The sequence below is a fragment of the Panthera uncia genome (genome assembly GCF_023721935.1).
Source record: "Panthera uncia isolate 11264 chromosome E2 unlocalized genomic scaffold, Puncia_PCG_1.0 HiC_scaffold_20, whole genome shotgun sequence".
Taxonomy (NCBI): Eukaryota; Metazoa; Chordata; class Mammalia; order Carnivora; family Felidae; genus Panthera; species Panthera uncia.
In genome coordinates, this window is record NW_026057589.1 from 8,256,388 (window position 1) to 8,328,052 (window position 71,665).

A 71,665-nucleotide genomic window follows, 5' to 3' on the forward strand; every position below is an offset into this window, starting at 1 on the left:
TTCTTACTTTCCCCCACCGCACATCCACACCCAGGCCACTCAGACCTTAGGCGCGGGGCCCCGAGCATGGAGGACCCCAAGAATCCGTCAGTGCCTTCCTGTGCCAGCGACTTCAAGTACTGTGGGGAAGGGTCTCCCCGGCTCTAGTTCCTCACGTCCCAATCCCCTCCCCCAATAACCGAGGCGGGTCCAAGTGGGAGGGGGAAGAGTCCCATCTCCATCTCCATCCCGTTTCTCCTCTTCACAAAAACCTAGGCTTCGGGAGAGGGGTGGGCACGGAAAGGATCTTCCTGACATCGCAAACAGCCCCTCCTCAATAAGCCCAGGAGGGTCTGAGCAGAGAAGGAGCAGTTTCCCGGTGTCATCCATCACATCCAGACCCCCTTTGTAACCTCAAGCAGTACAGGTGTTATGGGGAAGGGTCCCCCTGCCTCTGAACCTTTCATCCCATAACACTCCCTCCCATCCTCAATAATCCAAGCAGCCTCGTTTTCAGGCACAAGGGTGGGGGAAGGCTGCAACCTCCCCAACGCCCCCTCAGTAGAGACGGGGGGAGTTCCCCCAGCCTTTGCCCCTCACACTCGAGAATCCCCTCTACCATAGAACAAAAACTAACGCAAGCTGCTCCGACTTCAGGCGACAGGCCACAGAGAGGCCCGCAAGGAGTCAGTCAGCAGCTCTCCGGGACAGATGGTCTTGAGGGCGGTGAGGAGAGGTCCCATCAACTCCCCAGGCCCCCTCATCTCAGTTCATTCCGTCCCCAATAAAACAAAAGAGAATCCAGCAGCACCGACCTCAAAGAGGAGGGAGGGCTGTCAGCGCTCGGCAGCGCAACGAGCTCCTCTGCGCTCCTCACTGCCCCGGCTTTCCCGCGGTGGCTCTCGCGGTGACGGCGGCGGCGGTGGCGGCGGCGGAGACCGCGGCTCTCGCGTCGGGAGCCTCCCTCGGACTCAGCACCTGGAGCGGCGAACAGCTCCGCGCCTCATTCCGCTGACTCCGCCTCCCCTGCGCGGCCGTAGCCAATGGAGATCCTGGCCACGCCCAGAAGGCCGCCCATTGGGGGCGCCTTCTCCACTCTCTTCGGCCCAGCCGGCGGGTTTCTCTAGCTTTTCGTCAAGACCGCATGCCCTAGAGACTGTCGGAGTTTTTGTACTGCCTTCTGGAACTCGTAGTCCTTTGAGGACGCGAAGGGGGCTTATGCCGCGGGCAGGTTACCGGGGTGGACTGCATTTCCCAGGGTGCATGAAGAAACCGAGGCGCTGAGGAGGGCGGGAGGACTGTTTCCATAGCAAAGGCGGCTGGTCGGGGCTGGCTGACTGAGAAATGGGGCAGGCCGCGGGACCCTCGGATTGTGCGTGACTACCGGCAGCCTCTTGGGAGGCCGTTTCGATTTTTTTTTTTTTTTTTTTTTTTTGTCCTCGGCACCCTCCACGGGACTCTGGGCCTCAGTTTTCCTACCTGAGAAGAAGGGTGTGGAGCCGTCCCCCTGCCCACAGTCCGCGGTGATGGGGCAAACCGAGGTCGAGCCGCTCTGGTTTGCCCAGCAAAGGTGAGAGAGGACGGAGGAGACCTGTGGCTTGAGAGTGTGGCATTCTGAACTTTATCGCTTTAGTTTTGTCTCGAACTTATAGAGGAGTGCTTTACTTTGGTCATATCCCTTGAGCCGTCAAGGTCTTATCCAGTCTTCCCATACAGGATTCTGGCCTCCTTACGCCATCCCTGATACGGCAACATTTCCCCCAGAGTAGCCAGAGGGCGCTACTCCTTCTCATTATCTATGGAATTAAGCCCACACTCCTCTGAACATTGCTCTAAAGGCCCTTCTAAATCTGGTCTCCACCTTGTTCTTGCGACACTCTGAACTTCTTTTGGTGGCTGGGAAGTCTTAATCACCCGTTTTCTCTCACTCTGGTGGTTCCCTCCACCCTTGTACTCAGCTAACCCCTCACACTCTTCAAGCCCCAGCCTAGACGTTGCGTCTTCTGTGAAGCCTTCCTAGATGTCTGGCTCCATACTAGGTATTCCACCTTGCATATGAGCAGCACTCTCTACTTCCCCTATTCCATTTGTGTGCTTATGTATCCATCTTCCACATGATAAGATCCACAGAACAGGGGCCATGTCTATATTATTCATAGGTATAAGCCAGTGCCTATAGTGTCTGACACATAGTAGGTTCTCTGAGATATTTGTTGAGTTGAACATGAATTGAACACTAATTGAATTTTACTCACACCTCCGTGCTCTTAATTTCCTAAGGTTGTGTATTTTCCATTGCTGAAAACGTTCAACTAGAGGAATGCCACCCTCATGACAAAATGTTTGTCATTCATATAATGGATTGGAATTTTGCCTGAGTGCTTTGAGAGTCCTTAGAATCCTATGACACTAGGGAATGATAGATTCATGCTGATCATTACTTGGAAGTCTTGTCAGTTCTCCACTAAAGGTCATCAGTTCTTCATGTTCCCCTATTTCTAGCTGTTTGCCCTTCTTTCTGTGCCTAAATTCCCTACCTCCCACTCCCTTTCTGGGAAAGATCTTCTGCCCCTGTCAGTTGTGAAGCAATGACAGTCTGAGATGCCTGCCCTTCTTTCAGTCTCTGCCAGCATCATAGGGCCCTGGTGGTGATGTCCCACCTTGCTAGTTTGCCTTTTTTTTTTTTTTCCTGAATCTTTTCCCACTCAGGGCTCTGGTGTTGGCCAGATGGTCCAATTAATCCCACACATGCTTCATATGTCACCCCACCAGACTTTTGGGTGTATTTCAGCTAAAGCATTCTTGGGAGAATGCCTTAATATATGGGTATAATTAATTCATGGCCAAAGAAATAACCAGGGGGACTGTTACCCTGAACCTGTTTCAAACCCAAGAGACAGATCCTGAGAAAAAGCAACGCTGTCATCCTTGAGTTGATGATATCCACGGAGGGAAGGCTAGGATGGGGGAATGAGTAAAATGGGTTGCATTTGGGGAGGAAATAACAGGACCTCTAAGAGGCATGGCAGAGGGACTTTGATCCAGACCAAACCATAAGGGAAGGCCACTGGAGCTGGATAAACAAATGGGGCCTCATTACTGAAGATAAGAAAACTATAAGAAGGGGGAAGAAATAGGATTTGTGGTGACACAGAGTGCCTAGTTCTCTGGATGCAGTGAGAGCAGAGGTTTTTGGAAAAGTAGGTGGGGGAAGACTAGGCCACAGGATGGGCATCAACAGAGCATTGGCAGAGTTATCAACAGAAGGTTAACAAAGAATGCTGCTTAGAGCCACAGCTGAAACTCCGGAGGTCAGTGTAGCCTTAAGTTGTAGGGCTACTTTTCAGGAAATCGTTGCAAATAGTGAAAACCAGGGTTCCGTGATTCTCCCGGAAAGCAGGGACTAAAATAGCATCATCCACATGGTCAAGTGAAGTCAGAAAATCTGGATTCTAATTCTGACTTTGCCTCCAATTCGATGTGTGACCCTGGGCTGGACCTGTTTCTTCAGTTGTAAAATGGTATTTATTGGTTTTAGGGAGCAGCTAATAGGATAAAGGTGGGGGGATTCAAACTTGCGCAAACTACATTATCAGATCTGCAGTTTGCTTATTTGACAATGTTTTAATAGATAAATGAGATGCCTTATGTAAAGCACTTCACAAATATTAAGCACTTAATAAAATGTTCTTCATCTTGGATTATCAGAAATTGGTTTGACTGTGAATAAACAAGCAGGAGGTGGTGTCCTGGCTAATCTGGGTTCAAATTTCCGTTCTCTCTCTTACTAGTGGTATGATTTTGGTCAGGTATATGCTCAATATATTTGTTTTGCCATTTTTTAGGGGTGGTTTTAGAAAATAGAAGCCTAAGAGAATGGAATTCTAGCTACTTAGAACCTAGGGTTACAAAGGATTTTAGGGGAACATTGAGCTAGACTCCTACCATGTTAAAGGGGAAAAAAAGGTCTCAGTGAAGTTCCATAGGTCTTCTGATTAAGTATTGTGGGGATTAACCAGAATGTTGAATCTCAGACATGGGGTTGGATTAACCAGGGCTGGGTTTTGAAGAAACTAGTATACTAGGCTAAGGAATATAACTTTATTCTAAAGATGAAGATTTTTAGGGAGACATGTATTCTGAAAAGTCTGAGGCCTGTGTGGAAAATGGTCAGGAGAAGATGAAGCTGGAATGTAGGTCAGAAGCTGCTGCAGTGATCCAGCACAGCATCTATGAAGATAGAAAAGAGAGGGTAGATCTGAGATGTGTTAGGGAGGTAAATATTCAAAGGATTTTGTGAGTGATGAGTTGAGGGCCTGGAGGAGAATGGTGTGTTAAGGATGATGCCTGGATGTCTGCCTTGGAAAACTTGGTGGACGGATGGTGGTACTTTCCCCTGAGGTGAGGAATAGTAAAGGAGCAGGTGGGTTTGAAATGAGTGGGAGACAACCAGGTGAGATGTCCAGTAGGTTTGGCTTGGGAAAATGCCTTAATATTTGGGAATTCATGTCCAAAGAAGAAATAGCCAGAGGGACTATTACCCTAAAACTAATTCAAACCAAGAGAAACAGATCCTGAGAGCCTATCATACTTGAGAGATCTGATCTGGAAAAAAGAGTCATAAGTTAACAAGTTAGGAGTACATACATCATAATCAAAACCATGGGAATGGATAAAATCCTTCACCAGAGAGAGTCAAAGAGAAAACCAAAATCCTTTGGGAAATACCAATGTAGACAACTCTTAGAAATGGTTTTGAAGGGGAGGAGGGAGAAAACCAGAAAGGATGTAGAGTTGAGAGACAATTTGGTTTAAGTTGAGAGAGGTTAGGGCATTTAAAAATGCTGATGGGGAAAAGCCAGTAGAGGGACATTTGAGGATAAAGGAAAGAGAAGGGTGGAAGGATGGAGTGAGGTCAACAAGATGGTAGAAGGTGGTAGAGTTCAGACTCAGCCTCAGGCAGGAGGAGGGCCTACTTTTCATTTAAGATGGGAGGGGAAAAAGGAAGGAAGAGTTGGAGATGCAAGTAGGTTGGTAGGTCAGTAGGTACCAGGTGGTTGGGAGATGGGCTCAGGAAATGGAGGCAGTTCATACCCAGTGGCCATTACTCTTATGTGATGTCAGAGGCAAGGATATCTGCTCAGTGTGAGGGAATTGGATGGAATGGAAAGCTTGGAAAAAGAGTGAAAACATTCAAGATGGCTGCTGTGGAAAAGAGGACGGAAAGCTAATAGCAGCCCACACGCACCACAGGGCAGTAGTGAGGGCTTGCTGTGGTTGAAAGCCATGGGTTTATGGGGCACTAATTTGTAGGGTTCGAGGCTTTCTTCAGCATCCTATCAACGATGAGATAGGCGTGGGAAAGGCTATTGGTGAGGCTGTTCCAGGGCTGGGCTTTGCTGGACAAAGGAGACCAGAAAGCAAGGAAGTTGGAGATGTTGACAAAAGAGGTAGGAGTGCTGGGCCACTAAGAGGAAGGAGGTGAAGCCAGGATGGAGTGGGCAGAGGGGTGGAGGTGGAGGGGTGGAGTTCTTAGTATAGTAAGAAGAATGATGTGACGGGTGGGAGGGAAGAGCAGGGAGGGCAGGCAGTGCTGATCAGAGGTAAAGGAAGTCTGGTCAGGGGCAATGGCAGGGTGACTGGAGAGGACAGAGGAGGTCATGGGAAGGCATTGAAAGGCAATTTTGTAGGTCATTGGCAGGTCACTCATAAAGATGGCTGCTTTGATGGAGAGAGGAATCCTGGTAGTTCTGTGTCAAAATATATAGTAAGTGAGAAGTTAACAGATGGTAAGAAGGAGGGATAGGGTGCAGAAACCTCTGACATGAGTGACACAGAAATCAAGATGTTGGAGAGCTAAGAAGAAGCCCTCTCACTCTCATAAGAGCCATGACTTTCTTATACATTTTCATAGAGGTATCATCTCAACATGATCAGTTTTATACATACCTAAAAGGCAGGATGTCTAGGAATAAACTTAATGAAACCGAAAAACAATTCTAGATTTCATGGTGAAGTTGTATCAACCAAGTTCAATGTAGTGTTTCCTGCAGTTTATATTTTGGTGTAGTTTGTAGATTTAAGTATGTGCATATCAACTAGAAAATGTGTTTTAAAAATTTTGCAAATTTCATTTCTTAGCAACGATTTGTTTTCTCAGTTTAGAACATAAATTAGAGAACTTGTGTTGATTTTTTTTCAAATGTAGAGTTTAGAGCTTAATTCATGCCTTTGAAATGTCATGAATTTGAAATGCAGCCATTTTCCTTTCTGCATCCTTGAAAAGGATTACAAGGATTTTATTAGTTTTTCAGATAATCTTGCCAGCACATACAGACTTTCCACAAGGGCCTCCTATCAGTAATGTTGGGTTGTGAGTGATGCTGTAGGAGTGCTGTATGTGAGCTATGTAAGACAAGTCAAGTAAGCAGCCAACTTTAAGATTTTCCCAACAGAGACACCTGGATGGCTCAGTCAGTTAAGCCTCCGACTTTGGCTCGGGTCATGATCTCGGAGTTCGTGGGTTGGAGCCCCCCATCGGGCTCTTCACTGACAGCTCAGAGACTGGAGCCTACTTCAGATTCTCTGTCTCCCTTTCTCTCTACCCCTCCCCCACTTGTACTCTGTGTGTCTCTCTCTCAAAAATAAATAAACATTATGGGGAGCCTGGGTGGCTCAGTCGGTTGAGCGTCCGACTTCAGCTCAGGTCATGATCTCGCGGTCCGTGAGTTCAAGCCCCGCGTCGGGCTCTGGGCTGATGGCTCAGAGCCTGGAGCCTGCTTCCGATTCTGTGTCTCCCTCTCTCTCTGCCCCTCCCCCGTTCATGCTCTGTCTCTCTCTGTCCCAAAAATAAATAAACGCAAAAAAAAAATTTAAAAAAAAAATAAATAAATAAACATTAAAAGATAAAAAAAAAAAAAAAAAGATTTTCCCAGAAGCAGCTCAGTTTACAATTATGGGACTTGGAATAGAATATGAAATTGCATCTAAATGTTAATTGAGAAAAATGATTTTTCATAGTTTTTAAAGAAAAATGACAAAATCGCTGCATTGCTATGAACAATCTTTGTCTTAAAAAACCCAACGTTATTTAAAAATATTTTTGTATGGTTAATGTCTTTGTAATCTTGAAGTAGTTTTGCTATTACAGACCCTGAGAATAGTGGGGGGTGCTCAGAAAGTATTTTGTAAATCAGTTCATGAATGTTATGATAATTTGTTCTTTGTTTGAAATACTTCCTTTTATCTTAAACTCTCATAAAGTATTCTTGTAAAAAGAATGATTCTTTCTAAACGTAAGTCAAATCACATCACACCTCTGCTCAAACTCCCAGTGGCTTCTTTGTCTCACTGAAAGCAAACATACTCTGACTCCTGTAGCATCTCTGCCTTGTCTCCTAGTACCCCGTGTTTCAGCACATTGATCTCCTTGCTGTTCCTTGAGTGTACCAAGTACACTCTGGCCTCAGGGCCCTTGCACTTGCTGTTTCCTTTGCTTGGAGGCTCTTTTCCTATATATCCTCATGGACACCCATATGAAATGACAGCCTTTCCTCTCCTAACACTCTCTATCCCCCATTCTGCTTTTTTTTTTCCTTCCTCCAATAGCACTTATCACCATCTGACATATTATACATTCTCTTATCTGTTTATTTTCAATCTCTCTCCCACTCTCACACCTCCAGTTAACCCACTAACATAAACTACCCATTAGGGTAGAGACTGTCTGTTTTTTTGTTTTTGTTTTTGTTTTTACTGTTGTATTCACAGCATGTGGCACAGCACCTGATATATAATAGATACTCAGTAAGACATGTTGAATAAATAAGAATAACACATCATCCCTAGTATGTAACCCAAACATCTTATTTAAAAATTCTTTCCACATTACACTCTACATGTAGGACACATGTATATATAGTCTTTCATATTCTGGAAATCATAGTTTAGATATAATTTTGAGTTCTGCTTTTTTTTTTTAATATAACATGTAATAAGCATTTTCTCTTGCTAAGATTGAATTCATTTGTTCAGTTGTTCATTCACTCATTCATTCAACAAATATTTAATGAACTATTTCTGTGTTTCAGACAGAGCTGGATCTATAGTAGTAAACAGGATGCAGGACTTGCCCTCAAGGAACAAAGATTCTTTATAAACACCATCTGTAATTATTGCCTAATATTCCATCAAAACTATACTATATTTAATCTCTTCCCTATTTAAGGCTTACTGTTTATTATTAATAATGATGTAATGAGTACTTCCAAGTCAATAGCAATTATCCTTTAAACTGTTCCTTAAGGTAAATTCCCAAGTGAACAGTTATTGAGTTGAAGGATTAAAAATAATTTTGGTGTTTTGATATTACTTGCCATGTCGATTTCCAAAAAAGTGGTACCCACTTTATCCAGTCACCAGCACAAATTCCAATTTTATCCCAGCCTCTCCAGCATTAGACATTTCTTTTTGTTTTGGCTGATGTAAAGTATAAAATGATTCTTCTTTGTATTTTTGCATATAATTGATGTCTAGTAAAAGTGCCCATTTTTTGTTTTCTTTTTTTTCTTATCTTTTTGTCATTGGTTAATTCACTAGGTCCCTAGGAGGTTCTTGGAGGGCCATTGTCCTCACTTGTGGGTCATGCCTGCCCTTTTAACACACATCAGAGGCTTATAGCATCTTAGAGTTGGAAGAGATTGTGTTTATCATCTAGTTCAACTGAAATTTCTAGTAGATGGCTCTCTAGCCTCTGTTGGCAAATCCCTGGCAATAGAGACTCACAACCTCATGGGGAAGTCTATCTTGTTTTTGCCAGGTTCTACAGGTACTGAGGTGGCAGCTCATCCCTGTGGTTCCCGTGTGGCCCCAGTTCTGCCCTCTGAAGCTCAGAGCCCACGTACCAGATGTTACGGAACCTCTTTACCTTGGCTGCCCCTCTCTGCAAGTATGTGGCCAGACTAGAATGTTCAAGCCCGGGTAAGTCCAGCAGGCCTAGAACCCAAGATGCTGTCCCACCCATAAATCTGCAGTGGTATATCAGCCACCTCTTCAGCTGGGTTCATATGAAGTTTAAGATTAGATGAGATTCTGAGACCTTCTTTAAGTGACCTGTAGCCAGGTTACACACTTCTGCAGTTGATCTTTTTTTTTTTAATTTTTTTTTTTTAACGTTTATTTATTTTTGAGACAGAGAGAGGCAGAGCATGAACAGGGGAGGGGCAGAGAGAGAGGGAGACACAGAATCCGAAACAGGCTCCAGGCTCTGAGCTGTCAGCACAGAGCCCGACGCGGGGCTCAAACTCATGGACTGTGAGATCATGACCTGAGCCAAAGTCCGACACTTAACCGACCAAGCCACCCAGGCGCCCCATGCAGTTGATCTTTTAAACCTGAAAACAAAACTTTGCTTTTCTCCCTGTTTTATATCAATATATCAGTAGAGAAGCTGCTCTGGTCACACTCCTGCTGTCTAAAATGGGGATAACAAGGGGCGCCTGGGTGGCTCAGTCGGTTAAGTGTCCAACTTCAGTTTAGGTCATGATCTCGCAGTTCGTGGGTTCAAGGCCCACGTCAGGCTCTGTGCTGACAGCTCAGAGCCTGGAGCCTGCTTCAGATTCTGTGTCTCCTTCTTTATCTACTCCTCCCCCATGCACGCGTGTGTGTGCTCTCTCTCTCTCCAAAATAAATAAACATTAAAAAATAAATAAAATGGGGAAAATAGGAGTCATTCTGACAACTTCATGTGTTAGTGTGATGATTGAGTACAATGCAAAGTTGAACATTTGTCACCCATTTTGGTTGCCTAGCAACTGAGCCTCCTTCCTATGCTTGAGGAATCCTATGCCTCATGAGGTGGAGCCATCTTCCTTTACAGCTAGGGCGTGGACATTGGCTTGAGGCTCAGGCTCCTCCAGTCAGACAGGCCCCCTTCCTCCTGCTACACCTCACCAATTTTGAATTGGAAGCCAATGACGGCAAAGGAGCAGCGTCTATTTTTAGTGACTTGATGGGTACAATCTCAGTTTAAGTGGTAGCAGTTTTCCCGGCAGCATCCAGTATGAGGGTGTCTGTGGTGTAGGTGGCAGGGATGGTATCCTGCCATTCCAGACTCAGTGGTCACAGTCATGTGTTCTTAGACCGATGTTGAGTTGGGGTTTAGGGCATTGTTTCTGACTGCGTGCTTCCAAGCCTGATTTTCTACCTTCTTGGAAATTTTGTGAGCTACTTACTCACTATCTTTTGATTTATGTCCTTTGCTGTGCACATTAGCCAAAGTTAGTTACTTTTGCTTACAACTAAAAATCCTAATCAGTACATACAGGATATGAAAAGTGTATTGGAAAGCGCTAAGCACCACACACATACAAGACATTATTGTAGTGGGTGTGAGGGGAGTGGGGGAGATAGGCCTGAACTCTACCTGCTGAGAGTTCAGACAGGCCTAGGCATGCCTGGAAAGCTGGCCAGTGGGAGGGTATGATGGCAGGAACTTGTGGCCTGTACCTTGGCTCAACAGTAAGGCTGCCCACTGACCCTAAGGCATTGGTATGGGGATGGCAGCTGCCAGAGGTCCTGCTGGGCACACGTAAGTAGATTGGCTGCTTGCTGTCTCCTGCCCTTGGACTGTTACCAACAGCCAGGGCCAGGAGGTAGGGCTGGGCTGTAAAGCAAGTCTCTTGGGGTTGGACAGCTGCCCTTGGAGTGTCCTCACTGGGGTGGAAGAAGAATCCTGTCTGAATATCTGCCCCCTCCCCGCACCCCCCCCACGCCCCAATCACAAGAGGGATTATGACTGGGTTGGGGTCCTGTCCTGTGCTACCTTTAGGCTGCCCTTCATCCCACTGAGCTACAACTTGGCTTTCCAGCCCAGCTTGGCCATGCCTCCAGAGTCCTGCCTTGCAGGCTGCCATCTGCATCTATCAGTTCTGGTGTCCCAGAGTGGGGCTCAGGCTGGCACTGCTGCTCTGTTCAGATGGGATCTTTGTGACATTGAGGATAGCCTCCCTGGGGACTTTCTGTCTTGAACCCCTGATGCCTTTCAAATCAGCCCTGTTGGGTGTGTGTATGGGTGGTGGTGCTCTTGCTTTAGGGCATTCCCTGATTAGTCAGGGGTCATGTCCTGGGCTCAGACCATGGTCATATCCAAAATGTGGTAGCATCAAGCATTGTTGAGAGGAATCCTCATAGGGAGTTGTAGGTTCTATCCCTGCTATAGCCACGGATTTTGTGATGTTAACATCACAACTACCAAATTTTAATCATTTTGCCAAATATGAATGTATATAATATTATTTTGATATCAAAACAAATAGAATAAAATCCACCATAAAAACAGCATAGAATAGGGGCGCCTGGGTGGCTCATTCAGTTAAGCAACCAACAGACTTTTGCTCAGGTCATGATCTCACGGTTCATGAGTTTGAGCCCCGCATTGGGTGAGCATGAACCCCACTTCGGGTGAGCTCTGCTTCTCTTGCTTTCTCTTATTAATCTTCACCATAATCCCATGAACTAGGTACTGTTTTATTTTATTTTATTTTGTTTTATTTTATTTTGTTTTATTTTATTTTATTTTATTTTATTTTATTTTATTTTATTTTATATTTTTTAAAGATTTGTTTTTAAGTAATCTCTACACCCAACATGGGTCTTGAACTTATAACCCTGAAAACAAGAGTTGCATGCTCTACTGACTGAGCCAGCCAGGTGCCCGGAACTAGGTACCGTTTTAATTCCCATTTTACAGGGGCACCTGGGTGGCTCAGTTGGTTGAGCGTCCGACTTTGGCTCAGGTCATGATCTCGCAATCTGTGAGTTCGAGCCCCGCGTCTGGCTCTGTGCTGACAGCTCAGAGCCTGGAGCCTGTTTTAGATTCTGTGTCTTCCTCCCTCCCCCTTCCCCCACTCATGCCCTGTCTCTGAATCTGTCTCTCTCTGTTAAAAATAAATAAACATTTAAAAAAAATTAATTCCCATTTTACAGACAAGGAAACTGAGGCCTATAGAGGTTCTAAGACTAGCCCAAGGTCACACAGCCAGTAAATGGGAGAGATGTGCCAGCCATCCACTGTCAAAGCCTGAGTACTGCCCTTCCTACTGCCCATTCTACTGTGGAACATCTCTGGCTATTGAAATGTTTTCTCTCACATAAAGCTAAAAATCTCCTTCTCACTAAGTTAGTACCATTTCTGTTTCTGCTTATGCCAGTAGCCCACCATGGCAGTCCCAACATCCCAGGTTGAGGTATCTCAACCTTTTAGCTCAGTTCTCTACTCCAGTCATACCTGGGGACACTTTAGCTTCTTCTGGGAACATCTGAACCATTTTGTATCCACTAAATCCTAAGACATTCACTGTAGTAGGAAGGTTATGGTTGGGTAGCTCACCAATTTTCTAGTTACTTTGACTCCAAAGGTACTGGCATGCAGTCTGTCCCACTCCTGGCAGAGTTATGGCAAGAAACAGTAAACCTAGCCACACTTAGGAAGGACTTGGTAGGGGGATACCGGGTGACTCGGTTGGTTGAGTGCTCGACTTTGGCTCAGGTCATGATCTCACAGTTTAAGAGTTTGAGCCCAGCATTGGGTTCTCTTGCTGTCAGGACAGAGCCTGCTTTGGATCTGCAGTCCTCCTCTCTCTCTGCCCCTCCCCTGCTTGCATGCACTCTCTCTCAAAAACAGACAAACAAATAAACAAACAAGTAAATAAGGACTTGGTAGAAATTTCTCTTTCTCTAAGTAAAATGGCAATAAAACAGTCAAAACAGTACAAACAGTATTAAAACTGTGCTAAAGATTGTTTTGCTGCATGGGAATCTTCTGCTTCTCTGGCCAGAAGGCAAGCTTCATGAGGGTGGGAATTTTTGCTAGTTTTGTTTCCTGTTGTATCCCCAGTGCCTAGAACTATGTATGCCTGGAGCATAGTAAATATTCAAATATTTGTTAAGTGAATTACTAGAATTAGGGGTGCCTGGGTGGCTCAGTCGGTTAAACATCCAACTTCGGCTCAGGTCACGATTGCACAGTCTGTGGGTTCATGCCCCACGTTGGGCTCCGTGCTGATAGCTCGGAGCCTGGAGCCTACTTCAGATTCAGTGTCTCCCTCTCTTTGCCCCTCCCCTGCTCACACTCTTTCTCTCTCTCTCAAAAAAAATAAATAAAAGCATTAAAAAAAATTACTAGAATTAAATGAATCCTTGTCTGTAAAAAGGGAATTAAAATCTACATCTGGTGTTACTTCCTTGGGTTACTAAGTTGTTTTGGAGAATAATGTGATCTCCCAAGACCATGGCTTTGAATTTCTTCTTCCATTACTTCACCAGCAATTTTTCTAGTTTTGTTGTGATTTTGATTCATAGGAAGATAACCTTAACTGTATGTAAAGTACAGTGAATAAATAATCCTATTTTAAAAACAATTTCATTTAGGAGTACCTGGGTGGCTCAATCAGTTAAGGAACCGACTCTGGATTTTGGCTCAGGCCATAGTCTCTTAGGTTCATAAGTTCAAGCCCTATATTGGGCTCTGCTTTGGCAGCGTGGAGCCTACGTGGGATTCTTTCTCTGTGTCCCTCCCCTGCTCATGCTCTTTCTCTCTCTCAAAATAAATAAATAAACTTTTAAAAATCTTTCATTTGTTCTTGTAAACCTAAGGATAAACCAGAAATTGGTTTAGCTTGGTAAAGGGCAATATGCAGGAATTACTGGAGTTCTTTTTTTTTTTCTTTCCCCCTATTCTTTTTTTTTTTAATTTATTTAAATCCAAGTTAGTCAACATCTAGTGTAATAATGATTTCAGAAGTAGAATTTAGTGATCCATCACTTACATACAACACCCAGTGCTCATCCTAAGTGCCTTCAGGAATTATTGGATTTCTCGTATCTTATCTTTCGGAAAAACGTTCTGTGACTTTCTGCTTTGAATGTTGAGCTTAAATTCAGAATGTAAAATCATTAAGAAAGAGCTAAGCAAGAAGATTGCTGGTTCTTACATTTTTCTCATTGTTTATACACAAATATTACATGCTCATTGTTAAAAATAAAAAAATATGGGTAAGCAAAATGATGAATATAGAAATCACTTCTAGTCCTATCACTCAGAGGTGATCACTGTCACCATTTCTCTGTTTCTATCAAATACTGAAATTAGTTAACATGGTGATAGATTCAGGGAAGGAGCTACATTTTTCTGTTGAGAAAGTAAACACAGGAGATCTGGTTTCCAGCCCAGGTCAACCTGTGTTAAGAGCAGCAACAGATGTGAGTCCAGCAAGACACAGGTAACAAATAGATAGGGTCACTCCGGTTCACACCCCAGAATCTGACCTCAGAAGGTGACCCAAGAAGTAGCAGAAGGCTAGAATGGGAGGGAGTAAGGAAAACAACTTTGAATTGGCTGAACATCCTAGATGTGACAAATTTCACAAAGTTTTCCTAGAATTGGGAGTGTCTTTTCATGAGAACTGAGGATAATCTTGGAAGAATCTGCCCCGATTTTTGCTCACAAGTCAGAAAGACAGACTGTGCAAGCGAGGCTGTCGGGACAGTGAGGGTGGTGAGCCCGAGGACTCACTGTGTAATTGTTTGGCTTGTCTTCTGGGCCAGTTTGCTTCTACACTGATTTCCTAGGAAGGGGCCGTGTCACTTCTGGTTCATATCTTACAGCAGGAAAAGGTGGAGATCTGTGTGAATCAGACCTGAGGTCATATCCTTGGGCATCTTAGCATCTTCAAGCTGCCGTGAATGGGATCCCTGGGAAGTCCAGGGCATGGGACTAATGACTTATGTTTTTCTTTCAAATTTAATACAAAATTTGCATTCTCCTCCATAATATTTGTCTTAGTGTTAAAATCATATTTTAAAAACTTTAAATGAAGTTGATATTCCGGGGTGTTAGATGTATAGACACTTTATGTAAATGTTGGTTGAATGAATGAATGTTGTTCATCTCAATATCCAGGGTGCTCCAGGTCATGGCAAGTCTGAAAAGTCCACTGGGCTGGGAGGTAAAGAAATTAATACTTAATTGGGCATCACCTATATGCCACGTAAGTTTCCAGGTGTTTTACCTATGTAGTCCCAGTTTCATCCTCATGACCTTACAAGAATCCCTATTTTATAGGCAAGTAACTGGAGAATCAGAGAAATTAGGTAAGTTTCTCAAGGTCTGGAATGGGGCAGGACCAAGTTGAAAATCCTGGTCTATCTGGGCCTCTGCTCTCTCCATACACCATGTGGCCACCTGAGGCCAGTTTACCCATCAATTTCTTAGAGACTTCATGGGCAATGCGGCCCACTGCTATGTCCTGGGGGCATGAAAGAAACACCATATTCTATCTTCCTGGTACGAAGGCTGAAAGAGCAGGGGTCACAGGACTTGACTGTGGGCAGAAGAAGGCAGTACCTCTGGGGGTCTGGAGCACATCCCCTCATTCCTGAACAGGCCAAGTGAGAGTACACTGGGGTGCTCCATGAGAAAAAAGGCTCACTTGCTATGTTATTTTAGGATAACAACCATTCAGGGTCGTTGTTGGCATTTTTAACAGGTTTAATCTTTTGAACTTTGTTCCTACTTTGTTATGGCTCAGGTTCAAGTTTCACTGGCTCCTCTCAGCCATGAGTTGAATGCCCCTGGTTGAGGGACCCACACCATGGCTTTGTGGAACTCTCCAAAAGCACAAATTACAAGGTTCCAGATTATTCACAGATGTCCGGAGGTGGTTGTTAACATGATTATTCAGTGAAGGCATTGCGGTCCCTGAAGCAGAAGTGGCCATTTCACCTTCCAGGGAGAGCCCATAGTGTCTTTCTTCTCCTTAAGTTAAGCTCACAGCACCCTCTACTCTTTCTTCTAAAACTCCTTCCCTAGGACCCAGGGCAGGCAGATATGTGTCAGGTAGATAGGGCACTTCAATCCTGGAGAGCTAGATTCCTTATAGGTGGTTGAAAAAAGTAAATACAGTATGAACCCACTGTATACAGGTTAGAGAAGGAGCTGGAAGACATATTCTTACATATTAACTAGCTGCCAGTTTTCCTTCTACCTATCTGTAGTTTAAAATTTTCCTGTCATTAACATGAGTTATTTTTCTTAAAAGAAAAAAGAAATTCTCTCTCTCTCTCTCTCTCTCTCTCTCTCTGCCCCTCTCCTGCTCTGGCGTTCTCTTTCTCTCTTTCAAAATAAATAAACACTAAAATAAGGAACTATAGGGCGCCTGGGTGACTCAGTCGTTAACCATCTGACTTTGGCTCAGATCATGACCTTATGGTTTATGAGTTTGAGTCCCACATGAGGTGAGATTGAGCCCCACTTCAGGTGACCTTGAGCCCCACTCTGGGTAAGCCCTGCTTCTCTCTCTCTACCGCTTGTGGGATTCTCTCCCTCTCTCCCTCTCTCTCTCTCTGCCCCTTGCCTTCTCTCTCTCTCTCTCTCTCAAAAAAAAAAAAAAAAAAAGAGAGAAAGAAAGAAAGAGAAAGAAAGAAAGAAAGAAAGAAAGAAAGAAAGAAAGAAAGAAAGAAATATACCCCTGATAAGGAAGGGCGTCATAGCAATTCAATAAAATATTCAAACATTTTTAAAAAAGAGGTATATAACAAATCCTATTGTTGGTTGTTTAAGTAATTCTGACTTTTATGAATATAAAACAGTGCAGAGCAGGAATAACTGGATGAAAATAGTTAAAAATTATAAAGCACAAAAAGTAGACTCCATCTCTAAATTCTGAAAAAAGGATAAAATTGCTGAAAGATGTTTAAGAGGGTGATAAAATTGCTGCAGTGTTCAGCAGCATGGTTTCTATTCAAAAAGCAAGGACTTAATCATTTTCATCCCCCTTTTCCAATAATAGTTCATCAAGTTGACCAAATTACTGCATTTTAGAAACTTGTAAACTTATCTTTTTAAGTACCTTCGACACCAGTCATCTGCACAGGGGTGGGAGGTACAGATAAGAATCTCATCCCATTGTTACCTCTGAGTTTGTGGGGTGGACATAATGCTGAGAGATGTGGGCAGGCAAGGTCATGTGCCCATAGAAGCACTTGACCTTGATTGCTGACCCAGAAGCAAGGTGGGGTGTGGGCTGCTACTTCAATGTTGAAAACATCAACTCTATTCATTTGAATGGCTTTTCTATTTACTATATTTTAAGTTACAACAGACTATTATCTCTTCTATAAAAGAAAACTGGAGGGGTGCCTGGCTGGCTCAGTTGGTACAGCATGCAACTCTTGATCTCGGGGTTGTGAGTTCTAGTTGGGTGTAGAGATTACTTAAAAATAAAATCTTAAAAAAAAAAAAAAAAAGAAAGAAAAGGAAAGAAAACCAGAAAAGTCTCTTTTGTCTAGCAACTGCAGATGTTTCCAGAGCTGTTGTCATCTGCCCAGCACTCTCTGTGGCCTTAACCCTATGTCCAGCTGTACCCACTTTGCCTACCCTAACCTGGGAATAATCCAGCCTCTCATCTTGTCTGCAGGACTTCAGAGCTATTGACCTCTACTGGGACAAAAGAAAATTAGTACCACACAGAGATGTGGTTTCCAACTCAGCCAGCTCTTTGCCAGTCCTTTTATTCACACCTAGCCAGACACTAATGCCATTCCCAGTGGTGGCTTGTTTCCTGCTTGTCTAGCTCTCCTCAAATTGTCCACCCCACTGCTGTCTTTATCTCCAATGACCTTAACTTCTACTGTCCTGGGACAATGAAGCATATCAGGTTCTCAGCTCCTCTCTTTTTTGTTTCTAAAGGATCCACATGGCATTTCTAAGACGAATCCTCCTAGGCGCCCCTGCCCCCCTTGACTCTTCCAGGATCCAGGACAATAAATTATCTTCTTTCTCTGATTTTCTAATCCTTCCTTTGTGTCTGTTTCCTTTCCTCTACCCTGCACACATAATTCTTTCCTATTCTAGGCAGGTGCTCTAACCTTCACTTTCTCTTCTCTGACAGCTCCCATCCTGCACTTTGTAAATAAACTTCTTGAAAGTAGCCTACATACTGTGCCTCCATTTCCTCAGTTTCTTTTATTCCCCACCAAGTGTAGGTTCTACCCCCATCATTCTACCAAAGTGGCCTTTGCTAAGGTCACCAGCAGCTTCTTAGTTGTCAAATTATTAAATGAAATCTTCACTGATGTACCTCTGATATGTGATCAGTTTCTATAACTACCCCCCCTTTTTTATTGTTTATTTCTTTTGAGGGAGAGAGAGAGAGAGAGAGAGAGCGAGCAGGAAAGGCACAGGAGAGAGGGAGAGGGAGAATCCATATTGTTAGCACAGAGCCCAAAGTGGGGCTTGATCCCACCAACTGTGAGATCATGACCTGAGCCAAAATCAAGAGTCAGGCCGTTAATGGAGCCACCAAGGCACACGTATAACTCCTCCTTAAATCTCTGGTTTCTTTGGCATTTCTTGTCCCCTGATGCTTTCTACTGCCTCCTCTGACCTCTCTTCATCTGACCAATCCTTCAATACTCGTGATATTGACCCGTCCTTGACCCAGCTTCTCAACCTTTCTACCTTGGCTTCCTTCCATGAGCTTTTTAGTGACAAGGGGTTTGGGCCAGTGGCTGCCCAGCAGAATTCTGTAGAGCTAGATACCATCAGTCTCTTTGATTTCTAACACATAGCCTTGACACAGAGGAGTAAATTTCTAATGATGGAAATTCGCCATTGAACCTTTGGTGGATTGGATGAGGTAGGTCTTCTAAGTGTCTGATATTCAACTATAGGAGGCCATCCCCTTCCCTGCTCAAGGACTCAACCAACATGGGGGACATAAGAGCTGTCACTCCTGAAGGCTGTATGCCCACAGGGCTGCTTCATGTTACAGTCCAGACTCTTCTATGTTGACACATGTAGCTGTAATTCATTCATCTTCATTGCTCTGTGTTATTCCACCATGTGGATATACTGCTATATCTATTCTCCTGATGAACATTAAGATTATTCCTAGCTTTTTATATTCCCACAATGCCCTGTAACACTCTCATATGTGTCCCCTGTACATATGTGCAGAATTTCTCTAGTATGTGTGTATCTTGGATTTTACTAGTGGATGGGATGCGAAGTTGCTTTCCAAAGGTTGTACCAATGTGCACTCCTACTGGTTTGCATAATAGTCCCCAACATTTTAAACCAAAGGTAAAGGTGAAAGCTCCACCTTGACTTTTCCTTGCTCCCAGGCATCTCCCTGCTGCTAGAACATTCCACATGGTTATGTGGGTGCCACACCAGACCCTAGTGTCTGCTTTCCATCTTTGCCTGGGCCCTCATTGCTGTTGGGCTGTCTTTTTGCTTAAGCCCTGCTGGGAGAAGTCCCCATGCTCCACACTGAAGCTATTTCCAACTTTTTCAGGATTAGAACTTTCTCCTATGAGTGCCTGTTGCCAGAGCTAGCTTCGTAATTTGTAGGAAGTGGGGCCCCTTGCTTAAAAAGCAGGAATTGTCTTTTTCTTCTTCTCCTTCTCCTCCTCCTTCTCCTTCTCCTTCTCCTTCTCCTTCTCCTTCTCCTTTTCCTTCTTGTCTTGACCTGTAGTGGTGTTTTTATTTTTTTAATTTTTAATTTTTTAAAGTTTATTTATTTATTTTGAGAGAGAATGAGTGAGTACAAGGGAGGGGCAGAGAGAGAGGGAGGGAGAGAGAAAGAGAATCCCAAGCAGGCTCCTCACTGACAGTGAGGAGCCTGATGTGGGGCTCAAACCCACGAACCGCGAGATCATGACCTGAGCCGAAATCAAAAGTCAGATGCCCAACCAACTGAGCCATCCAGGCGCCCCATGTAGCAGTGTTTTTAATTCGTTGTTTAATGTTGCACTTCCTCAGGCACTAGGGTGACTCACAGTTGCATATGTAGACCCTCACAGTGCCTAGGCCCCTGCCCTGTGATGCGGCACACACACCCAACCATGATCCTCCCTTCCAGGGCTGGTGCGGCCACTGGGTGGGGACAGTGGGCAGACAGCAGAGAACATGTCCCAGGAAGGGTGGCCACGGGGGAATCGAGGTGCCCTCCCATTGGTGCATGCTCTCTTGTCCCATTGGACTTCGTTTACAAAGCATGAGCTCAAAAATAAAATTATTAAGGACTTTGAGGTAGCCACTATAGAGTATTAAATCCTGAGTGGAGAGCCAAGCACAACTGCACTGTCGCTTATCCATGAAGCCAGCCCTACGTGCCACACCCCTCAGACCCAGCTGCCAAGATCTGCTTGCCTGCCATATTCTGGATTAGCTGGAGAACTCACTGTGAGTGTGTTGAATTTTATTGGCACAGGCATCATGGTTTTTGCAAAAAGATCCCCAAATTGTCAAGTTTGGAGTTTGCATTCTTCCTTTTGCCCCAACGGCTTCAGTCACTTAACTTAATTCTTCTCTTGTTTTTCTTTGTTTTAATAATGTAACAGTGTTTTTATTCACTAAGGTTAAGTCTTCAAGTACCAAAATAATGTTTAAAATTATTTGGGTGTAACTGGATTGCTCAGTCAGTTAAGCATCCAACTCTTGATTTTGGCTGAGGTCATGATCTCACAGTTCATGGGAATGAGCCCTGCATCGGGCTCTGTGCTGGCAGCATGGGGCCTGCTTGGTATTCTCTCCCCCTCTCTCTCTGCCTACCCCCACCTCAAAATAAAGAAATAAGCTTTAAAAAATAAATTAAAAAAACTATTTGATGGAAAAGCATGGAAACTCCCTCTAGAGACAAGCCAGCTACAGCTCTATTTGGCTAATACAATGTGTGGCTCTTTGTCTAATCTTGTGAAATACAAAGTCGACATGATAATCACCAGTAAAAGTAAGGCAATTTTGATTAACACAACTATACTCCACCAGAAATAATAATAAGGCATGATGAGAAATAGTGTAAAAGCTAGTTTTGCAATATTTCTAAACAAATTTGTTTTTAAAATTGTAAGACTATTTTCTCAACAAATATTGAGAATAGAAATATTAATTTCATATTCTGTTCAATATGAGTATAAGGCATTCTCAACGTGATCTAAAATTGGATTTGGGTCAGAATAGAAAATTTGAAGAGTTATTTGGGCAGGGTGCCTGGGTGGCTCAGTCGGTTAAACATCGGACTCTTGATCTCAGGTCAGGACATGATCTCACAGTTTGTGAGTTGAGCCCCATGTCAGTCTCTGCTGGGATTCTGTCTCTCCTTCTCTTTGCCCTCCCCTGCTTGTTCTCTCTCTCTCAATAAAAAATTAAACTTAAGAAAAAGTTATTTGGGCTAACAGTTTTTTGCTATTCCTGTCCACTGAAATTTTCCAAAATACTGGGGTCTTTACGGCTACCAGTAGAGTTTGCTTAAAAAAAAAAATGTAAAGGAAGCAACTGGGAACACCCACATGTTTATTTATTCCTAACGTAGCCACGCATTTTTATAGTCATTTCTTAACTGATTCACCCAGAATCTGGGGGTCAGGTTCTGAATTTGTCTTATGACAAACAGAGCAGCAGAGCCGCAGCTCGCCCTGCCTGAGGGAAGGTGGCTGTGAGGTTAGAAGAAAAGCAAGGAGGGAAATTACATTTCTGTGACACTTGTTTAACACATCTCCTTATTTAATCCTCACAACCGAGCCACTTGCAGGTGGAGAAACTGAGGCACAGAGCAGGGCAGTCACTCAGTCGAGGCCCCAGTGTATAGAAGCCCTAGAGGCTGTCAGTTCAAACTACTGTCTCCCGCAAGAACAGCAGGGAGTCTGGCAGTGCTGAGCCCAGTGGTCTGGGGGCAGAAACAGTGTTCTCTGAGTCTGGTTCTCCTTTCTCTGTTCTCCTTTCAGCTAGCCATCCTTGGTCACTTAGGGCCACACGGCTAGAATTGGCTGCTTCCAGAGGAAGGCCCCTGAGTGCTCTGTGCTGGCTGAGCCTTCCACAAGCCACAGAGGTTTAGAGGAAGTTCAGTTTCTCGGATGGGGGGAGGTGAATGGCCCAGACAGCCTTTACCCAGAGCTCAGCCTGTGCAGAGCAAGCCATGCTCAGTGGGCAGGATTGCCCCAGGTAGCCTGACACAGGGCAGAAGGCTTTTACAGATCCGGAACTGAGGCCAGGAGAGAAGTGATCTGTCCAGGATCCTGCAGTAAACTGGCAGAGCCTGGCTTGGCGCTAGGCTGCTCTCCGTCTTCACCTTGGTTAGCCTGTGCCATGCAGCTGCAGGTGGTTGTGGATGGCACTTGTAGGACTGGTGGGTGCTGGCATCGCCTTGTCATTCTCACTTATTAGGAGCCTTGGAGCCACATTCTCCTTGGGAGTTGATGACATGTTTCTGAAATCAAATTAACTCTTTGATATCTGAGATCCTGGAATCTGGAATCGTTACATGTCTCATGTCTTGTCCCAACTCTGCTCCGGATTTTGGGTGATGAACAGATGGGAGCAGTTAATCTGAAATTCCTCAGGGCAAGATTTACTAACTGTATCTTTGTGACCTGCAGGAAGTAAGGAAATCTTCTGAAGTGCTATACCCACGGTGTGCCATGCCCCGGCGAGAATGTAGCTCAGGCTGTAAGGTGAGCAAGGTAGCACTCTCTTCAGAGCACCCAACAGGCTTCTTTACCCCAAGTGTGGAGCTGTCTTGGTCACTGTGGCTCTTCTTCCTGCTGTCCTGTCCCATCTGTCTTCTTTGCTTTGCTCGACCTTTAGGGGCCAGCAGTATCTCTGAGATGCCTTGGGACAAGAGCACAGAAAGCCCAGATGAGAAAGATGCCCAATTTGATAGTTGTCCCCAGCTGAGTTCCCTGCAGTCTCTTAGGTTCCTGGCCTCAAGCCCCACTTAGTGACTCTTGACACCTTTCACCTCAACTCCTGGGGTCTCCAGGAGGCTTCCCAAATTCAGTCATGAGTGCCCCCCAACTCTGTCTCTTGAATCTTGAGGTAGACCTGCCTCCAGCCCATGCCTGTTCAGGTGTCCTTGGTCCCCTCCCCATTCAGCTCCTGAGTGACCCCTAATTTCGTAACAAAAGTCCCTGTACTTTGCTCTCTTCCCTAGAGCCACACCATCATTGATCTTTCTTGACCAACTCCCATCAACTAGAGTTAAGAAAGCCTTGTGGGGCACAACCAGCTACTTTGATAGTTTGGCAGGTGAGTGTGGGGTGGGAGTCAGAGCTGCATCAGATAGGAGCCATAATAGCAGGAGGATGAAGAGGGTGGGTGAACTGGGGCTACCCAGGAGGCAGGCCATGGAAGTCCAAGTCTGATGTGTAGTTCACAAGGCAAGCTCTAATTGGGCACAAGCCAAGAAGGCCAAAGTCTAGGGAAGGGGGATGGGAGGCAAGTGGTGAGTGAAAAGCAGAGCCTGGAGGCCAGTTGCAGCAATTAAGCGTTTCTGGTTCATGTGCATCTCAGCAGAAAATGTGTGGGAGATGTAGCCATGGTCTATAGTCCTGACTATCGTGTGCTGCTTGCATTGTCAGGCCCACCTTCTGAACTTCTCTGCTCACTTGTGTACTCCTCACTACATCCCTGAAAGCCCAGCCTTTGCTCCCAGCCCACATTGCTGGACCTCTGGCCCAAGGCTAGTACAGGAGCTGCCCTGCTAAGGCCAAGAGCAGCACATCAAGCCTTCGGGAGAAGCTCTGGTGGGGGCCCTCACTCTCTTTAGACTCCCTTGGCACCCAGCCAGCCTTGGCCACTTGCTAAATCCTACCAGAATTCACACACTCACTCACTCACTCACTCACTTGCTCACTCACAGATATACTCCCTATACACATCTCTTTGCTTTTGGCTGAGGTGTCGACTGCTTCTTCCTGTATCTGGCCTTGCCCTATCCTGTCCTGAGTTCTTTCTCCCTTCACTCAGGGATGGGATTTTGGAGTTCTACCTGGGCTGCTTCTGGTATCCAACCTGGTCAGCCCTGTTCTTGCTTCATGACCTCTCAGGGCTAATGTTACAGGGCTGAGGCTGTGAGAACCATGAGGGCAGGGGCCTCATCCATCTGAATGAGGCTGAATCCACAGTAACATCACATAGTAAGGGCCCAGTAAATATTTGATCAGGGGCCTGAGTTCCTAATCAGGTCAGGTCCCTGATGCCCCCTCCACCCTGTGCTGCATAGATGTACATCTGTGTGTGGAACACATTAAAGGCCAGGTACTGGGGCACTGAGACAGATAGCAGAGCTCTGTGTCCTTCCACACATGACTACAGTTGGCTTTAGTGCCCTCTTGTTCACACCCTTATTTCTCTGAATGCCAGCAGGGACCAAAGCTCTCCTGGGAAGACTGTATTCTGTTACAACACAAATGGGAAACGTGCTGTGCCAATGTGAGCCCTGGACAAGTGCTTGGTTAGAAGAGAGGCCTTCTAGTTTTGCCTTGCCTATTGGGATGGCCATTCTGGGCACATGATTTTAATTAAAATTCATCAGACTTTGCCTGGTTATCTGGCCAGGTGGTGAGTTGTTAGCCAGTGTCTCTTGGGTGAGAGATCTAGAAAGCAAGCTTTCCCCGCCATTTGGATGGCTGAGCTCAGTCAGGAATGTGTGGGAGGATGGGGAGTGATCCCAGGTTCTGAGCCTACAGAGACAGTGAGCTGAGGAGAGAACATGGATGTGGGCCTGAGCCAGAGAACCGAGCAAGGCCTGTGGCATCCACAAAGGTCACTGGAGCACTGATAGTGACCCAGAGAGAAAGCTCAGACTGTCTGCCATGCACAGCCCCTTGTCCCTGCAGCCTGGCCCTTGTCACAATCAAGGTGAACTTCCTAAGGAAATGGAACCACATTAGAACCCAGCGGGGAGAGGATGACTGTCACTGGAAGAGTCACCCTGCTTCTCAGGCATGCCTGAAAATCTACCTGTAGGCAGTTTCTGGAAACCAGATCATTTTGTGGATGCTGGTGATAGAGTGTGTGATTTAAAGGAACACCCAGAACGCCTGTCCATCAGGTGTCTAATTGTCATTGTAATGTTGTGATATAATAAGAAATAGATATTTGGTCTTTGTCACTGGTTCCTAACACAGAGCTTCTCAAATCCTTGCAGCTTCCTGAGTGATAGAGGTGAGAGGGGTATTTTTTGTTACTCCTATAAGCCCTTGCAACCATATCTGAATTTATGTTGATGAGATGGTTCTTGGGGAATGGGGGTTGGTTTCCAGAGGAACCAGCATGTGATTAGAGCCTTGGAAACTTCAGTCCCTGCCCTGCACCCTCCCCCATCTCTGGGGAGGAGAAAGCGGCTGGGGATTGACTTAAACATCAACAACCAATGATTTAATCAATTTGTGCCTTTGCAAAGGAGCCTCCATAAAATCTGTGAGTGAAGGGAGGATCAGAGAGCTTCTGGGTTGGTGAACACACTGAGGCGCTAGGAGAGTGGTGCACCCAGAGAGGGCATGGGACCTCCATACCCTTTCCCCAGACCTTGCTCTATGCAACTCTTCCATTTGGCTTTTCCCAAATTGTGACCTTTATAATACACCGGGAACAGTGAAGTGTTTCCCTGAGTTCTGTGAGCCATGTAGCAAATTATTGAACCTGAAAAGGGGCTCATGGGAACCTTTGATTTATAGCCAAGTTGGACAGAAGTGTGGGTTACCTGGGCACCCACTACTTTCAGTTGGCATCTGAAGTATATGCAATCTTGTGAGCCTGAGCCCTTAACCTGCAGGGTCTGCACTAACTCTGGGTAGTTAGTGTCAGAATTGCCTAAGGTGAGGGGAAAACCCACACATTTGGTATCAGAAGTGTTGTGAGTAGAGGAAACAGTTTTTCATTTAGTCATGTGAGTAGTAACCCTACACGTAAGTCCATTTTAGGGTTGGATTTTTTTTTTAGAAACATTTTTTTTATGTTTATTTATTTTTGAGAGAGAGAGACAGAGCACGAGCAGGGGAGGGGCAAAGAGAGGGGGACATAGAATCCAAAGCAGGCTCCAGGCTCTGAACTGTCAGCACAGAGCCTGACATGGGGTTCAAACCCATGGACCGCAAGATCATGACCTGAGCCGAAGTTGGATGCTTAACCAACTGAGCCACTCAGGTGCCCCTGGTTGGATATTTTTGAATCCAGCTTTCTTTTAGTAAGGCTCATGCTATCAAGGAAAACACACAGAGGTTGAGGGCAGGTCACACATGTTGGCAGGACTGCCAACAGGGTGGAGGATTGCATTCTTAGCCTAGTTGAATGCCATAGAAATGAACTCCCTCGTATAGAGTCAAGTGTTTAGCCCTCAGGAGTCAGTACCTCAAGAGACTTCAATCAGGTCAGCGTAGGAAAGATTGGAATCTAGGTTTAGCCAGTTGCTGCAGGAGCACCTTGCACATAGCTTTGGCTTTCTGGCTCCAGAATTTGACGAGTCACTGTAGGTTATATAATGACCATCTTGTCTGACAGCCCCAACCTGAAGGGTAAGCCTGGGTAGTTCAGTTCCTTCAAGAGCCAAGCATGGCTCAGCACCTCCCCTCTTCCTCATCCAGCTCTGCAGCAATGTTGGGACTATTTCCAGAGTCAGTTGTTGCACATTCCACAAATAAGGCAGGAATGACAGTGGCGTACATGTCCCGTGGTTGGGTAGATTCCTCCAGGAGCCAAATGTAATCACCACTGGCCTTCTGCTGCTGCCCAAGGAGTCTCCTCCATCATATGATGTCACCCTCATCCTCTACAGGAGACTTGACACAGAAGATACAGCCCTTTCCCTTGAGAACCCTAGAACAAGTGAGAGAGGTATGGATGAGTAGGTGAAGAAGAGTGACTGGTCTCCACCAAGGGGCCAAGTGTGGACACCTTCTTCCCCCTCTTTTGAACAGCTTTATTGAAATATAACTTATGTACAGTAAATTGCATATATTTAAAGCATACAATTTGATGAGTTTGACATGTGTCTATCCCTGTGAAACCATTACCACAGTCAAGACAAGGAATGTATTCATCACTCATTTTCCTGTGCCCCTTTGAAATCCTTCATCCCTGTCTTTCCTGTCCCACTTAGCCAACCACTGATTTGCTATCAGCCACTGTAGATCAGTTCGTTTTCTAGATTTGTATATATGTGGAATCATAGTAGGTGCACTTTGTCTGCCTTATTTCATAGCTTCATTATTTTAGTGTTCATCCATGTCATTACATGTATAAATAGTTTCTTTTTATTGCTGTGTAGTGGTCTATTGTGTGGATATACCACAGTTTGTTTATCCATATCCAATTGTGCATGGACAATTGAGTTGTTTCTGGTTTCGGGCTACCACAAATATAACTTCTATGAATGTTCATGTACAAGTGTTTGAGTGAATGTGTGTTTTTATTTTTCTTGGGTAATTACCTAGGAGTGGAATGGCTGCGTCATATGGTGTATGTACATTTTAAATTTTTAAAAAACTGCCAAACTAGGGCACCTGGGTGGATTAGTCAGCTAAGCATCTGAATCTTGGTTTCAGCTCAGATCATGATGTCCCAGTTCGTGGGTTTGAGCCCCATGTCGTGTTCCGAGATGACAGTGTAGAGCCTGCTTGGGATTTTCTCTCTCTCTCTCTCTCTCTTTCAAAATAAATAAATAAACGTAAAAACCTGCCAAACTGTTTTCCAAAGTGGTTGAATCATTTTATATTTCTACCAACAATTTCTATGAGAGTTATAGTTGGCCCATATCCTTGACAACACTTGGTATGATAAGTCTTTTTAATTTTAGCCATTTTAGTGGGTGTGTAGTAGTATCTCATTATGATTTTAATTTACATATCCCTAATAACTATGATGTTGAGCATCTTTCCATGTGTTTACTTGCCATTTATATATTTTCTCTGGTAAAGTGTTTCTTCAAATTTTTTCCCACTTTTAAAGTTGGGGTGTTCATATTAATATAATATATAAAATAATTATAATTTATAGTATATTATATGTTATGATACATTAAAATATGTTGCATATTATAATGTGTTATGTATTATATAAAATTATATATATTATAAATATTTATAAACTATCCACCAAAAGGCTTGTATTTCAAATATATATTCAAATATGTTATATTTCCCCCTTGGAGTTTATTGACAAGTTCTGTGATGAAATGGCACAAGGTAACAACTATGTTGAAATATCAATGAAAAGACTAATGTTTATATTTGTTAATAGATGGATGTATGCTTTGCAAATATTTTCTCCTAGTCTTTGGCTTACCTTTTCATTTTTGTAGCAGTGTATTTTGAAGTACAAAAGTTTAAAATCTCGGTGAAGATTTTTAGATCAATATATTGATTTTTATCTTTTTTTTAATGTTTATTTATTTTTGAGACAGAGAGAGACAGAGCATGAACGGGGGAGGGTCAGAGAGAGAGGGAGACACAGAATCTGAAACAGGCTCCAGGCTGTGAGCTCTCAGCACAGAGCCCGACGCAGGGCTCGAACTCACAGACCGCGAGATCATGACCTGAGCCGAAGTCGGATGCTTAACCAACTGAGCCACCCAGGCGCCCCTTGATTTTTATCTTTTAAAGCCTGTACTATTGTGTACTGTGTAGGAAATCTTTGCCAAATCCAAGGCCATCAAGAATTTCTCCTATATTTTATTCTACTCATTTTGTAGTTTTTGTTCTTACCTTTAAGTCAGTGATCCATTTTAAATTTTGTATCTGATGTGAGGTAAAAATTTAGGTTCATTTTCTTTCAAGATTCCTAGTGCTCTGGGTCAGTACTGTCTTCTCCCCACCACACCTCCATCTCTACCTCTTCATGAAGCCACCATCCTGTTCCAGTCTCTGATGTCTCATAAACTATTCAGCCTCTGACTTCTTGCTGGACACTCAAGCACTTGGTGGGGATCGTGCTTTGGATGCTCTGGTGTTTCCCTCTGGCATTGGTCATGGAGGCAAAGACCAGACGACATCCTTTTGAGGCCATTCCGCGCTTGATGGTCATGTGGTTCTGGTGATAATTTGCCTTCCCTGACATCTGTTTCCTGTAGTGACAGCCAAAGGATCTGGAACTCCCCAGTGGGAGAGACAACCACTCTTAGGGTTCTAAAAACCAACTGGAATCTCAACCTGCCTGACATCCTTGTTGTCACTTGCAACAACCCACGTGTATGGAAGGGAGGCAGTCTTTCTGAGTGGGACCAGCTGTTGTTATCATCATACCAGGAGTGAGCAAACTGAGGTTTCATAAGATTCAGTGACCTGTCCAAGATCACTCAACTGGCTCATCACAGAGTGCCTTAATCCCTGGGTCCACAAAGGACCCAGGCTCCCAGGCCAGCAGTTTCCACTCTATAAATGTGGCAAGTTGCGTGTGGGATTTTCCTGCCAAAAGGACAAACTAGTCCCGTGTTCTTTTATGGTTTCAAAGAAAAGGAACTTCAATGGGTGAAAGGTTTTAAAGAGCATACTTAAGGTCTTGGGTGTAAGTTGAAGAACTAGGTTTGGGAGAGGCTGGTTTTCCCTTTGTGAGATGGATCTGGGCTTTATTTTTTCTCCTGCCCTTTGTTGGGTTCAGAAAGGAAGTGCTCCTGTAGGGTTCAGGGCTCAGTACATAGTACTGAGACTGTGGAGGAAAGAAAGTAGGGGCTACCTGATATATATTCCCTTCAGTCCTGCACTCATCAGGCCCTCCACAATGCCTCACTGTCCCCATGAAGACCCAAGTTTCTCAGCCTGATGTCATCAGCCTGGCCCACTTCCAACCTCAGCTTCTTTTACCTGGCTCTTTCATCTAGCCTCCGTCCACCCAGACAGGCTGGTGGCCTCAGGGACATCCATACCCTTTACCTGGTGTGCACTTTTCTCATCCCTCAGTTTTGTGTACACGAGTACCCCCTGCACTTGGTCTCTCATGAGCCAGCTTGCATGTCAATTTCTGTCAGCTGGTTGGGCCTGCTCCTGCCTTGGCACCCTCAGATGTACTAACCCTGTGTCCAAGGCTCGGTCTTGCAGAACCTCTTCCCCTGTGGCCTGAAACTGGTAATTAGGCCTCATCCCATTTCCGTCTTCATAGCTTTTCCACGGGACTTATCTCTCCACCTCGATTGTCAGCTCCTTCTGGACACAGACAGGTCTGTACCTTCCTCATTGCATCATAGCCCCTCAGCACCTGGTGTCATCCACACAGCACCGTATCTATATGGATTGCTTCAATTGGGTCTGACTCTTGGCGGAATGGTGGGAGGTTTGCAGTGTATAGTTTTGTTATGAATTCTGGAAAGGAATTCTAAAACTCTGTGTGATGGTACAGAGGTGCATACCACTGTCCAGGCTGGAGACTTGGGGTTAATAGAAGCCAGTGTTCACCTCTGAAGGTGAGAGGGGTAAGAAGGTCCACATAAGACAACTCCTAAATTCAGAACCAGCCTTTAGACCACCCAGGAGTGCCCATGCCCACAGAAACTTCCCTGTTGCTTCACACACAAGGAGAGCATGTGGCTGGGAGGGTTACACAGCACAGGCATGAATGCTGTACATGCCAAGATCCAGGAGAATGTGCCCTGGTCTCCCAAGCTGTGCTTGGGAAGGGGGAAGTTGTTAGATGGGCACAGAGTTTCAGCTTTGTAAGATGTAAAGAAGTTTGGAGATGAATGGTGGTGATGGTTATGTAACAGTGTGAATGTACTTTAATGCCATGGAACTGGACACTTAAAAATGGCTAAGATGGGGGTGCCTGGGTGGCTTAGTCAATTAAGCGTCCAACTTTGGCTCAGGTCAGTGAGTTCAGGCTCCCACGTCCGACTCTGCTGACAGCTCGGAGCCTGGAACCTTCTTCAGATTCTGTCTCCCTCTGTCTCTCTGCCCCTCTCCTACTTGTGCTCTGTCTCTCTCTCTTAAAATCAATATTAAAAAATTTTTTTTAAATGGCTAAGATGGTAAATTTTATGTTATGTGTATTTTACCACAACTGAAACAACAACAACAACAACAACAACAACCTTGAAAGCTAGCTAGCTTAATGCTTAAGGGCATGGGACCTCTGAGTCAGACAAACAAAGCCAGGTTTGCTGCTTTTATAGTTGGGCAACCTTGGGCAAGTTAGTTCATTTCTCAAAGCCTCAGTTTCCTCATCAATGAAACTGGGATGATGTTAACACCAACTTGTGGAGTAGCTTTGAGGAGTGAATGGAGGTATTGCTGCACCCACCAGGCAGTTGTTAATGCGGTGTCTGAGTCTCTTGCCTCAGGGAGCCCAGCACTGCTGGGGGTTGTGGGAGAGGGCACCGGAAGGGGCAGGCTGTGAAGCCTGGTAGCGTTCAGATGTCTAAAGTGGACAAGTAGTGTGGGGGCTGTGTCAGGAGGCAGTGGGGGTCCCCTGGGGAGGGAGGGTGACTTTCCGCAGCCATGTGGAGCAGGGAACAAAACCCGGCTCCATTACACACACACACACACACAATGTGATGTTGAATCCTTTATCCTATTTTGTACTTTTTATTCTTCTTTTTTGTGTTTCTCTTATGGACTGATTTTTTTTTTTTTTTTTTAGTATTATTACTGTCTTTTTTTCTCCTCTACTAATTAGAAGTTACACATTGTGTTTCTTTTTCTTTTTCCTTTTAGTGGTTACCTTGAAATTACCACATGTATACTTACCAAGGCCTAAAGTTAGCTAGTTACTTTACCTTCCTCTTTGGTAGTGCAGAACTTTAAAGCATCTTAACTCTGTTTTCCCCTTCATTATATGTTTTGGGCTTTAATTCTGTCTTGTTTTGCTATAACCTCACAAGACCTTGTAATTATCATTATAGTATAAGCCAACATTTGTTTAGTTTTACACACATATTTACTACTTTTTTGGCTCTTCACGTCTTCTTATATCTCAGATCTTCCATCTGGGATCATTTTCTTTCTGCCCAACATACATTCTTTACAATATCCTTTAATGAGAGTTCTCCGGTTACACATGCTCTCAGTTTTTGTTTGTCTGAAAACGTGTTTGCTTTGTGGTCATTCATGGAAGATGTTTTCCCTGGTTGAAGAATTCTGGGTTGTCTGGTCCCTTCCACCCCCAGCTTCTACTGTTGCCATTGACAAATGAGCTGTTGGTATATGGTATGCTACTTTTTCTTTGCTATTCTCTCTCTCTCTTCTCTGTCACTGTCTCTGTCTCTGTCTCTTATGTTTGTGTTCTGCAATTTACTATATGTGTTTCTTTATTTTCCTCTTCCTTTTTAAAATCCTGCTTGAATTTTCTTGGTATTCTTATCTCTGAATGGCATCTCTTATCAGTTCTGAAAAATTCTAAGCCAGTATCTCTTCAAGAATTGCCTCTCTCCAGGGGCGCCTGGGTGGCTCAGTTGGTTAAGCTTCTGACTTCCACTCAGGTCATGATCTCCTGACCTGTGAGTTTGAGCCCTGCATCTGGCTCTGTGCTGATGGCTCATAGCCTGGATCCTGCTTTGGATTCTGTGTCTCCCTCTCCCTCTGCCCCTTCCCTGCTCACACTCTGTCTCTCTCTCTCAAAAATAAATAAACATTTTTTAAAAATTAAAAAAAAAAAAAAAAAAAGAATCGCCTCTCCAGTCTCTCTCTCCTTCTAGAGGAGAATCTTAGGCCATTCTTTTCCATGTCTCTGAGCCCTTCCTCTGTATTTTTTTCTTTTTTTAAATGCAAATGTTTATAGCAACATGCTTCTTAATAGCCAAAAAGTAGAAACAACCCAAATGTCCATCAACAGATGAATGGACAAATAAAAATGGCATATCCACACAATGCAACATTACCCAGCCATTGAAGGAATGAAGTATGGCTACAGCTACAACAGGGATCAACTCTGAAAACTCTATGCCAAGTGAAAGAAACCAGACACAAAAGGCCACTTATTGTATGACTCCATTTATATGAAATATCCAGAATAGGCAAGTCCACAGAGACAATAGACCTGCAGGGTCTGGGGGTAGGAGAGAATGGGGAGTGATTATTAATGGTATGGAGTTTCTTTTTCAGGTAATGAAAATATTCTAAAATTAGGTAGTGGTGGTGGTTGCATAACTCTGTTAATACACTAAAGACTACTAAATTATATATTTTATTTATTTAATTTTTAAAAAATGTTTATTTATTTTTGAGAGAGAGATAGAGTGCAAGTGCGGAAGGGGCAGAGAGAGAGGGAGACACAAGAATCCGAAGCAGGCTCCAGGCTCTGAGCTGTCAGCATAGAGATACGGGGCTCCAACCCATGAACCGTGAGATCATGACCTGAGCCAAAGTCAGACACTTAACCAACTGAGCCACCCAGGTGCCTCTAAATTGTACATTTTAAAGGGATGAATTTTGCAGTATGTGGATTCCATATGTTCTGTCTTTTGGTCTCTCTCTGCTCATTCCTCTTGCTTTCTTTCTCATCCATCTGCCAGTTTGCAAATGGCCCCTTTAGCTAAATCTAATCTTCCACTGCATTTTAAAATTACAGTTATAATATTTTCGTTTCTGGAAGTTCTGTTTGCTTCTTTCTCAGATCTGTTAGGTCATTCTTTATAATTTCCTATTTTTTGCAGATATTTCCAAACTTGTCCTCTATTTCATTAAACATATTAAATATGGTTGGTTTATAATCTGTGCTTGGCAATCCTGTCATTTGAAGGTGTAGGTTCATGTGGGCTATGTGCTGTCTCTTCTGGTTCTTGTTCATTGTTTCCTCGTGTGCTTGGTTATTTCTAGCTTGTGTACCACTCAGTATATTGGAAAATTTATTAGTGGGTATTTGTTGAGGCTTAGGATGAAGATGCCTTCCCCCAGGTAAGATTTACACATCCTTCTGCCAGGTGCCCCACAGTATTAGCAGTGCAGGAGTACTTTGAACTAAATTCATGACTTTGGGTTTTTTGAACCATCCCAATGATGTGAATTTGGGCTGCTACTCTGTGTGAAAGTCAGCTGATGGTGTAACTTCTCAGGAACAGCCCCTTCCCCTTCTTTTTCATTCTCTGGGTACCAATTTAATCTGGGAGTGTCTTTTGGTAGATTCCTTACTTGGGTCAGGTCCTGAGTTTTGACATTTATCCACATTGCCCCTCAAGGCCATTAAAATTGATATTCAGATATGCCTATATTAGCAGAGAGCCAGAAGGACTTCAGTTTTCCTCACTTCTCTAGGTTTTTGCCTCTCCTTCCATTTTGACCATATTCTTTTTTCTTTCTCCAGTTCTTCATTGTTCTCAAGAAGGCATTTTTCATGTTTCAGCCAGCAGTTTTTGTTATTTTCAGCAACTATATTTCCTAAAACAGAAGTTGGCAGATCTTCTCATGCTATTTGACCTTACATAAGTCACTTCACTTCTCAGGAGAGGCGCCTGACCAGCAGCTCTAGTGCTGGGGAGCATGAAGAGCCTCTCAGGAAGTCTGGACCATGGCCTCAGTAGTATCTCTGGAAGTGCCATTAGGCCTATTAGGGTATTGGACTGCAGATGGTTTGGGGTGCCTTGGCTTACGAGCTGAACTTCTGGGAAAATCACTCCCCCTGGGTCTAGAAGGCTACTGGTGAGTGTCCCTTCCCAGAGGAACTGGCTTCCTGGGGCCAGGAGGCCAGGAGTGTCCATCCCCATCATGGGAAGCTGCAACAAGAGACTCCCCTGGGGGCTAAGCAGGCTCTTCCTAGAGTCAATTCTGACCTTTCTTCCCACTCCATTACAGCCCCCCACCTGGCCACCCCTGCCAGCCCAGCTCACAACAGTTCTCCCTGACACCAGAGGGTTTTCTTGTTTCCAAGGTCACAGACCTGTTTTCTGTGGATAACGTTTTCTTCTTCTTCTTTTTTTTTTTTATAATTCTTTTTAATGTTTATTTATTTTTGAGAGACAGAGAGAGAGACAGAGCTTGAGCAGGGGAGTGGCAGAGAGAGAGGGAGGCACAGAGTCTGAAGCAGTCGTCAGGCTCCGAGCTGCCTGCACAGAGCCTGATGTGGGGCTTGAACCCACAAACAGTGAGATCATGACCCAAGCTGAAGTCATACGCTTAACTGACTGAGCCACCCAGAAGCCCCAATAACATTTTCTTCTTAATAAGAGCTCCCAAAAGGGGCGCCTGGGTGGCTCAGTTGGTTGAGCATATGACTCTTCATTTTGGCTCAAGTTGTGATCCCAGGGTCATGGGATCAAACCCCACGTCGAGCCCTATGTCAGGCTCTGTGCTGAGTGTGGAGCCTGCTTAAGACACACTCTCTCTCTCTCTCTCTCTCTCTCTCCCTCTCCCTCTCCCTCTCCCTCAGCCCCTCTCCCTCACTCTCATGCACTCTCTCTCTCTAAAAAAAATAATAATAATAAAAATTAGAAAAAATAAGAGCTACCAAAACTCAGATGACACTGCAGTATCCTGTCCCTTCAGACCATTTGGTGTTGGTTAGGGAACCCCCTGTCCTTTCCTGAGCTTAACCTCAGTCATTCCTGTCCCTATGGCCCTTATATCAGTTCCCTGGGAGGTGAGGTCTGGACACGTCCACTCTGACAATGTGTATTGCACGGTCCCTGCCTAGAGAGACCTTTCTAGATTTCCATCGGGTGGGGTAGGCAGCAGTTTGGAAATCATTGCACTGGCTATAGAGCAGCCCAGGTCTGGAAGAAAGAGCAGTTCTATGATCCAAAATCATTATAGACTACATTGTATAATGCAACCACTTTCTTATCAAATGCGGCACTTTATGCCGTTTTACTCATATGAATGTATAAAATAGACAGCTCTTTAAATAAGCTCAAACAGCTTAAAAAAAAAAAAAAAAGAAGGTGCATGCCCTTACAAAATAGAATATGAGATTCAAATGCAGATAAAATACATCAATTAAGGAGCCCTAGTCAGTCCCTGGACTGCCGCAGTTTATACCCTTTAGAGAAAACAACTGTTCTCCAAAGGTTCAGCTACATCCTAATTATCCAGTGGGGAATCGGTATGTCTTTGGAAGAGAACATTAACAAGGGCTTTTAGCATTAGCTATCTCCAAGAAATTCTCTGCAGAGACAGAGGGAGGAGAATTAGGCCAGTGCCAGACTCAGGCGCACATTCCTGTATCAAGAGGCCAATATTACTGCATCTTTTTTTTTTTTTTTAATTTGGGGAATTTCTCTGGAATTCTTTGAATAGCAAAGTTTGTACTTCTTTTAAGGCACATCTTATCTCATATCTTAAGACATTTCTCTCAGATTTGCTCATCTTGTTTTCTTGGCCTGGGCTTCCCTTTCACCCTTTATCCGTCTGGCAAACCTCTTTTTATTACTCGGAGACTGTTGAAACAGCCCCTCCCCACAAAGCCTTCCCTGACCCTTGACACTCCCGGTAGAAAGACCAGCTCATCTAATTCTGCTGGAGAGTGAGATATGAATGATAATGACATAATCCAGATGCCGTTCCCACTTTGCTCCCGCTACACCTGCTCTGGAACATCTTTGATCAGTTCATAGAGCACTCTGAATTGTGTTGTGTGGCCACTGTGCTGTGAGCCCTTTGCCCTTGCCCTCACTTTCGACATCCCTAAGCACTCTCACTGGACCTGGCTCTCAGGCTGTGAGGGTCAGTGAGTGTCTGAGTGCTGGCTGCAAGCCTCTATCTGGTAAGGTATTCATCTCTCTTCTTTGAGATACCTAGCACAGTGCTCCACATGCAGCAGGAACCTAAGAACATTTGTGGATTGAAAGAAAAGAAGTGAATTACAGACGCTTTGCCATCGAAGATGCCGAGGTGCCAAGAGTCTTAGCAACTTTTCTAAGCTAGAGTGTGTAGGCTTAAGAATGAGTTTGTAGGATCTCACTTTGGGATGCCAGCTTGACAAATTTTCAAACAATGTGACATTAGAAGGCCCATCTCCAAGAGAGGTGCCACAAGATACCTTCTAAGAGAGGCTGACCTTTAATGAGCCCTTTGGTGGGAAGCCTTACTTAACCAGCTTGGATGGGACCCAAGAGCAACAAGGTCATGGCTGGTTCTGCTCAAGAGTAAATAATGGGATCGGCCCCGGTGGTATCACTTGTATTTTGAAAGAAGAATTTCACTTATGATTATCTGCCTGTGGCATCAGAAAATAGTTTGATGATCATTGGACAAATGATGCATTTCTGACTTGGGCCCAGACTTGTTACCCCGGGGCAGTGCCTCTGGCTCTTGGCTGTCCCTCCTCCTGAGTGTGCTCCAGTGGTGCAGGGACTTTCAGCCCCTGGCACACACATGTGTCTCTAGTTACCAATCTAGATGCTTGTGGGAATACCCATCATTGCTGGGTATTTATTCTCCCAGATTTGATCCCGAAGACTGATTTCCTCTGGGCCGACTGTACTAGTCCCTGGCACTGTTCCCTGATTGTTCAGGAAGAGTGGGAGCTCTCTTCCACCTGTGTAGCCCAGCTCCTAATAGGTTACAGCTGAATGGGAATGCCAAGGCTGCAGGGCTAAATGGAGAAAGGGTTGCCCCCACACAGTCATCCAGTCAGAAGGCTGCATAGGACCCCCGAACCCATGGAGGAAGAGGTGGCCAGGACTGCTGGGCAGTTACTCAAGTCATCAGGGCTCATGGGGTTCCTTTTGCAGTGTTTCTCTCTCTTACTGTGTCCAGGAGTCACTGAGGGGCCTGCCGCCCATTCCACCCCTCGGAGCTGTTAGCTGCAGATGGAGTCTCTGGTGCCATTTTTCACCAGGCCTGGGGAATGCAGGCAAACAAACAGTTGTTGGAATTTCCTGATGAGCCTTGGAGCAGAGTCCTCAGCTCCTTGTGTGGGGAGTAAGGGGGCCCACCTTAGCCAACCCCACCCACCTGAGGCTCTGGCTGAGTCCTAATAGTATAATCTCTTCTCTTTATAGGGAAGCAGTCTGCCTCTCCTTGGAGGCTGTGCCTTCTGCCCTTCCTGTCTCTTCCCACCTCTTAGCTCCTGTTCTTCTGAATCTCTCATGCCCCACCCCATGCTGACCCACCCCACTTTCTTGGGCATATTAAATTCACTGAATAAAGCCTCACGGATGCTCATGGGCCTGGCACAGACAAGACAGGGATGTATGTGATGCTGTCGCTAGCCTCAAGGAGCCCATAGTCTGCTGGGATGAACGGATGCTAACAGCAAATTGTGTACCTGGACTGTGGAGTACAGAGGAAGTTGCTGTTCACAGTGACCTGCTAGGGCTGGGAAGGCTTCTGTGGAGAGGGCACTACTGAGCAGGGCCTTGACAATGGAGTAGGAGTTTTCTGGGTGGTTGAGGCAGGAGACAGCCCTGCTGGCAGTGGGCACAGCGCGCACAAGTGTAGAATAGCATGGTACATTCAGGGAGCCACAACTGATTCATTGCCACACAAGAGAGATACAAGAGATGAGGCTGGAAAGGGTGACCAGGCTGCTAGAAAGGACTTGCAGACTGAGCTGGGTGCTTCTTATATCCTGAGGGCAACAGAAGACCACAATGGGGATACAGGGAGACTCTACCCTTTCTTCTTCTTCTTTTTAAATAGCTTTATTGTTATAATTAATGTATATAAACTTTATTAAGATATATTAATATATATGAACTGAACATACTTCAAGTACACAATATAGTGAGTTTTAACACATGTGACCGCCTGTAATACCATAACCACAATCAACATAATGAGTATATCCATCACTCCCAAAAGTTTCCTCATGTCCCTTTGTCATCCCTCCCTCCCATCCCCACTCTCTGTAGTCAACCACCCATCTGTTGCCCTGTCACTGTAGATTAGTTTGCATTGTCTGAAATTTACATAAATGAACTCATCTAGTATGTAATATTTTTATTTGTTCTTCTTATCAGTCAGCATCATTGTTTTGAGATTCATCCATATTGTATATATTAACAGTTAATTTCTTTTCATTGCTAAGTAGTATTCTATTGCATGAATGATACAACAATTTGGCTATCTCTTTACCTATCAATGGACATTTGGGTTGTTTCCACTTTCAGGCTACTACAAATTAAGTTGCTATGGATATTTGTGTACAAGTGTTTGTGTGAATATGTGCTTTTATTTCTCTTGAGTAAATCTCTAGGAATGAAATGGTCATGTCATATGACAGATGTATGGGTTTTTTTTCATATTTTTCTTTTATTTTTCTACCTGAGTACTTCTACCTTTGAAAACCTCCATCTTGTGTGTGTGTGCGTGCACATGCACGCATTTATTTTATTTTATTTTATTTTATTTTATTTTATTTTATTTCATTTTATTTTTTAAATTTACATCCAAATTAGTTAGAATATAGTGCAACAATGATTTCAGGAGTAGATTCCTCAGTGCCCCTTACCCATTTAGCCCATCCCCCCTCCCAACCCCTCCAGTAACCCTCTGTTTGTTCTCCATATTTAAGAGTCTCTTATGTTTTGTCCCCCGCCCTGTTTTTATATTATTTTTGTTTCCCTTCCCTTATGTTTATCTGTTTTGTCTCTTAAAGTCCTCATATGAGTGAAGTCATATGATATTTGTCTTTCTCTGACTGATTAATTTCACTTAGCATGATACCCTCCAGTTCCATCCATGTAGTTGCAAATAGCAAGATTTCATTCTTTTTGATTGCCGAGTAATACTCCACTGTATATATGTACCACATTTTCTTTATCCATTCATCCATTGATGGACATTTGGGCTCTTTCCATACTTTGGCTATTGTGGATAGTGCTGCTATAAACATTGGGGTGCATGTGTCCCTTTGAAACAGCACACCTGCATCCCTTGGGTAAATACCTAGTAGTGCAATTGGTGGGTCATAGGGTAGTTCTATTTTTAGTTTTTTGAGGAACCTCCATACTGTTTTCCAGAGTGGCTGCACCAGCTTGTATTCCCATGACAGATATATGTTTAACTTTTATTTTACTTAAATTTTTAAAAAATGTTTATTTATTTTTGAGAGACAGAGACAGAGCGTGAGCAGGGGAGGGGCAGAGAGAGGGAGACAAAGCATCTGAAGCAGGGTCCAGGCTCCGAGCTGTCTGCACAGAGCGCATTGTGGGGCTCGAACCCACAGAACTGTGAGATCATGATCTGAGCTGAAGTCAGCGCTCAACCAACTGAGCCACCCAGGTGCCCCATGTTTAACTTTTAAAGAAATTACCAAACTGTGTTTTATATTCCCATACATATCTTTTTCTGACTGCCTACAGACTGCAGGATGAACCTTCAGAACTGAGTCTCCTTTGGATTTGCCCAGCTAGTGACTACAACTGAAGCCCTGAGACATGCACTCCTTGGGACCAGGAAAGGTAAGAAGGGCATCCTGAAAATCCTTCCTGAAGATGATAAGACTTGGCATCATTTTGAGAGGCTTATTTGTCATTGATACTGCCCCAGGAGCTGGGGGAATTGAGTGGCACCTGAGGGTAATGAACTAAGGACACCTCTGGCTCAGAACTTGAGAAAATCCCTCTGGACCCAAAGAGGCCACAAGCCCACAGATTAAAGCCCAAATTCTACAGAAATGAATTTTTGTATAAATAAATGATTTTAGCTTATGTTGGATTGGGGCCCCAACCACTTGTGGGAGTGGCCGTGGTCTCTGGGTCAGAGCCCTGTTCTAGGGAGGTGGCATCCCAGCCACACTGTTCTAGGAAGAGCCATAAAACTGAGGGTTCCAGAGCTCTGCAGACCTCCCAGGTGAAGGTTGCTAATCTAGGTACATTCCCCACAGATATGAGCTGCGGAGCAGTATCAAAGAGTAGAGAGCAAGACCAAGTCTGTGTCCTTCTGGCCACTGCTGGGGCCTGGCTTTTTTGGATGCTTATGTCTGTAGGGTGTGAGCCCTGCCAGAGTTTTGAGTGTGCTGTTCATTCATTCACATTCATTACTGCCTCTTTGGAAGTAGAGATGACTGAGGCAAGTTGGGGTCACGTTGTGAAATCTTCCAGTCTCTGCCAGACTTTTGGATGGATTTTATGGAAGGGGCATAACCTGGTGATTATATCAGGCTTACGTTTTAGAAAGGGACCCTGGCAGCCAGTGTGGAGGATGGATTTGAGTGTGGCAGACCTCAGGTAGGGAGGTCATTAGGAAGAGGTAAGGGAAGATCTGAGTAGGCAGTGGCGGTGGGAGGACAAGGAACTTGGGACCAATGTGTGGTTGAGAAAGAGAAGAGTCAACACCACCTCACGGCTGTTAGCTCTCTTCTCTCATGACTTTAGTGACATTGCTGTCTCCCAGTTCCCACCAACCACGGACTGCATGAATAATAAATAAGCAGAGGGATGTTTGGAAGGATAGCGTGATGGCTTTGGGGCTCAGGAGTGAGCCAAGACATATATCTCTCCACACATGTTTCCATCACCTCCTGCCTGAGCAGCCATCCTTCAGTGAGGTGAAGATGGGGACTTCAGGTGTCCTCCTGGTCCAGCAGGATGTCACTGACTCATGGCTGACAGCTTTCAGCATAGACTGACTCCTGGAGGCTCAGTTAGTCACCTGGGAAACAAGGGCACTGCAGTCCCTTCTTGTCCTAGATTCCTAAATTAGTGAAGGATTCCCTGGAACCAAAGCTTTAAACCTCTAGGAAGGAAAGACCTCAGTTTCTCATGAAAACCCCATCCTTGGGGGTAGGAGGGGAGGGCAAGGCAAGCCAGATCCTGGTAGGAAGGTCAAAGGTCTCAGCTTGATGCCTGTTAAGGAGTTGGGTCACAGCCGTGATCGCTGAGTGTTAATGTCATGTGATCTTTGTCTGGTTAAGCACAGTGAGTACAGCACTGTCCAGACACATTTCTGTTGTTTTTTTTTAATGTTTATTTATTTATTTTGAGAGAGAGAGAGAGAGAGAGAGAGAGAGCATGCAAGTGGGAGAAGGGCAGAGGGAGAGAAAGAGAGAGAGAATCCTAAGCAGGCCCCATGCTGTCAACACAGAGCATGATGTGGAACTCAATCCCACAACTGTGGGATCATGCCCTGAGTCAAAATCAAGAGTCAGATGCTCAGCTGACTGAGACACCCAGGTGCCCTGCTTTTCTGTGGTTTTTAATGGCTTCGTGAAAGCTCCATCCACAGGGGACTGCAGAATGGCATTCACCATAACCAGAGTTCATCCCCAAAATAGTGTGCAGGGGCAGAGGGGGAAGGATGGAGGGGCTGTGGGCACAGGCCACTGGACTTGCATGATGTGGAGGAAAGAGCACTGTTGACATGTAGGAAAAGCCTAGCATCCTGGGTTCCAATCCCCTGTGCCCCCTCCCCTGGGTGACCACAAGAGAAAATCACTCCACCTGTCTGAGCTGATCTGGACTCTGATCTCATGGTCTGCATGTTGACATCTATGTCTGCATTCCCTCATCTTCAATCTGGGCCCCAAGAGGGTCGAGGTACCAGGTTTGAAAAGACAGATCATAGATGTTCACTCCTGCTTCTGCTCAGGCTGCAACTTGTTGGGAGTTGATGCCAAGTGTTGAAAGTGAGTGAATTGCTATATTTCTAAATCTGGGGCCCGGGCATTAGCTCTCAGCCTAGGTTCAGGGTTTTGATTTGGTCATGAGGAACATGATTGTGTGGTCATCTGCTTCTGGCCTGGGGGGTGCTCACAAACCTTTTGAATCACCTGGAATTTCACTCTTAGTGTTTCAGAGCTGGGAGAGCACCGAGTGGCTTCCCCTCAACCCTTTGCTGTGAGAGGAAATAGAAGCCCTGAGAAGGTGGAAGAGCAGCTGAGGCCGAGCAGCAGAAATGGCCAAGCTTGTCCACTTGGGCTCTGAGGGGGTCTGGGGGACCTCAGTGCTTGGTGTTCTGGGCTGCTGTACAGGAGGCACCCAGTGGTCATGGACTCGGAACAGCCTTGGCCCTGTTCCCTGCCCTGTGGCACCGCCAACAGGGCCCTCCTGCCCTTGTCTGTTGAACCTTTTAGAGAAGGGAGCCTGCCTGGTCATGCCTAGTTGGTGAATGTGACCTTCCTGTCCGCCAGGCTATATTGCAGCAATAATAGCAGCAGGAGGGGGGAAAGTGGTCCAGGTACAGACAATGGAGGTGAGGAACCCAAGGGTGGGGAGGGGACGGCAGAGGCCCAGTGCTAGAAGATAAGGCTTATGATGAGCTGGGTGGTGCCTGGCACACAGAGGAGGTAGCCCGGTTGTTGTTATTCTCAGTCCAGGGTACTCGCCTGGATTTGATGGTAAAAGTCAGAGCCAGGGACCAAATGGTGATGCCAGCCTGAGAAACCCTGGGAAGGAGGCCTGGTGATGAGGTGTTTGGCCCCAGGCCAGATGGTACAGGCTGGGCATCCCTGGACCCAGGGCATGGATTCCTGCCAGTGACTCAGAAACTTTGGAGCAGAGGGGCAACCTGTAAATCTCCATGGCTCTGCCAGGAGGCCTACCTGGGGCAGCTGTCTCAGGTGAGTGGGGAGGAATGCGGAAGGACTGGGTGGGCCATGGTCTGAGAAGAGAGGCCGTGATCTTTGTGCTATATTTGTGCCACAAACACTCCCCCAGGCCTCCTAGTGCCACCTGGGAGCTGCAGATGTGGGGTGTATAGTTCAAGTGGCATGAGTCACCTCCACCTCCTTCTTCTGGGCTTTTCTCTTTATCCTCCATGCCCTGCCTTTTCAAGAGAGAGGAGATGCCCCTGGCTGCTTGCTGCATGAGTGATGGAAAGGGAGGAGCAGGTGGCCACACAGAGGTCCCTCAGCTCCCAGGCCTTGCACCCACAAGCATGGGCGGGGGGAGGATGACCCAGGGCTCTAGCATATCTGGATTGGGGCATGGTGGGGGAAAGGAAGAGGCTGGATGAGCTTCTGACCCTGGCTTCTTGATGGTCACTGAGCACTTCCAGAGTTAAACCTCAGATCCTTCAGATGTGGACAGACACTACCCTTTCCCTCTCCCCTCATGCCCTTATATTCCCAGCAATGCTCTTACTCCTGGCTCTTTGCCCATCCTTTCCTCCTTCTTCCAAACCTTCCCTGCCCCCTGGCCCAGCTCAGTCCTCTTCCTAACCTGCTGCACCAGGCCTCGCAGACTTCCTGCCTTTATCTGTTCCCATCTGTACCAGTCTCAGATAGGGTAGGGAGCTGATGGAGGAGGCATCCAGGGAAGGAAGGCAGGAGGAGAGCAAGACACAGCCAGCTCATCTACAGCCAAGCAGGGGCCTGGAGTAGAGAGCTCCCAAGAAAGAAGGCCTGAGGGGGTAGTCATCTCTCTGAAATCTGTACCATCAGGGGTGAGGAACAGGGATAGACGAACAGTGGGAGCCCTGGTCGGAGGGCCAGGCCGATAGGGACAGGCAGACGCTTCACTGGGAGTACTAGTTGTGGCCATGGTCAGTGGAATATATAGCAAAATAGAGGAAAGGCAGACACCTGGGTCTGTGTCTCTCTGGATGGTGAGGCAAAGGCTGAGGTCCTACCACATGCAGTCTCCCTGGAGATTTGGTAGCAGGGGCCAGGCAGTAGAGCAGAGTGACAAATCTGATCATGAGTCAATAGAAATCCCATTTTGGGTGCAGAAGCAGACACGCACACCCCCATAAGCTCTACTTTTTAAATGGGACAGCACCTCTTTCTGGCAGTTTTAGAATGGCACTCACTGAAGGCAACCATAGGGCCTTTGGCATGGGCAGCTCCACCCCATCCTTTACTCCTACTTCTCGTACCACAAGTGCATCTCTGCCTGAGCAAGGCCACTGTGGGTAGCTGGAGGTATTCTCAGCACCAGTGGTCACAGCCTGGCCAAAGTCATTACCTAGCCAACCAGCCCACACAGGTGAGGAACTCAGCATGCTGGGACTGCAGGCACCCACTTATTTTGAGCAAAATAGGGCTCCTGGCAGAGCCCTGAACATGCCATCTGCCCCTGAAAAGGCCTCATGGTGTCTTGGGTTCTCCCAGCACTCCAGGGAAGCAGTGTCTGGGCCTGAAGACCTGGCCAGCCACAGACCACACACTACAGGATTAACTAGCAATAACACACATCAATTTAACCTAAGGGAAGCTCACATTAAGGCCACAAGGAGATACCACCACACAACTATTAGATTGGTCAAAAGAAAAAAAAAATGATATCAAGTCCTGGTCAAGATGCAAAGCAACTGGAGCTCTTAAACATGGCTGGAGGAAATGCAAAAAGGTACAGCCACTTTGGAAAACACTTTGGCATTTTCTTATAAAGTTAAGCGTTCTCTTACCATATGACCCAGAAATCCCAATCCTACATATTTACCCAAGAGAAATGAACTTGCCCTTATACAAAAATCTGTATACAAACATTTATAGTGAACTTACTCCTAATTGCCCCAAACTGGAAATAACCCACATGTCCTTCAACCGGCAAGTAGATAAACAAACTGTGGTACATCCATACGGTGGGATATTCCTTGGCAATAAAAAGGAAATCAAACTTTCAAATGTATGATATGATATGAGTAAAAATAGGGATCAATCCCAAGTGTGTTGTGCTAAGTGAAAGAAGCCAGACTCAAAAGGCTCTATGATGTTATTCCACTTATATTTTGGAAAAAGCAAACCTACAGGGACAGCAAAGAGATCAGGCACTGCCAGGGGTGGAGGTGGGAGTGGGGGTAGAGAGGCTCGACTACAAAAGAGCACCGGGGAACCCTCTGCGGTGATGGAAATATTTTCTGTGTTGGTTGTGGTAGTGATTATACCACCGTGCATTTATCAAAACTCCTAGAACTGTACACTACAAAGGGTGGATTTTACGGTCTATAAATAATACTACATTCAACCTGATTTAAAACACACACACGCATACATTAATCACAGCCACTGTTTCTGAGCACCTACTAGGCCCTGTGCCAGGGGCTCTGAGTGTTTTCTCATCCATCCACTCATTTGCTCGCTCATTCAGCAAGCATTTATTGATGCCTCCACAAGGTGCACAATGTCTAATTACTCCTCTCTAACGCCTTCAAGCCCCATGGCTCCCTAAGTCGTATAGAGAAACTGGCAGGAAGATGTGGTGAGAGCCCAACCCTGGGGGCCTGCAGGCGAGCTTGAAGGTTCTCTGTGGGTACATTTTCATGAGGAGAGGAATTCCTAGCTTTGTCACCCTCACAAGGGATTCTGCAACTCATAAAAGAGAGACCAAGGTGAGGAACAAATCATAAGGACCCGGGAAGGGCTTGCTCTCTCTCTGAGGTGCTGATCTTGCACAAGCTGGCCAGGCCATGCCCCTCACAGCTCTGAACATGGAGCTGAGCTGAGGCAGAGTGTTGGGGCTCTGGGCTCACTTAGGTACACAGTTTTATTGCTGGGTGGCTGGTTCTCTGCTTGGGAACTATCTGTGTCTGCCCAGCTCAGATAGGAGTAACGCTTGCTTCTCTGGTAAGAATCCGAATGTGGGAACCCCCTGGATAAACCCAGCACGTGGGGTATACAGTCACAGGAACACTGTATAGCAGCAATAAAAATGAGCAAACCAGAGCTGCACATGTCCACATGGATCGATCTCAAAAATACCATGTGGAGTGGAGAATAGATGACAAGCTAGACAATATATGACACCATTGAAGTTTTTGTTTAGTAGTTGGACACCTTGTATTTATATGTGCAGATTCTTCAAAAATATCAAATTACATTTAAAAACACTTTTTAATTCTTTTCAGTTTTATTGAGATAATTGACAAACAGTACTGTATAAGTTTAAAGTATACAGCAGGACTCACATATATTGTGAAATGATTACCACAGTAAGTTCTCATATAGATACCAAAATTTTTTTTTCTTTGTGATGAGAATTTTTACAATCAACTCTCTTAGAAACTTTCAAATATCTCATATGGCGGCGTTAACTATAGTTATCATGTACATTAATTATCATGTTTTAAAGACACAAAATAGTACCATATATTGTTATGATTATAAACTTAGAAATATAAAAACATGAACAAGAAAGATGAATACTAACTTCAGAACTGAATTAGCTCTAGGGAAGGCATTACAAAAAACCAAAAAACCAAATATGGCAAAAGGCTAGCAAATAGATTTAACAAATCTGAGATTTAAGACTTAAATCACAGGGGTGTGTTGCATATTGTTTTCTGTACTTTTGGTTGAAATGTTTCATAATTAAAAAAAATACAAGCCAGAATGAACTTTGAAAACAGTATGCTCAGTAAAATAAGCCAGACACAAAAGAACATAGGGAGGGGCAGAAAGAGGGGGACAGAGGATCCCAAGCAGGCTCTGCACTGGCAGCAGAGAGCCCAGTGCAGGGCTTGAACTTGTGAACCACGAGATCATGACTTGAGCTGAAGTCAGACACTTAACCAACTGAGCCACTCAGGTGCCCAATAAATAAACATTAAAAAGAAATCCAGAATAGGCAAATCTATAGAGACAAAAAGTAGATTAGTGGTTGCCTAGGGCTGAGGAGGATGCCAGGAAAATGAGAGGTCATGGGTAAGGAGTGCGGGGTTTCTTTTTGTGGTAATGAAATGTGATGATGAAATGTTCTCAAATTGCTTGTGGTCATGGATGCACAACTCTGTGAATATACTAGAAGGCATTAAATTGAATGCTTTAAATGGATGGAGTTTATATCCCAATTAATCTGCTTTAAAAAAACATAAAAAGCCAAAAGAAGGAAAATCCTTTCTGTGTCAGCTACTCTAATAGAAGCCGAGGTCTGTGTGCTCTGACATGAGTTTCTTAGAGTCATCAGGAACCTTAGAACCTCCCCCACCACACCACCCACTAACATGAGGAGGGAACCCTGTTGGCCTGGCTCCCTGGGCTAGAGCTATTGCCACATCCATGGGGTTCTAAAAAGGAAGCGGAGTCATAGCCTCTACAGAATGAGGTTAATGAGAATCTGTTCCAGACTCCAGGGGTTCTGAGCCTTAATTAATACTCACTGTGAGGCTCTCTGTGATTGTGAAATCAGAGGTTCTGTAAATCTATACGGCAGTGGCCTTATTAGTACCAGCACATTACTCCAGAGAAAGAAGCCAGCCTTCTTATCACTGACTTAGCTCCCTGGAAAGGCTGGGCCCCCAGTGTCCAGGCTAGGCTGAAGCTATCTCTCCTGCTCCCTTGTCTTGCTTTCTAGGCCGCTCCTGGGGTCCGAGTGGTCTGGGCCAGTCTGGGGCTTCAGGGCATCCTTCTCCCTGCCCTGAGGACTGTGGCCAAGCTCCTGATGGACAAAGACATCTGATTTGCAGATCTGAGGAAGGAAACCAGATAGATTCCCCCACAGTACCCCACAGGTGATTTTCACCCAAGCCTAAAGAAAGGTAGAGTGTTTCCTTTTTTACAAATCTCAGGACTTTGTTGAGAGCTCCTGACATCTTCCCAGATGGCCATCCTTTCTGTATTACCCAGTCCCTGAGTCGGGGAACTGGTTCTGCCCTCTGCCCATAGCAGCCTGGGGGCATGGGACCATCCTATTTTGCCTTAGCTTGGGTGTTTACTGCCTGATGGCTCCTTCTTGGTCCCCTTAAACACCCTCCCCCAGCAGGACTCTGTGTGGCATAGCCTCTTTCCTCCTTTGTTTTGGCACTGTCCCTCAAGATAAATCCTGTCAGACCACATCATCCTTTGGGCCCCTCACAAGAGAGCACCTCACACCAGCCTGTTTATGCTAGACATCTTGATGCCATGCAGAACCATCCCCACCTGGCAGAGCCTTGTTGTCTTGGATTCTGTGAACTCGTTTGTAACCTCTGGGATGGTTCTCTGGCCAAAGCAGCGGAGGTAGATGGAGGCATGGGCTGGGAGCCAGTATCTATGGCCCTAGATGCTCTCAGCTCTGGGGCTGGTGATCCTTGACTTTAAAGACCTTGGAGGTCTATGAACTTAAAGATCTGCAGCCCAGGTTACCTCCCTCAACCCAGGACACTCATAGCCCCCAATGCCTGCTGACCTTGGGGCTTGTGACCCTGGGCCAGCCTCTAGTATGTGGACCTCTCTAACTGACCCCTTCAATGAGTACCTGTTAAGACCTGGCACATGGGGTGCCTGGCTGGCTCAGTTATTAGAGCAGCATGCAAATCTTAATCTTGAGGTTATGAGTTCGAGCCCCAAGTTGGGCACTGAGTTTAATTTTTAAAAATTAAAAATAAACAAAAACCTATTAACAACAACAAAAAGACCTGGCACAGCCTTGCCCCATGTTAGATTTTGTTTCCGGGGATTAATCCTTGCTCTTCACATTTCCCCCGGGAATGTTACAACCTGATGGATGCAACTTGGCACTCCTGCTGGGTAGCTCTGAAGATCCTGAACATCATCCTCCATGTCAGCAGCCCCTCCCTTCCACTCTCCCTACTGGCTTCCTGATGTACTCAGACATTGCCAGCATATTATTTATCTCTTTCCTTATCTAGGGCCTGTCAAACCAGATGCAACTGAGGCCAGAGCCCAATGGCCCCTTGCCAGAGACCCCCTCAGGGCTGATATAAGTCTCTTCCACAGCCTTCTCAGGGGAGCAGTGTAGTATCATGGTTAGATCTACAGGCACTGGAGATGGCTTCCTGGGTTCAAACCCTGTCTCCACCTTTTACCTGCTGTGTGGCCCTGGGAAAGTTGCTTAACCTCTCTGTGCATCATCTGTAAAATAAGGGACATCATAATACTACTGCACAGGGTTGTCGGGAGAAATAAATGAGATCGTTTATTGGCAGTGCTGGACCTGGCATTCAGTAAATACCCAAGGAAGGTCAGCTGTCAATGGTGCTAAACTTGCTTTTTCTGATTCTCCTTGAACATCCATGGTTCTTATTTAAGAATATGTACTTGCGGGGGGAGAAGAATATGTACTGGGAGGGCACCAGTCATCTTGCCCAAGCCAAGGTGACCCCTGTCCACAACCTGACCTCCTGCCTGCCCTTGACCTCCCACCCTAGCTGAGGGAATGCCACCCACATTAGATGGATGCTGAGGCTCCCTCCCCAAAAACTTGTCTGTATAGGTCACCCAGGAAGTGCCTCCCTAGCCCTACTGACTGCCTCACACCCCACCAAGCGGCTTGGACTCTGAGGGTCCAAGGTAGGACAGTCAGGCTGCTTAATGAGAGGGTACAGGCCTCTGTCTAATTAGACCATCCCAAGAGAGGCCAGTTTTCTCCTATTTATAGTTAAACTTCTCTGCCATTTTGATGCATCTCTAATTTGGGTACTCTTTTATTATGTTTTCTTTATGTCTTCTTCATGTGGATGAGTAGAAAAATAAATGGAAGGGAAAATTACAGTTTTGTGGTTTAGAAAAACCTGCCAGGGGAGATGGCAGGCTTTATGTTCACTGACTTGGTGGCATGTCTGGGGTGTCCTGAGGCGTCAGAACAAGACAAGACCTTTCCTGGGCGTGGTTATGGGGTGCTCATGAGGCAGGGTGCTGTAGGAACAGACTGGAGCTTGAATCCTGGCTTTGCCCTTGGGTAGGTCCTACGCCTCCAGGTCTCACCTGCTTTACCTTTAAAATGGGATTAAAGGCTGGCTCAGCTTCCTGGTGGGCTGGAATGCACAGTCCCCTTGGAGATGATAAAAGGCAGCTTAGCAGCAAGAGCAGGAAAGGTTGAGGCCCAATTCTGGCTTGCCCTAGGTGCCCAGGACTCCTGTCCCCATGCCTTTTGTGATCCACAGAACTGCTCCCCCTTCCCACTTTTCTGCTGTGACCACTCTCCCAGAAAGCAGGGGAGCCCAGAGTGACCAGGCCAGGATGGGAAGCGGGGTCCTGTCTGGAATGGGGGCTGTTCTGCAGCCCCCCATGGAGAGGCAGGAGTTAACATGGTCACGGTGGGTCACAAAGTTGCAGCCACAGATCTCCCTGGCTCATGAGTCCATTTTAGGAGGGTGGCCTGGCAGTTCTCACTATGGAGCAAGGCCTGACTTATTTTAAGCTGGGCGGAACAAAGGCCTCGGTGTCTCTGTGGTCTGTGGTCTGTGCACATGGCAAGGCTGTGGTGGGAAGGACACCAGTAGGCTTAGATCCCAGGTCCCCAGCTGACCTACTGTGGGTCAGCATGCCTGCGGGATGCCCATTCTCCACCCCAAAGGTCTGGCTTGACTCCCCTCAGACCAAATGGACAGGGAAGGTCCATCCATAGGCTCCTGCCTGAGGCACTTGAGCAGGGCAAGGCAGATGCTAGGGGTTGACTGGATAGCCAGGGTCATGTCTGAGTCAGAGGGCGTGGCTGGGTCAAGGTCACTCAGCCCTGGTCTGTACCTAGGTCTTCAAGCAAAAGGATTTGGGACCATTTTGTCAGAAAGCTGGGGAAGGGATGCAGGCAGGGGAGAGCTGAGGAGGGGTGTGGGAGTAGTGAGTATCTAAGCACACAGATATTATACTTGAGCCAGGTCACCTTGGTTCAAGCCCCAGCTTGGCCAGTTACCAGATATTGTATAACTTTGGGAAATTATTGAACTTCTTTGTTCCTCCACTTACCTGTTTATAAAATGGGGATGATGACAGTAACTTATACCAAGGGCCACTGAAATGATTAAATGAGTTTAGTGTAAATCACTTAGAAATGTGCCTGACACTTGGGCAGTCCCCTATGGCCCAGCCCCGACCTGACCCTGCTCTGACCCTTTGTGAGTAGATGACAGGACAGTCAGTCACCTGTGACCCTCTCCTCTCATAAGGGGCAGGAAAGGAAGGACCTTGGCCTTCAGGCTGGCAGTGAGGCCAGGGCAGGCTGCCAGCTGCATAGCTCCACCTGGTTAGGGCAATAAGCTTGTGTAGGATTTGAGCCCTTCTCTCCCTGTAACTTCTCAGCCCAAGTTCCTCTGCTTAGGAAGGGACCTTGGCCAAGTTCTCAGTTTTGTTCCACAACCTTTGTCCTCATTGTTCTTCTCAGTGTGCACCATGTCTGGTGCCTGCCATGTTGGTCAGGACCCTCAGTGACTCTCTGGGACTTTGGCTTTTCCTCTCAGTGCCCCGGCGAGCGTGTACCTGGCTGCCTGTATCGACACACCCGATGTCCTTCATGTGAGGTGCTGCTCCCAACTGTCAGCAGGTATATCTGTCAACAGACTCAGGATTGTGTAGGCCAGTGCCCCTGCCTTGGGACAGATTTGGATATTTGGATTCCAGTCCGGGCTGCTTCACTACCCAGATGTGTGGCCTCCAACAAGTCACTGGGCTTCTCACTGGCCATGTAGGGATGATGATTTCTACCTCAAGGGTCATTTGAGGATTGGGTGAGAGAACAAATGGAAATACCCAGCCTGGGGCCTGGCATGCAGTAGCTACTGAGCTCGTCCCACAGGCTTCAGTGACTCATTGGGGTAGCAGGGGACCCTAGGACCAATATAGCATGCCCTCCCAGTTTCATTTCCTTAATTTCTCACCAGTCCACTGCCATTTGCCAGCCCCACCGTCTTTGTCCTTGTTCAGGCCTCTTCAGACCTCTCTTCTGACCCTCAGTCCATTCTCCACACTCAGAATGAACTTTAGCACACATGAATCAGATCATGGCCCTCTCTGCCTACAACCAGCCATGGCTTCCCTCTGCCCTCAGGGTAAGGTTCAGATTACTTGACCAAACCCATAAGACCAATGTGATCTGTCCCTGCCAGCTCCTCATCACTACTCTCCCAAATGCCCCAGCATATTCCATATCCCACAAGTTGCATGGAGTGACTTGTCTCCTGGACATGCCTTGCACTTTCTGTCTCCAACTTTCATGCTGGCAAATTATGGAATGAGCTGGATTTGGCTTCTGAAAGCCCCCTCTCCGTCAACTCTCTCTATTAGAAAAACTCAGGTAGACACAAAATCTTTTCCAGCCACCATTACATAACCAAATATATACCCTATTCAGACCTCTCCCTTCTGCAACATGGGAAGCCTGAAGTGGGGATAGCAGGTTACACTGTGCCTCTAATTTCTTTCCTGCTCCAGCTTATCTCCATTTGCTAGCTGCTATGTTGTCCATGTCTTTGGGGATGGACTAAGGTGGGAGAGTGAGGTGGGGAGAGGAGCACGAGGCCCCAAAGGGCTTCTTTTCACTGAATCTTGGATCTGACATTCTGGCTTTCTCCGTGGCACATGTATAACTTCTGGATCTTTCCCAGCTGGGCACTTTCGTGGGTTCCTCAAAGATCCTTCTCCTCCTGTCCCACTAGGAACTCCCAAACAGTTCTCTGGCATGGTGTTCACCTCCTCAAGTGGCTGCTTGTGGCCCACCACAGCCTCTTTCACTGCCTCCTCACCTGGAAGGATGCTCTCTTGGGCAGGATTCCTTTATGATGACCCCAGGCCAGGTCCTGCCTGCTGGTGGTTTGGGGTTGAGTGTGGAGTCTAGGCACCTATAAGCCACTGTGAGAAGTTTGGATGTTAGCACCATAAAAATGTGGAGAATCCCCCAGAGGGATTGTGCAGCAGTGGAGGGACATGATAGGTGTCTACTGTAATAGTCCAGGCAAAAGACTATGCTATTTTCCCTGGGATGGGAGCTGTGGAAGACAGGGGAGCTGGCTGGGATGGTGGTGGAGCTGACAGACAGGCTGCTGGTTTAGATGTGAGGGGCAATGAAAGGGGAAGAGTCCAGTGTTTTTGGATTGAGTAACTGGGTAAACACAGATGCTACTCATTGAGAGGGGGAAGTCTGGGGTGGAGCAGACTGAGAGGACCAGAAATCAGGGGTCGTGCAGTGTTTGAAATGCTTGTCAGATATCAAGTAGAGCTGTCCAGGAGCCATATAGATAAATGCAAAGCTTCCATGGATGCATATGGTGCCTTTGTGCAAATGAGAGAAGGACATCCTTTCCTCCAGGCAAATGTAGCCTCCTACCGGGGCATGTGGCTTGGTGAGCAGAGCACAGCTGGACCTCAGCTCCATCAGTCCCCTTGGCCATGCACCCTCGTGCCCCAAACAAACTATACAACTCTGCATGGTAGCCTGGATGTGCTAGTCTGGAGCTCAGGGGGGTATCTGGGACTGGGGAAGAGCCATTAGCTTGTAGGATGCTTATTTGGATGCTGTGTGGGTTAGTGGCTCCCCGGCCAAAATAGGGAGGAAGGACCAGGGATGTGGAAAGGTGTGGGCTGAGAGCCCTCCCTTTCCAGGGCTAGACTTTTCCTTCACTTCCTGCAGATGAAAACCCCCTGATTCTCTGCAGGGCTGAGTAGCTGTGAGCCCCTCAGTTCTGCCTTCTCTAAGTTCATCCTGAGGAGTGGGTGACACAAAGGTGGGTCATGAGGAGGCCTCATTCTCTCTCTCCTTTCACTTTCCATCCTTAATGCAGGTATGTTAACTTCTGTCACCATGCTGATGATTGTAGTGCCCACAGATGGGCTCCATAGACAGGGTAAGCACCAAGCCGGGGGAATAACATTCAGAGTGCTCGTTGGAGCCCCACAGGAGGGGAGCAGGCATCGTCAACCAGGCCACAGAGACTGCAGTGGCTGAAGAAGCACGCAGCCAAGTGTTTGATAGAGGGGTGATTGGCTCAGACTGGTTGGGTTCAAAGCCCAGGGCCAATTCTTATCACGTGGGTGACCTCAGCTATAATAAAGTATCTATCTCATAAGGCTATGGTGAGAAATGAATGAGTTCTCTCACATAAAGTACTTCAATACCCAGTGAGTATTAGCGTATATGGTGTGTATGAACCAGTGGAGTATGTATATATGTGTGTATGAGGAAAGCCCTTCCTACTGGAGTCCCTAACCCCCTGCTAGTTGCTGACCAAAGCAGGCAGCAGAGGAAGTGGCCTTGCTGAGCTGGTCAAGCTTAGAGCTGTTTTCTGCCTTTTCAAATTGGGTTCCTCAAGGGATCACATCCCCAGAACCTTGTGGAGGTCAAGCTTGAGTCACAGCAGCTGAACAGGGACTCTCCCCTTTGTAAACACTTCCAGGGAAGGTGATTTCACAACTCCTCAGGACCTGGTCCAGCATTGCTTAGCTCCCACCCTCTGTATGCTATCCTGGGGTGTGCCTGAGTCCTGATCTCATGGCTGGCACTTTCTTATCTTCAGCGTAAGAGGGAAGTAAACCCAGTGCAGGACCCTTTGTTGCACCACCCTATACCTTCTCTTCTCTTCAGCCTGTATGGGGTCCTGAAGAGTGCCTTAGAGTCTCTTTCCAGAAAAAATGTCTCCCAAATACATATGGTCAAAGGCCAAAATTTGCAAGATTCCCCATCTTTCAGGAAGTTGTAATTTAGTGGTTAAACTGGTGGGCTCTGGAGTTGAATTTCCTGAGTCTCAGTGCTGCTTCTATTACCTACGGACTGTGAGACCCGAAGTCACATAGCATCTCTAAACCTCAACTTTCTTATCTGTAAAATGGAAGCAGCCACAGTGGCTCCCTCATGAGTTTCTAAGAGGATTAAATGTAGGGTAACCAACTCGTCGCTGTTTGGGACTTTCCCATTTTCACACTGGAAGTGTTGCTTCCAGAGAAACCCCTCAGTGCTTGACAAACTAGGACAATTGGGCCCCCTAGTAAATGACATAATGCCCAGAAAGCAACTAGCCCAGTGCAAGCAGTTCATCCAGGTTCCATTGCAGTCAGCTGATACTATTGGTATATTCCCTAATTAATCGATTTTTAAAAATATTTTTTAAAGTTTATTTATTTATTTTGAGAGGGAGACAGAGTGCAAGTAGGGTAAGGGCAGAGAAAGAGGGAGAGAGAGAAACCTAAGCAGGCTCCACACTGTCAGCACAGAGCCCAATGCAGGGCTCAAACTCACAAACTGTGAAATCATGACCTGAGCCAAAATCAAGAGTCCTAGGCTTAACATACTGAGCCACCCAGGTGCCCCTATCTCTCTCTCTCTCTCTCTCTCTCTCTCTCTCTCTCTCTCTCTCCCTTTTTAAGTTTATTTATTAATTTTTGAGAGACAGAGAGAAAAAGTTCAAGTGGGGGAGGCGCAGAGAGGGAGAGGGAGAGAGAATCCCAAACAGGCTCCACTTTGTGAGTGTGGAGCCGATGCGAGTCTCAAACCCATGAACCATGAGATCATGACCTGAGCTGAAGGCAGGCACTTAACTGAATAAGCCACCCAGGCACCCTGCCTAATTAATTGATCTGATAGGAATGTTGCCTGGGGGATCTGGAGTCCAGGACTCAGTTCACCTTTCTGTCCCCCTCCTGCTCTAATGGCTTCCTGGGCATCCCTCCCTATTTTCTGGGGCCTCAGTTTGTTCACCCTTCAAATAAAGGAGATGAACTTGAGAGTCGCTGGGGATTCTTCCCACTAAAGCCTACGAGATTTATTCAGGGATGCCCTCCCAGTGCCTGGTAAGGCAGCCTTGAATATAGATAGCACCAGGTATGCATTTGTCTGCTTGACGTTGAGCAAAGCCCACGCATGTTCTAGCAACACAATCTGCCCCAGGAGAAGTCTGAATTGGAAGTTTCATTTGCACATTGATGGTGACGTTTTACCTACAGCTAGGGCTGATTTGGCTCACAGGAAACCTTGACCTACGTGTTGGGGGGAAATGACAAGATAATTGATGTTCTTGTGTTTCTTGAGGTTAGCATCAGCCCCAGGAATGAGTGTGCCATCAAGAAATGAGATTTTCCCCAGGAAAGCCTTTTCCTTGAAGGGATGCAAAGGGTTGCCTCTTCTCCTGGAGCAGTTGGAATCTAGGTTTCAACCCCTCTTTGTCAGACCCACCCCAATATCCAGATTTCAAGTCAAGCCAATAGGAAATAACTGGGATCCCCCAAGATCTGGGGTTTATGAGTTCTTGAGGGCCTAAGTCCTAGGTTATCAACCTCCCCTGCAAACCCTAGTTTAGTACTGGACTCACAGAAGATATTCAATAATAGATATGCTTTACTTTGTCATTCCCAGCCATTCACTGTTTGGGGCCTCTGCATACATCCTGTTGAGTTGCCTGCAAAATGTTCAGTTGTTAAGGAAGGCTGTTTTATTTTAGCTTTAACAAGGAGGGTAATGCCCGGGTTGGACAGAGCCCCCAGACTTTGGGATTTGGACCCCTCTCAGATTATTTGATTGTCTAGTTGGGTCCTGGAGGATGAGGGGAAGTTGCCCATGAAAAGACTAATTGGCTTAGGTAACTATCCTGGAAATGATTACTTTTGAGGCCAGGAATGAAATTAGTCCTAATACTGGATGACAGAGAGCCTTCTTTTCTCTCTGGGGCTGCTTGAGAGGCCTCTGGATTCTGAGACATGGAGATGGGGATTAATCATCCCGGTTTGCCTGGGACCATCCCAGTTTTAACAATGAAAGTCCTGCATCCCAGGAAATTCCTCAGTCCCAGGCCAGTGGGACAGTTGGTCACCCTACATGGAGATGTCTGGGTGGTTCCAGCATGGGGACCAAGTGCTCACATTGAGGCAGGAAAGAGCAGGGGAACAGATAATAGAGGTCTCAGCAGGCAGCTGCTGTTGGCTAGAAGGGTCGGTGGCAACACTGACAGGTGATCATAGTGGAGGCCCTGGCAGTGGCCAAAGACAAGTCATTTCTGAGGCGAATGACTTTAGAAGAGCTGACATCTGGCAACGAGGCTTGTTAGGACAGATCTCTTGGCTCTAAGAAGAAGAAACCCGGGGCGCCTGGGTGGCTCAGTCTGTTGGGCATCTGACTTTGGCCCAGGTCATGATCTCACGGTTCGTGGGTTCGAGCTCCGCATCGAGCTCTGTGCTGACAGCTGAGCCTGGAGCCTGCTTTGAATTCTGTCTCTCCCTCTCTCTCTGCCCCTTCCCTACTCAAGCTCTGTTTCTCAAAAAACAAATAAACATTGAAAAAAAAGTTAAAAAAAAAAAAAAAAGAAGAAGAAGAAACCCTTCCTGAAGGCAGAGTGGGGCCTTAGGAGTAGCCAGGGAGGCCAGCAATGCTCAGCTAAGTGGCCATCTCAGGGTCCCAGGCCACAGAGGCAACCTCATAGCCAAAAAGCTGACAGGAAAATCTCTAAGTCCCCAGGAAAATCTTAGATTTTCAGGCGGGGGGGGGGGGGGGGTTGCTTGGATAGGGTGTAAAACCCAGCCAGATACTGGCAGGAGTTTATGCTCTGATATGAGGCATGAGAGAGAAATTTCACCCAGCTTTGTTCTGGGCTGGTACAGTGGGATGAATAATGGCCTTCCCCAGAACCTGTGAACGTTAGCTTATATGGCAAAGGGGATTTTGAAATGTATTTAAGTTAAGGACCTTGAGATGGGGAGATTATCCTGGGTTATCTGGGTGGGCCCTAAAAATAATCACAAGTATCTTTAGAAGAGGGAGGAAAGGTCAAAGAAGGAAGTTGGAAAGGTGATGTAATGACAGAAGCAGAGGTTGGAGTGATGTGCTTTGAAACCAAGGAAGGGGCCACAAGCCAAGGAATACAGGTGGCCATCAGAAGCCAAGAAAGCAAGGATTCTTCCCTCAGGCTCTAAAAGAACTAGCCCTGCCGACACCTTGACTTGAACCCAGTGAAACTGATTTTGGACTTCTGACTTCCAGACCCATAAGAGAATACATTTGTTTTGACCCCTAAGTTTGTGTTGATTTGTTATAGCAGCAATATGAAACTAATACTGTTGGTAAGTTGGGAGTCACCGCATGGCCATGTCCTGATTCTCACGTTCGTCTTTGCAGCACACCTCCTCACAGGGCCGAGAAAAGTGGGAGAGAACATGGAGATCCTTTTCAGTGTGACTGTCCTAAGGAATAGGCTGCCCAGAGTTTCAGACCCAGTACCTAGAACAGGACTTTAAACCTGGTAATACCCAAAAAACACTTGCAAAGTAAATGAATACCTTTCAGTCTGGTGATTGAATTGGAATAGCTCAGTAAGGAGAAGAAATGCCCTCGAGGCGTGACCGACATGGACTCTCACTGAAAATCATGGGTCCCGACCCCAAGAGTGCCCCTCTTTAGACCCAAGGGCTTCAGGGAACCTCAGTGGAGTCAGCTGGGGAAGGGCCACCAGGTAGTTTCAACCAAAACTGCAAACATACTCAAAAATTTCTCAACCAAAGCACACTACAAAACATAAGCAGATTATGAAAAGTCCCCATTGCGTCTCATATATTACATAGTGCCATGTGACTTTTATTTGTGTGTTTTTATTTTTTTAAGTTTGTTACTTATTTTTTTAGTAATCTCTACACCCAGTGTGCGGCTGAAACTCCTGATCCCAAGATCAAGAGTCACATACTCTTCCGACTGAGCCAGGCAGGCACCCCTGTTTCTGGGAAAATGGGATCTGGCTTTAGGAAGCCACAGGATCCCATGTTGCTGCCCTAACACCTGACCTGGGGCATCTGTTAGCTCTTGACATTGAACACCCATCCACTCTGGAACTGGGCATAGAGATTAAAATGTTTTTCAAAAACTTGGAGGAAGAGACTATTTTGCTGAAGAAAAAAAAATTATTCTTCTTACTAAGAAGAGTTTTCAAAGAAACTGGACATTGTGTCCAAGGTACCAACTTCATAAAGAAAATTGGGGAGGCACCCTTTCCTCTAAGCCTTCGCAACTAAGATGGAAACATGAAGGTTGGAATGGTTTGTCACTAATCTATGTTTATAAAAGGAGGATCTAGAACACCCAGTAGCTGTGTGAGAGCACTGAGGGGCTCATTCCTGCTGTTGAGAGAGAGGTCTAAGGTGATGCAGAGGGGGCTCCTTCAACCTTTGGTGATGGAGTTCCCATTGTTTTTGTCCTGGCTTTGTTGTGACCCATATCCACCAAGCTACACACCCACAGGGCATGGACTAGCTGTGCCTTGTCCACTTGTGAGCTCCACAGTGACCATTCTTGGGCTTGGCGTAGATAGATGTTCCATAAATGCTTCCAGAATTTCATTGAATTATCCCTGCAGCTCAGGTAGTGGATACTTACGTGACAGGCCACATAGTGCTGTTGGCAAAAACTCTTCCTTCTCCTGGCTGTCTCAGAAGCGAGGTCTTTGGAGGAGGGCATATGTCACTCTGGGTCCTAGACTGCAACCAGCCAGCACCGTTGATCCCAGGGCTGTCTCAGTCCATCGACTCACCCAGAGCCCCAGAGCCCCAGAGCCACGTGCAACAAGCAAATGGGAAGTTGGCTTTCCTTTTTCTTCCTGTCTTTGATCCTTTCCTTCCACTCTTAACTGGTGGAGCACCAGATGGGCCAGCCAGTGTTCTAGATGTTGGGACCACAGGGCAGGACCTTGTTTGGAAAGCTCTTTTTTTTTTTTTTTTTTAACATTTATTTATTTTTGGGACAGAGAGAGACAGAGCATGAAAGGGGGAGGGGCAGAGAGAGAGGGAGACACAGAATCGGAAGCAGGCTCCAGGCTCTGAGCCATCGGCCCAGAGCCCGACGCGGGGCTCGAACTCACGGACCGCGAGATCGTGACCTGAGCTGAAGTCAGACGCTTAACCGACTGAGCCACCCAGGCGCCCCTGGAAAGCTCTTTATTGAAGTGCACAGAGAAAGAGATCGATTCTTTGCTTCTCAGAGAGATAAGCTGAGGGGACTTTATTACAAGTTACCCAGGGAAGTGGATGTTCACCATTGTGGGCCTTCTGGCATCCATTTCTTCTTCCCTTTGATGACATATTACACACTTTATTTGAATGTTCATCTTTCCCCCATGCAGCCTCTAGACTTCCCACCCTCCCCCAGCTACACAGGCAGGTCTCGATAGAGTGAAACCAATCAGCACGTCCCATCCACCTGGCCTCAGCAATTGGCCAATGGGTAGACACCAGACCCGATCTGGATCAACCGGACCGGAGGGACTTTTGATGGGTCCTTGGGAAGATGGTTTCTTGATCATGGGGAGAAAGACCCACAGACTCTTCTGTGTGGTCAGAGTGTGGACATGGGTTTGGAACAGCTTTGACTTCTTTACGGCCTTGAGTGTGGCTCAGCTAGGGATGAAGCCCATAGCCAGAGCTAGGCAGGCCTGAGGGAATCCCAGAGCAGTGGAGTCAGCACCCTGCCTGAACCTCTGCTGGCACCTCGGCCACCTCTGGACTCTGAGGTTATGTGAGCCAATCCACTCTCTTTATTGTGTGATTTAGTTTGGATTGGGTTGTCTGTGTCCTGCAGCTGAGAGCATACTCGCTGATCTCACCGAAGAGGAATTTCAGATCTGGTTTCTTGACCTTGAAAGGCAGTCTGGGTTTGGGGAAGGAGGGGCAGGCACTGGTTAGTGACCCATCCAAGGACCAACAGCCTTGTGTCCCCAGCTCAGGAGAAGTGGGAAGGAGACCTGAATATGGACAGAAAAGTCTAGGCAGGTGGGGTGAGGGGAGGGCTGGTGCCAGGGTCCCTCGCCCCCAGCCTTGGCTGGCAGCTCCTGCAGTTTAACTCCACCTGACTAGTAAATGCAGAGTGCAGTCCACCTAAAGAAATCAGAGCAGCTGCCACTTCAAAGCAGGAAAGATGTGTGTAGGTGGGTGGGGAGGAGGCGGATAATTATGCAGGGAAAATACTTTTCTTGATGTTCTTCTGGAAATGTGCATGGAGCACAGGGAGCAGCAGGAGAGACCACGGGAGAGGGAAAATGTATTAGTAGAGGATATGCATCTCCAAAGGGGCATAGGTTAGGATTTGCAGTCAGTCGCATGCTCATCTGACCACAGCACCCTTTTATCGCAAGCATCTGAGACTCCATGGGACACCACCAGATATGGGACTTCATCCACGAGTGACTGAAGGATTTGTTGGGAATGATTGAGTCCACCTGTGTATGTGTGTTTGTACAACACACTGGCTCTTCCTCATGACCAGGAGGCTGGGTGCCGTTTGCATTTCCTCACGCTCTGGAGAAGGAGAAGGGAACTCAGGCCTAGCAGGAGAGGAGGCTGCAACGTGCCAGGGAGAGCTAGGGCCTCTATGTGCCATCTCTCTGCCCCACTGGGGATCTGCCCACAGACTCCACGTACCATGCATGCTTTGAGTGGCAGAGGGACACCACTGAAATTTCAGAAGCAGCTCTGAGTCTGTGAACGTTGGATGCCAACAATTATCCAGCTGTGAGTAAGCTGAACATTTCTTAGGGCCATTTTTGTGTAATTATAAATATTTGAGGATGTTAAGCTCCCAGGTTACATATTGAGGGTATTATTTGAGCAATGGCTGGCTGCCGAGCTGGAAATGCAAACACCCTTTCATTCCCCTCTCCTGGAGCACTTAGAATATTTTATGGGATTCAAAAGAAAAAAGTTTCAGTTGAGAAAAACAACAACAACTGGAAACAAAGTCGGTTGCTAATATTTCTAAACAGCTCTAAATCAAAAAAGAGGAATGCGACCATTTTACTTAATTGTGGTGGGTTTGTGATGCATTTTCTCTATGGGTTAGGAAAGCAATTACCATCAAACAACCCACTTGTGCCTCCATTGTGATAAATGTTCCCTCTAATGGGGTTGACATGCCAGGCAGAGGGCCTTTTAAAGCACTTAATGCTTCAGGAAGTGTTTGCACGTGTGGGGCTCCTTGGCGTGCACTGAGAGCTCATGACTGGCTCCCTCTAAGGATATATTGTGGTGCAGGGGGTTCTTAATAGGAGATAGGTCCTTTGAAGCAGCAGCTGAGGCCTGGGGCATGAACGACGCCTCTGTTGCCCTGTCTCTGTCCAGGGCCCCACGTGAGGCCTTGGGGCCTGTCCAGCCCTCGTACCCTTGGTCACCCTATCCTGTCCAGCCAACCTGAGAAGTCTTGTATCACCTCACCTGCCCCCATCTGCATTCCTCCCACCCTGGAAAACACGGGCCATCTCCCACCGACACATGCACAACCTCTCCTTCCATCTTCTGCCTGGAACCTGACCCCTCCTGCTAAGCTTCCCCATACCCCCTGAGCATTGCCACTCATTCCCCAGACCCCCAGTACTCCCAGAGACCATGGCTTCTGTGCCCTTGAACAACCCCACCCAGCCTCTGAGGTTCCTGCATGCTGTTCCCCCCTTTCTCAGCCCTTGCTCTGGGCCCTGGTTTACCCTTTCTCACCTCAAAGAACTGCCTTCATCTTGGGTAACTTTAACATGGTGTGAACGGCCCATTGCACTGGCCAGGTCACAGACTTCCTTGATACCCTTCCACTTGCTTTCACAACCAGGCTGCCATGTCCAGACCTGATAATCTTAGCCATTAGGTGACACCTTGGCCACAGTGAGCGCCCTGTATCTCCCCTACCCTCTGCTCCTGCGGAGGCCTCTGGTCCCCAGCCCCAAGGATTTTGTGGCCTCATTTCTGGCTGGGACGCTGTGGCCATCCCTCTTACTCTGTCTAGGGCTCCTGAACCCCATCATCTCCATCCCTCAGCCCAGGAGCTGCCATCTAAGGCCCCTGCTTGGGCATGGAGCTGCTGCTTGGCGACCCTACTAGCCAGCCCGGAGGGAATTCTGACCGTGCAGCCTCCCACGCCCCTACCCCTCCCTGCCTTCTGTCCCCAGTTCCTAAGGTCACAGCGAAACGGCCGTGAAAACGTGTTAATAGTAAAATAACCAAGACGCCCCCCCTGCCCTCCCCGCCCCCCCTCCCCCCGCCTCAGATGCAGGCAACAGGCAGGGGGCATCTTCTGAGACACTAGGGCAAACATCCCCCCGCTTGCTTCCCAAGGGCGCGGGGCAGGGGCGGGGCGGGAAGGTGGAGAAACAATGTAACATTGGTTTGAAAACTCGAGGTCCCCACACAAAGGTGGGACAAAAGTGGGATCGATTCTGAAGGCTGTAGTCCCCAGACGACGCTCCAGCCGCCAGCGCCAGGCCCCTCTCCAGCTCACCATACTTGGATGGGGCAGCGAGAAAAGGATTCGGGACAATGGGGACAAACCCAGGGGGACCCAGATCGCGGCTCTGGCCGCCGTTCCCTGCCCACTCACGGGTTGCCTCATCCCCGCAGCGCGGGCCCCGGGCGCCCCCTGGAGGCTGTGCGGACTGCAGGCGTTCAGCCCAGACCCAGGAGGGTGCTCCCATCAGCTAGAAAAATAGCCCTCATAAAAGTGGACAAAGGACAGGAACAGAAACGTTTGGAATGAAACACAAATGCCCAATAAAACGTTAATCTGACGTTTACATAGGCAGGATCTGTTGCAAGCCATTACATACATCGATTCCTTTAAATCTCTCAATAACACTAGTAGGAAGACAGAGTACTCCCATTCTATGAATGAGTAAACTGAGGCGCAGAACTTGCTCAAGCCCACACATAAAGTGACAAGGCTAGGAATCTGCCCCAGCGGCCTGACACCAGAGTCTATGGCCTTACTCACTGCATTAGACTGATTGTCAATATATGAAAAATGTACATTCTGGCTAAAAAACAGTGTAAATTAAAACAATCCATTCAATAAATTTATTCTACAGGTATTTGCTGCATGCCTACTGTGAGCCAGGTCCTATTCTGTGTGCAGAGGAATGGATACCAAAACACACAAAACATTAAACTTACATTCCAATGTAAATAAATAAATAAACATGAAACTATATTCTGTGGCAAGTGGGATAATTGTTTGGGGGGAAAATAGCAGGGTAAGGAGGAAAAGAAGGGATATTTAAATCAGATGATCAGATCCTTCTCTTTGAGACGGTGACACTTGAGCAGAGACCTAAAGAAGGGGAGGGAGGCTCGTGGTTATCTGTGGGGAGAGCATTTTAGGGAGAGCAAGGTCCCTGAAGCCACTGCTGAAGGCACTGTCTGTATAGTCCACAGGAGTTGGTGGGCTCCTGTCCAGCTGCTGTGATCCATTGCCTGTGCCCAGGACTGTGCTAGACATTTGGGGAGGAAGACTTGCATGTTAACCATTCAGTGGGGATGATGCTCGTCTTTGCTCCTAGTATTCACTCACCTCCCTGCCACTGGCCCAGTGTGACAATTATCCCCCATGGGTCTCAGCAGAAGGTGGGATGGATCTGGGGAAGTGAAAGGGAAAGCCCCCACTAATATTTGGGGGTGGGGATAACTGACCCAGGTTCCAGGTCTCTGGGCTGGGACACAGCAAAATTTAGCCCTGTTAAATGCAGTGAGAGAAGCTTCATTACCGGGGGAACCATCTAACTCTTAGCCCAGACTCTGAGAGGCCTGAGGGAATCTGGATGAGTGCATCTGCAGCTTCCAGTAGTCCCAGCAGGATCCAGATGCTCTCGCTTCTGTGTTCCCTTCACAGGTCTCTGTGGTCTTCCTCACTAGATCTTAGAGGCACCTGGGATTTTGAGTGAAATGTCCCCTTAGTGAGCTTCCTGTCTGGCCCCAGGATAGGAGGGCCAGGCCATGACTGTAGTCTGCAGGGTCTCCTTTCCTCCAGAGACAGAAACCCAAGAGTAAGGTCAGAGGGAGAGCAGGTAGCCCCAGAGGAGGTGAACCCAATTCTTTCTCAGTGCCTGCCACCTCCTCCTTGCTGTGGCCAAAAGGCCATGATTTTCCCTACTGGTTTGGTCTCATTTCATCCCTTTGAGATAAGATGAATCACTCTCTAAAAACTGCTTATGTTTTATATGGTGAACTGCCCTGTGGTTCAGTGTTGAAAACTTCTGTTGATTCTTGTGTCCACCTGGGTTCTTTTGAGTCCTGCTTGGATGACCTTAGGAAGGGGTGAGCTTGTTTTCAAGATGAGCACAAACTGGGGCAGAACCTGGAAGAGAAGGAGCTTAGCATAAGGGCTGCCCGGGGAGGGCCGGCTGGTATCTCCATCTCTCTCCCAGGGTCACAGAGTCTCTCTCTGAGCTTGCTCTCTTCTCTTCTCCACCAGCAGCACCTTCGTCCCCCATTTACTTAAAGTTTCCTTTCCCTGGCTCCTAGCTTCTTTTTCCTGAGCTGCTTTCTCATATCTGACCACGTCACTGATCTGAACATCTCCTTGACCTCTCTCTTTTCTCCTTTCAGCATCTGTATCAGAAACTGGCCACCTCAGCCCTGGAGTTCTTCATTTGTGTCCCCAAGCCAGCTCATCTATTTTATGCCAGGGCACATCATATATCTCTGGATAGTCCCATCCGGGTTCAACCACTGGGGCCAAAAAGGTAGGGCACCAAGGTAGCCAGCTGTCCCTTCTGCCAGTGGCCAGGGTGATGCAGACACCACTATTAGACTGTCTGCTACGGTCCCAGATTCATTTTTTTTTATTGTTTACTCATGCTCGTGTTTCAGTTTTTGGCCTTTGTTATTGTTGTCTTGAGGTCTTTTCAGGGTCCTTAAAAATTCTTCAGGTGCCCAGCCTGGTTTATTGCAGTGGCTCCTACCCCCAGATGCCTGGCATGGGGAGGATCATTCATAAACAGGAAGTCACTTCTTCTTCCCACTTAAGTCTTACCTGTCATCAAAAAAGGGAGGGGAGACCATACTTAATAAACACCACCCATTAGATTAGATCGACGGTCCCCAAATATTGCATTTCTTCCAGAAACAGTATCTCTTGCCCTCACAGAAGAGCATGTGGTCAAGAGGAAATTGAATAAAGTCCTTTAATCAGCCACAGTAGTATTTGAATCATTTAATTTAGGATCTGACAACCATAAATTACTTTATTTTCCAGACCAATTTTAGCCGACCAGGAGAGCTGGACCAGTCCCGACTCATGCTTAATAAATCACTCCCTTGCCTGAACATGGAAAGTTTGGGGAAGCAATTTTTCTGGGGCTTTTCAAACATAATCAAAAATAATCTCCCATGCTGTGTGTGCCTGACATGAGTCCTTGGCTATGCTCCCTATGCATAGCTTTGTGGCTATAGAGTGAACCCTCCAGCTGAGAGAGGCAGGGACATGAAGCAGGGAGCTGTCACCTCTGCAGCCTGTGCTTTTTATTCCTGGCTCCAAGTTCTCATGGCTAGGAAAACAAGTCAAATCAAATTAGATGCCAGACACAAGCTGCTTATTGCAGCTCACCCTCGGCTGCCTCAGACTTTTCAACACCTGCTGAAGCTGCTTCACTGGGAAAAAAACGAAAGAGGAGCTTCTGATTCAAATAACACCAGTGGGACACCCCAGCTGTGTCCTCTTCCAGAGTCCCGTTAAATCACTGGTGAAGTCCCAGTGGCGGGCAAAGCACAAGATTTCTCCTTCAGAACCAGTCTAGATGTCTGTGTGTCTGAGCCCCTGGCGCCTCCTCTGGCCACCAGGCAGATGCAGCTGGGCTGAGAAAAACCCACGGGACTTCATTCTAGCCCTGCTGCAAGCTACAGCCGTGTGTCTGTTCAAGGCCCTTGCTTTTAGGCCAGTCTGCTCATTTTTCTCCGTTGATTCCAAGGAAACAAAGTGGCCGGAAGGAGGCTGGTGGGACTAGGCAGGATGCATGGCGTTCTTTTTTTTTTTTTTTTTTTTTAAAATATGGAATGCTTCACGAATTTGCGTGTCATCCTTGCGCAGGGGCCATGCTAATCTTCTCTGTATCGTTCCAATTTTAGTATATGTGCTGCCGAAGCGAGCACAGGATGCATGGCGTTCTTGGGGGCATGTTGCATTCCTGGAGGTATAGTACTGATGAGTAAGTGGTATTAAAGAAGGAAGAATCTGGGGTGCTTGAGTGGCTCAGTCAGTTAAGCACCCGACTTCAGCTCGGGTCATGATCTCACCATTCACGAGTTCAAACCCCGCGTCAGGCCCTGTGCTGACAGCTCAGAGCCTGGAGCCTGCTCCAGATTCTGTGTCTCCCTCTCTCTCGGCCCCTCCCCTGCTTGCACTCTGTCTCTCAATCTCACAAATAAATAAACATTAAAAATTTTAAAAAAGAAAGAAAAAGGAAGGAAGAATCTGATGTGGGCCAGTGCATGCAGGGGAATTGTAAATTTTAGTGAAATACGTTTTTTAAGAATTTCTGTCTCAGTCAAAGATGTGTTGATGTGAAAATAAAACCATCAACAGCCAAGGTTACAAGGGTGGAGCAGGTGCCCGCAGGCACCAGGAAATCCTGGGATGGAGCCAAATGGGAGAGCAGTCCAGGCCTCCTGGGAGCTGTTTGGTCACAGGCAGCACCTCCCTGGCGCCAGACCTGAGGCTGCTCATCCATCTCCTGCTTCTGGGCACCCCTCTCTGCAGGTGCGCTCTTGGTTCCTGCTCCCCTCCCAAAACTTGAACTCATACAAACATGACTCTGGGTTCATCTGGTCATGGCACTTGACCCAGTGCTTGGAGAGCCACTATCAACCAAGGAAACCCTCTTCTGGCCCCTTTGTGGAGGGTGTCCAGGGACAGAGTGCCCCAAGCACCTGTGTCAAAGTCCTGGGCAGAGGTAGGGCCACTGTTTGTCAGGAGGTCCCACGTGGAACCTGTCTAGAAAGTATCTGCCCATATTTTTAAAGTGGGAGCAGGGATGGAGATTTGGGGGAGGGCTGCTGACGCCGCTCATTCCTCACATTGGCACCACTACTGCCTGAACTCCCACCCTAACCCCCGCCTTACTTATCTAATTAAGCCTGACTCAAAAAATAAATAAAAATAAAATAAAATAAAATAAAATAAAATAAAATAATAAACCTGACTCTGCCATTCACTCTTGTGTACCTTTGAGCTCCTTTCTTAATCGCTGATGCCCAAAAGTGGAACAGATAACAAGGGCACTTTCCTTCCAGGGTTGTTATGAGAATCAAATGAGATAAGAGTTCAGAAACATAAACTATTTGGGAAATAATAAAGATAATAGACCTCTTTGGCCTAAATGCAGCTGGAAATCATAGAAAATGTAGATGAGTGTAGATTGGAGATATGATCTTATTCTAGAAAGATGAAGTATGTTTTGAATTGACACAAGAGTGAAGTACATTTCATTAAACAAAAAGAAAATAAGGTAATTTATGTGTAGCCCTATAAACATGACTCACAAAATAGAACTATAAAATCGTTTGCCTTGCTCTTGGATGAAATATAAGCTAAATTCCCATATGACCTCTTCTTTATCCCTTGGCCTGGCAGTAATTTTCAGCTCTTTCTTCCTCCCAGAGGCTTTCGTGATCAAGCTGTAAAATGACCCCATGCTGTTTCTCTCATGTCAGCAGCCACCTCTGGTCCACTGGAAACATTCACTCATCTTTCGCCCCCATGATCTCTGGCCTTGCAGGCAGACCCCAATGCGGCCCCTCTCCTAGCTGCACTGTGAACACATCTGGCCAGCCTGTCTCCTGCCATTAAGATTTCCCTGCCCTAGTTCGCTGTATCCCTGAACTCCAAAGGACATGTATTGAGCCTTCTGAGTGATCCCACAGAAGCTCCTTTCCCTAAGCTTGAGGTGAGGAACAAGCATCTTTTACTATCACCCTGGAGAAAGGGGATTCACAACCCTAACTCCCCAAATATGTCCACAGAGCCCCGTGCACTGCAAATGCTCAGTAAATGGCAATCATCCCAGCCTTCTGATCCTGCCTCCCAGAGACCTACCTGCCTCTCAATGGCCACTGGGAATTGACTGCCCCTTTCCTGAGCAGTTCTTTTTTTTTTTTTAATCTTTAAACATTTGTTTTATTTTGAGTGGGGGGAGGGGCAGAGAGAGAGAGGGAGACAGTGGATCTGAAGAAGGCTCTGCACTGTTAGCAGAGAGCCCAACGTGGGGCCTGAACTCACAACATGTGAGATCATTCCCTCAGCCAAAGTTGGGCACCTAACGTACTGAAAATAAAGGAATTTTTATTAATTGAGTGCCCCAGAGAAGCTCAAGAGCAGCAACTAGTCTGGAGAGTGCAAGAAACCTCCATTAAGGGGCTCTGTATTGACAGCTTGGAGCCTGGAGCTTGTTCCAGATTCTGTGTCTCCCTCTCTCTCTGCCCCTCTCCTGCTCATGCCCTGTATCTCTCTGTCTAAAAATAAATACACATTAAAAAAAATTTTTTTAAGGGGGATTGAGGGGCCCAGGGAAGCTTGGGAGCAGAAATGAGCCTGCTTGAGGATGGGGAACAAAAATTCTAGGCCTAGGGGTAAGGGAAGAGACACCCAGGTGCTCCTTCCTGAGTAGTTCTAAGCCCTAAGTCCCAAAGGCAATTCCAGGTCCCTAAGTGAGACAGTTATTGAGAGGCCAAACTGAGATTCCACTCCAAGCCAAAATATTCCTTTCTGCTCTTTGCCAACTGCCTCCAGGGAGAACAGTATCCCTACCCCTATATTATGAGGATGGATGGGCTAGTGAGAAAGAGGAAGATATCCATCCAGCCACAGAAATGTGATGGGTATGGCAGTGTCCCAGGCAAGCACCAAATAATCCCCACGTTGGCTGCTGGCTATTTTGTCCCATTAGGGACTTACTTAGGGAACTTATGAGAGAAGAATTAGGAGGCCCTTGCTCAGTGTGACCAAAGGGACCTCAGGAAGTACGAGGCCTTAAGTAGAATGAAAACCATGCCCCAGGAAACAGGAGAGGAGGAGACTGGAAGGAGGAAGATAATGAGTGTGGGGAGAAAGGGAGAACCCTGAAGTCAGAGACGCCTTGGGGAAAAACCTTGGGTCTGAGGGTCAACCCAGAATCGCTGAGGGAGGGGTCCATGCTCAATTCTCAGAGTGGCTCAGGAGGAGACAGATGGTCTGGAAGGCCAGGCAGTGCCCCAGGAACATCTACATCAGCAAGCCTATCTCAGATGATTAAAAATGGCAGCAGATAAATTTAACTAAACATGAGTAATGGGGACACAAAGGGGAAGTGAAGAGAAATAGAATATTTTAGCAACATAAGGAAATGAGAAGAAAATGACTTTGCAATGAAATGTCAAACTTCTGTGCCTGGAGGAGATGTAATCTGGTCATTGCAGGCTCAGGGGAGCGGGGGAGTCTGTGGTTATTTCAAGCAAATTTTAATTCACTATAATTTAATAACATATGGCCAAATCCCTTTGGGTTGGTGTCAGGGGATAGAACTGGGATTCAGAGAGTTACCTGGGGTGTTTATTTTCATTGCCTTACAGGAAACTGTGTGATTATTCATCCACCATCCATCCATCCATCCATCCATTCAGAGAGTAAATGTTAAAGCCTGAGGATTAGAAAAACAAAAGATGGGGTGGGGTGGGGGGCCTGGGTGGCTCAGACAGTTAAGCTTCTGACTCTTGATTTCAGCTCAAGTCATGATCTCTCAGTTCATGAGTTTGAGCCCTGCATCAGGCTCTGCTAACAGTGCGGAGCCTGCTTGGGATTCTTTCTCTCCCCTTCTCTCTGAGCCTTGGGTGTATTTTCTCTCGCATTCTCTCTCCCTCTTTCAAAATAAATAAACTTAAAAAATTAATTAAAAAAAAAAAAGAAAAACAAAAGAGCCCTGCCATCTCCTGCCCCCCCAGGAGACAGACAAGTGAACAGACAGTTACAATATAGGGTCACATTCTAGGCCTAACACTTGCTGTTCATTAGAAGTGTGTGAATTGAATGTATGAATGAAAGGGTGGTTCTGGTAAGGCCAGAAAGGAGTGAACATCAAGCTGGGTCTTGAAGAATGAGTAAGAGTTCACCAGGTGGACAAATAAGTTGTGAGTAGCCCAGGGAGAAGGGACCACATGTGACAAAGGAGTGTGGGTTACAGTCATGGAGTTGGAGGAGATCGCCCAGGGAAAGGGGACAGGATAAGAGGAGGAAACAGACAAGGAGACACAAGATCAGTGGGGTTTGGATGGGGAATCACACCCTCAGAAAGGCAGACTCTGAAGACCTCCCAGTCCACCTAAAGCCCACCCTCATGGAAATCTCGACTCCAACCTAGATGCCTATTTACCCTTCCAGCCTCAACTCAGGCATCGTGTCCCCCAAGAAACATTCCTTTCTGACTTAGCCTGGGGTGAGTCCCCTTCCCCATACAGGCTCCTGGTACACCCTGTGCCACCAACCCTGTCACTGCCCATCCCACCCCTACCTATATTGGATTAGCTTGTCTGTATGCCTGCCCATCTCCCAGTGGAAGGGATCCCCAGCTCTGGTGATACCCCCCAACACTGATGCCTCCCTGGGTTCTAGCCAGGCTGTCCTGTCAATGGTATCCCATCTCAAAGATTATTCATCCAGAAAAGTGGCTCCAAAATCTGAGGCCTAAATCAACGGTTGCTGGGTGGTGTGGCGGAGAG

The 71,665-nt window shown here is 46.4% G+C and overlaps 1 long non-coding RNA gene and 1 other non-coding gene across 2 annotated transcripts; one reads left to right on the plus strand and one right to left on the minus strand.

Annotated features, from left to right (window-relative positions):
• The first annotated feature begins 1,084 nt into the window (after positions 1-1,084).
• On the plus strand, positions 1,085-54,243 carry LOC125916570 (uncharacterized). Its single transcript, XR_007455968.1, has 5 exons — positions 1,085-1,549; positions 8,798-8,958; positions 39,981-40,079; positions 51,673-51,755; positions 53,989-54,243. It is a non-coding gene; the product is annotated as an uncharacterized LOC125916570 (long non-coding RNA).
• Positions 54,244-66,962: 12,719 nt separating this feature from the next.
• On the minus strand, positions 66,963-67,069 carry LOC125916670 (U6 spliceosomal RNA). Its single transcript, XR_007455997.1, has one exon. It is a non-coding gene; the product is annotated as a U6 spliceosomal RNA (small nuclear RNA).
• Between the last annotated feature and the right edge of the window lie 4,596 nt (positions 67,070-71,665).